General features: G+C 37.0%; 2 protein-coding genes across 3 annotated transcripts; one reads left to right on the top strand and one right to left on the bottom strand.

Moving 5' to 3' along the window:
- The first annotated feature begins 20,041 nt into the window (after positions 1-20,041).
- On the top strand, positions 20,042-29,798 carry LOC150083584 (uncharacterized). 2 transcript variants are annotated; one of them, XR_016547210.1, is made up of 5 exons: positions 20,042-20,577; positions 23,128-23,653; positions 25,112-25,224; positions 25,668-26,411; positions 29,693-29,798. XR_016547210.1 is itself a non-coding variant. In XM_090378076.1 (4 exons), the coding sequence occupies exons 1-4, from the start codon at positions 20,428-20,430 to the stop codon at positions 26,340-26,342; spliced, it is 1,464 nt and encodes a 487-aa protein (XP_090234202.1). In that variant the 5' UTR covers positions 20,042-20,427; the 3' UTR covers positions 26,343-27,543. The 2 variants fall into 2 exon arrangements, 1 of the variants encoding a protein (XP_090234202.1); XM_090378076.1 differs by lacking the exon at positions 29,693-29,798 and having other exon boundaries at positions 25,668-27,543.
- LOC150083583 (synaptotagmin-7-like) lies at positions 29,611-57,847 on the bottom strand. Its single transcript, XM_090378077.1, has 3 exons — positions 56,785-57,847; positions 30,685-30,805; positions 29,611-29,988 (listed from the first exon to the last, which is right to left on the bottom strand). Exons 1-3 carry the CDS (start codon positions 57,646-57,648, stop codon positions 29,681-29,683), a joined length of 1,293 nt encoding a protein of 430 aa, XP_090234203.1. The 5' UTR covers positions 57,649-57,847; the 3' UTR covers positions 29,611-29,680.
- Between the last annotated feature and the right edge of the window lie 255 nt (positions 57,848-58,102).

The raw sequence follows: 58,102 nt of genomic DNA, 5'->3' as shown, positions 1-58,102 counted from the left end.
CTGTTGCTTCTATCATTCTTCAATCTCCACTAATCACATGGAACTCTTTGACTTCCTATCTTTTAAACTTGACTTTATCAAATCCAACTTCCCTAACAGTGAGATGATTTTAGTGTTCAAAACTCCAGCTGGCTTCTGTTTTCTAGTCACATGGACCCAGCTGGTCAAGATGCTGAGGCTTTTGCAGTTACTAATGACCTCACACAGACTGTTCATTTACCTACCAGAATACCAGACAATGCTCAGATCACAACTTGAAAGGCTTTGAGTGGATTTATACTAATTTTAATTTTCATGACAAGGAGAAAGCAACATCCATGTTACACAGACTTCGTCAGATGGACTGAAAGTGCAGCACTACAATGCAGCCCACTTTGGTATCAGAGAACATAAGACGTGTGAGTGACTACAATCAGGTCACACAATATGTCACAACTACAGGCTTGTCAATTGGCAGAGCTCTGTTTGGAATATTAGCATAGATCACATTGTGCTTGTAGTGATGGAGCTACCAGAGCTGTGGTAAACTACAATTGGGGAGATTGCTTCACAGGAGGAAATTGAATAGGGCCTTACTTGAGATTTTACAAATCTTTAAAAATGTTAAAATAGATTTTTGCAGTGGTGCAGAAATAGTTGAAATTTTAACAGCTTTATAATATAAATTTTATAAGTTTAGGTAATTTGTGCAATGGGTTACATTTCAGGTGTATTCAATTTTTTTCTTAAATTAATTGAATTTTTCTATTCAAATTTTGGGCCTGGGCCTCAAACCAAATTACTTTTTCAAAGAAATTTTTCTTTAATAATTACTATATTTAAATTATCTCTTAATTTTTTTGCATCACTATACTGTTTTCTGCATTTTTTTTTTATTTGTACAAATGTCTCTGTGATCCTCTGAAAGGACCTGTGTACAAAGACATCATTTTAAAGGTGGTCTTCATAAGGAATCAAGTTTACGATTTAGTAAACCCATGATTTCATGGGCTTCTGATGGACTTTGGAAATAACTGACCTCCACTGCACCAGACTTTTCAGCTGTATAACTCCTAGTGACATAATGCCTTAATTTTGCGGCATTTACCATCTGTTAAAATATTTTTAATAACAATAAAGCAAATTTAACTTACATTTAAATGAGAAATTTGGCTCTATTTTTCTTTTATTAATGTAGTGCATGATAATCAAATAAAAAAAAACAAATTACTGTATAAAGCATTTTTGTTCTCTTTTTATTATCACTGGATAACTGGATGAAGTGCTGTATCTAGCTGAATATATGTTTCTGCTTTTATAAAGAAACTAAACAAAACCAAATTTACATGTTCTGCTTCCTTTGCAACATTCACATCATAGTTCATGGGAGCCAGGATTTTCATCACCTCTCAACCTGCCAAACATATCAGACATCAGTAGGATATTTCTGAACCTCCAGCAAAAGTAAGAAATTCGTTCGTTATTATTAATATTACAAACTCACAAATTATTAATATTATTAGCTACATGGTGCAAGGAAGCCTGAGGCTTACGCTGCACCAGCCAAAAAAAAAAAAAAATTCCCAAGTTACCCTGAGAGAGAGAGAGAGAGAGAGAGAGAGAGAGTCAAAAATGGAAGGGAATCACCAAGAAAGAGAAGATTGATGATATCCAGCTCAGTACCCTGGGTGTGCCAAGCCCATACTCACCAGATGTGAGCCCTGGGGCAAAGTAACTCCTCAGAAAATGGCCATCCACATAAATGAACTACACAGTTCATCTGCATGAAAAAGCAAGCCCACTACAAGGCAGAATCAGATATTAAATAAGGTAAGATGGGGCAAATAATGGTTAGTTATTAGTTTAAATTTATTAAAGTTAAAAAAAATTAAATAAAATCAAATTTAAAAAATCATCATAAATTAAATTTATTATTAATTGAAATTAGTTTGCGATAATGTATAAGCTTGCTTCCTTATATCATTTGCCTCTACCACTGCCTGAAAAGATGCCTGAAGACATCTACTGCCTAAAGATACCTTTTCAGAATGGATCCAAGTCACTTTGGAGGTTTATTAGTTTAAATTGACTTAATTTTCTTATCATAAACTCACCATTTTAATGAGATTAAAATAAATGATAAACTCACCATCAGTAATGAGACAACTACTAAAAGAATATGAGAAGTAATTATTTGTAAAATAATAAGAGAAATTTAATTCAATATAATACATAGAACACTTCTGTATGATACTCTCCAGCAATTAAAACAAAAATTTTACATTACAGTAAAAAAAAAAAAAAAAACAATTAAAAATCAATCTAACACAATTAAAATTTTATTATACAAATATTTGTATAATAAAATTTGTATAATAACTGTATAATATACAGTTATTATACAAATTAAAAATTATTATTTTACAAATATAGATATCAACATAGAACATATTGAGCATTATAGCTCTTGTTCATACTGTCAAAGAGAAGTAATTATGAAATTAAAAAAAGATCCTAGAAGAGTGCAATCATATGAAAAAAGTCAGGGAAGAATTATCTGAATAATATTAGAGATAACATTAAAGTTGTAATTAATAGGTTCCAGAAAAATCCATAACTGACCTGACAGACCTCCACTCTTCAAAAAATGACTTCACATTTTTCAGAAAATCTTAAGAGAAAACACATTTCCAAAGATTTGGGAAACTCATTACACTTAAACCAGTACGCTGAGGTAACGACCCTAAATCTATCAAAGGAGACAAGATGCTCCTTAAAAAATAAAAAAAGCAGCAATACTACCAGTCATCACTACTTTGGAAAACAGAGACCCAAGTACCTGCATTCAGTCAGTTACAAGGTCTGTTAATTTTGCCTCTTAACAAAGTTAACAGATCACACTGTGGGAGAGAAATAATTATGATTAACAGAACTTCCAAAGTAAGTCAACAGGGAAGTCCCACAAAGTGGCATCCTATCTGCCATGCCCTTCACAGCAGCACTATATCCTTTCATAATTCAGAACCAAAAGCAATTTGTCACATGCAAATGATTTGAAATTTTTCATCAAATGATCAAAAAGCAACAAAGATTCAAATGCTACAATCACTGAGTTAGAAAATATCTACAGGGTAGTCAATAAGTATTTGCTCTCATCTAGAACATGATCTCATTGGCAAACAATTGAACCTTGAGTTTTTTGCGGGTTGGTGAAGATTAATGTTTCCATTGTTTGCTTATTTGTTTCGTGTCGGGGTAGTGACATAACCAGCATTCATCCATCCATTCATCATTACAATTTGTTAAAAAAAAAAAAAAAAAAAAAATCTCCATCTCTCTCTCACTCACAATACAATCTTGGAACTCTTCCATTATGGTCCACACAGACCTGTGGTTAATGTTCACCTAATTTAGTATAAAATTTATAGTCACACATGTCTTTGAGGACTATGTGTTCCACTTTAGCCACAATGACAAGGTCTGTGGATGAGATGGGTCTTCCTTCTCTTGGGTCATTGTGCACATTGCTTCGCCTACACCCAAATTCTCTTTTGAAAATTTTCACAGCCTAATATGAAGGGCAATTCTCCTCATATATACAGCTTTCATCTCCTCATAGATATGTTTTGCTTCCTGCAAATGAATAAATTTTATAACTGATATATCAACCTTTTCCAGCATACCACTTCTCACTATATTCATAGCTCTAGTTCAGTAACTGATGGATCTAGAAATGCAAATAAATATACATTAACTTATGGAACTTAGTAATATATACATGTACACACATATATATACAGTGCTTTTTTTGTGACGGTACGGCGTACCGGCACCTTTATTAAAAGTGCCATGTGACATTTGGATGCAGTGCACTTTGAAATTTGTAATATTCTGTAAATTTTTTTCGCACGTTTATCTACTATTTAAATAAGCTTAAAATTATTTAACTAAATTTACATTTTTCACCGTCTATTGTTAAGATATTTTCTATATAAAACTGTATAAACATTATAATTCTAAATTACTCAGTAGGACCTCTGTTTAATTATTTTGAATTCTCCTTGGAAGTTACATTTACATTTGGAAGTTACATGTGAGGTAGAAGTACTCCAGAGTACTTCTACCTCACACAAAATATTATATAATATTTAATGTTTTTTATTACATTTTACAGCACTTTTTCATAATATTCTAACAACTTTGACTACTATATGTATTTGACCACTACATGTTTCAGTCATATGCTGTTCGTATGAACAGCATGATAGGACCAAATACCAAAAAATCCATAAACAACCAACCAAAAACTTGTGGGATAAGGTCTAGAGAAGTATCAGTGGAAAATTGCAAGAACGTTATATGGAGCTTATTGGTTTTCAAAGAGATTTGATTGTTATATGCCATACCAGTTTTTTTTTTTTTTTTTTTTTGCATGTGCTTCTGTGATCTGTAACCCTCACAAAGGTAACTATGCCCAACTAGAGGTGGTCCCACATAGAGGCTATAGCCTGTCTCCTCTGTATAAAGGTAATGTGAATTTTTTTTTACTCATACATGATGATTAAAGCTCAGTGATTTCTTGGTAGAACATTGCTTTAGCTGCCCTTCCCCCCTGGGAAAAACATCACTGAGACAACAGCAGAAAACACTTGTAAAAAAAGATTTCCTCTGAAGATGTTAGATTTAATTATTCCAACAGTTATCTCTACAGATGTTAGAAGTCCACACAGAGGATGGCTGTTAGCAGCTCCATTATGTATAAAGCATTTCACAGCCCCAAGTTCCTTGCTAGAACTTAAGCTCACAAGACATGCCAACAAATTCCAAATTTTCATTCTTGGTGCACTACTTATTATTGTAGTCTAAAGCAGCTGAAAGAAACCCTGTGAGAAATTGGTTGCACTGTACATAGTTAAATGAAGTGGTTGAGCAGATTATTAAAGAATACTTGTAGTCCTCTAATTACTGAAGTGGTCAAGCATAATGCTTTCAGCTGCTCCATGAATGAGACTGCTAATTTCAGCACCTAAACTGTTATGGCCATATACATTTGGCAATTGTCAAATGTATATGGCCAATGGGAGTTCAAACAGTAGTAGCAGTTCTGCCATGTATACTCCTTTGGGGCAGTGGTGCCTCCGTAGCCAGGTGGGCAGGAGCAGCAGTGCGTAGCACACGCTTTTTGATTAGACTGTGGTTTGAGCCCGTGACTACCAAATACGGAGGATGCGGAAAGGTCAGAATGACCACTGCATATCCCCGGAGCAATATGGCCTTAGTTGCTAATGCTCCAAATAACAACAACTCTTCCTTTGTGGCAGTTGTATGGCAACATCAGTTTTGTGATGTATGTAAACAGGGATAGCCCCAGTATTTTCTGGAGAGAGGAGCAGTATTTTGTGGAATCGTTAAGCATTTAATCATGTAACAATAAAAAAAAACTCACATTATTTTGATCATGGGGTGGGGTAATAGCCCCCCTTCTTGGAACTCTTGTACATAAATGAGAAAGTGCTTTCATGAAATGAAGTGTCTGTGCTATACTTGTTCCTGGAGAAGAATTTGCACATGGCAATATGACAGAAGCAGTCATTTGTGAAGGTGCATCGATCATCTTGTGTAGCATCACAAGTGTGAAGGTGTTACTGCAGCAAAGGCTATGGAAAATCCTTTTAAGAATGCCCCACTCTTTGTAAATGATTTTTTCCACAAGATGCAGCAGCCAATCAGATTAATGCCTTTGAATAACACAACTGAGTAGTGGATCAGCGCTTCACTACTGTTCCACAAAACATGCTGCTGATGCACCTTCGAAATTTGAAATGTGATTTCATCACATTTGATTGGACGAAACATAACCATTAAATACTTGTAAATAACCTTCTTTGTTTTTTGTAATAGCTGAGTTGCCACTACTTTTTAACAACCACCCTACTTAAGAAACCTCGATTTAATTTTATTTTGTAATAAATGTGATCACATAGGGATTCATAATACAAAAGATTTTTAATGACTACAGTTATTAAAAATTAAATATGAGATTTTAAGAGCTAAGTATAGGACAAGATTGTTGGCAATGGTAAGGTATGACAATGTGATTGCTGTTATATTAAATTTGCCTTCTGATAAATGTCATATCTACAGGTTTCTTTGAACATGGCCATACTACTATTATCCTGTTGTGTAGTTTGACTATGGTTGCACATTGGACAGTTGCTGCTCTAACTATGAATGGTTCAGTTGTGATATTCAATTGTTGCTGACTGAATTTGAGAATGCCACTTTTATTATAAAGTTTTTGGATTTTTTTGAATGTATGGATTTGTGATGCCTCAACTACATTCAGGTCACAGCTGGGTCTATTATGAAATTCCTCAAAATTATTTTACGATGTCGTTAGGGTTCAGAATTTACGAGTGCACTGGAATTCTGTTTTTGTCATATGTATCAGTAATGTTATGGGGTGATTATAAAATCGTTTCCCACTTTTAAAAAGTTAACTTGAAAACTAGGCCAGATATCAAATGTTTTGTGCATTGTAAAAGCCAAATTTTCACCCAGTATTGATTGATAATCAAATCTTTAAATATCCACCATTATGTTTTCTAATAAACAATCAAGATGTGGCATTCTGTTCATAGCCACCTTAAATTTCTGATGCTCAATGGACTGCACCCTTCAACTCAATTCTTCACCTAATCAAATCTTTGAATCACTTTTTCTGATGCTAGATGACCACTTTTAAGTTTAAAATTAGCTAGGAACTGGAACTTACAATATTTTAATATGGTCCACAAGGAGGCCTTAAGACATTTTTCTGTCTGATATGCTCTGATGGCTACGATTGCAACATAACCATTATGTAATAAAAGTCAAAAATAGTGTACTTTTAGTGCTTTATCATTTTTAAGTAAACCTTGACTATACTTGATTACTTTGGTTAAGCCTTTTTGCTATTTTTTTTTTTTTTTTTTTTATCTTGACAAATAAGATCATGACAAACAAACACCTCAATTTTCTAATCCCAGAATAGCAATGTCTTCCTATAATGAATGCAAAGGGTAATTTGTTTAGCCTCCATGATGAAATTTCAAACTAATTTTTATTGTGATGCACGTTGTCCTTAAAAATTCCACACATACTTATTACAGTGCCAAACTATTTTCAGCATAACATGGTTTTCAAGTTATTAAATTTCAGAAGTAGGAATGGTCTTTATAACCACCTCTATATACTTCTTAAAAATAGATTTATCAATGAGTCAATTTTTCTAGGTGTTTGCCCATTCCTGAAAACATGAATTTTTGGGTGTGTGCATTTTCCCTATCTACGTAAGAAAAAAGCAAGTTTTCTGTGCACTTAAAATATTATTTTATGGTATATAAAATGTCCATCAGTTTTATACATATTCGTTTAAAAACATATGTTTTAAAACCAATTTGTAGAAACAAGAATTTAATTTGTGCTGGGCATTTTATATAGTAATATAAAATAATATTTAAATGCACAAAAAGTGTTCAGTTTTTTCTTATGTAAATATGTAAAATGACCATTTTACGTAAATGGTCATTTTAATGAAAACAAAACTGGACACTAGTCATTCAATGTCAAGTTAACGAGAGTATTCATAATTTCAAATTTAAAAAAGATGCTATATCAAAATGACAAATTGGAAGCTTTTTGTATTGTCTAAATATTTTTTGTGGGTTCAGAGTGATCTGACAGGAATGTGACTTGCATGGTCACACGGGCGCCTCCGTAGCCAGGTGGGCAGGAGCAGCAGTGTGTAGCACACGCTTCTTGATTAGACCGGGGTTCGAGCCCGTGACCACCAAATACGGAGGATGTGAAAAGGTCAGGGAATGATCACCGCATATCCCCAGAGCAATATGACCTTAGTTGCTAATGCTCCTAAAAACCAAATAACAACATGCATCGTCACATATAGCTGAACGTCTGTTAGGCTTCTGAATTTCGTAATTTACTAGAATCAGAAAGTGAAAGTGAAACTCAGATTTTGCTACCAGGAGCATCATTGTCTCTGTAATGTGGTTTATCATCATCAGCCATATGGTGCAAGGAAGCCTGAGGCTTTTGCTGCACCAGCCAAAAAAAAAATTTCTGAGTTACCCTGAGAAAGAGAGAGCAAGCAAGCGAACAAGAGTCAGAAGTAGAAGGGAATCACCAAATTAGAGGAGAATGATGATATCCAGCTCAGGACCCTGGGTGTGCCAAGTGCATACCAGATGTGAGCCCCTGGTTGTAGGTGCATCAGAAACTTAGGAAATATTGCACTGTATATAATTATGTTTGTATGTTGTTATTGCTGTAGTGTTTTAGGCGTATCAACAACTTAGACTATATTGTGCCACATATACACTTGTGGGTAGTGCAGTTGGTAAAATCGCCGTCCTCCCCACACAGTTGAAAAAACCAGAGTTCGAGTCCTGTCGATGATGTGAGGAATTTTTATAGTTTGTTTTCATGTGACTTGAGTTATCAGTCTCAAGCGAGGGCAGCAAGGTTCTCCCCCCTAAAAATTGTGTTCTTCAGTTGGCTTGCTGGACAATGTGTAAATTTTATGTTCTGTGGTCGGTTTACTGGACAATAACCTGAGTTTCCAGGATAAAACCTTGCTTTAGACCTACAAAGGGCAGCCACGTTGTGATAAAGGCCCTTAAAAATTCATCGCGTTATTGACGGGATTCGAACTCTGGTCTTTTCCACCTGATTTAGGGAGGATAGCGATTCAAGTCTTTTATCTATATTCTTGATGCTTTCCTTCATGAAGAGGCACTACAGTTAGTCGGTAATGAAAGTTGAATCAGTAATCTGCATTTCATGTACATTCACCGGCCAAAAAAATTAGAAACCCTTATTCAAGACATGGTAGGGCCACCTTTTCTCAAAATAACAGCTCGTACGTGTCGGAGCATGGATTCCACTACTCCGAGGATTTTTAGCTCTAAATTTTCCCATTCTTCCATAAGGATATTTGCCAGCAGCTGTATTGTGGTCGGTGGTAGAGAACAGCAAAGCCGAAATGCGCTTTCTAACTTTCCCCAGATATTGTCTATCGAATCTAGATATGGAGAATTCGGCACCAAGGTAGACGTTTCAGATCTTGAAAATGTTCCTTCCCATTCAGATACAATGTTTGCATGGTGGACAGTTGTGTTGTCTTGAATGTCCATCACAGTTTGGGTTTTAAAAAAAGTATTGTAGAGTGAAGTTGGTCAGACAATTCGTTGGAGGTAACCTAATAGTATGAACTGCCCATCCATACTAACAGAATATACCACACTGTGATACCTCCTCCAGTCGCTTGAGTTTTTTTTTTTTTTTTCTCAATTGTTGAATTTCTGAATTTTTCAATTCAGAAAAGTTATCCAACGATAACACTTTTCTGAACACGGAAAGATCGCCTCTCTTACCCATGATGATCAACCAAGGAGCTGCAGGAAAACGTACAGTATTTATCTGATACCAAGGAACTACCATACATTTAATTATCAGTTGATGCCGATTGCTAGAGGTTTCTAATTTTTTGACTTGTGTGTGTAGTTTTCAAGTTCTCTAACCATAGTGTATTTTCACACTGTGATGTTGGAATGCAATGGTATACAGAAAACTTTTGGATAGCTACAAAGCCAGAAATCTGATAGAGTGAGGTGAGATTAGGAATAAGCCGTCATGGAGCACTACTTTTGAATGAAATCGGAAAGGCACTTACACTTTAGTGGTTGTGAGCATCTTCTTGGGCACAATCATGCACTTGCACCCTTGAGGGCGAGTGTCGCATTGCTTATTCTTATTTATAGCATCTTTTTTGACTGTGCTGTTACTTTTTCCACTATTGCTACTGCTAATGATTTAAACATGGTTGTGATTTAACTTTTGGACACAAAGAGAAAGTATATAAGTTCAATAAGGAACAAAAGCATCAACGAAATAGAACGAATCCATAAAAATAACTTGAGAGCAGTGTCACTATAGGTGTGTAACATCTGAAAGTTGTCTCAATTTGTCCATTCTTCTTGTTCTAGCTGAAATATCTTAAGGCACACGTAAAACCTCCTCAAAAAGCGCCTGTTGATGAAATTATTGGAATCGTAAATACCTCTTCTGTTCCGAAATACAGGAGAAAGTTGTTGATGATGGGTTTACGGTGCGTCCTCATCCTATAACATATAGCAAAATTTTCATATTCAACGTTATGCTTGGTTAATAAGCACGACATGGGATATTACGCAGTAGATGGAAGACTAGAAATTGTTATATTGGTAAGTGCAGAGCTTTACTGCACTGTTTGAGAAAAATACGAGGGGATATCAAAACGTTCGTGCCCTGACCTAGATAAAACATCATTAGGAAGATGCCGTTTTTGATATAAGTTGTCTACATATTCAATAACTAGCATGTGCAATTTCATTCCCGTAGGTGACCGTACATCAGAGGTGGAGCCCGCAATCTGAAAAAGGACGCTATGGTTGACAAGGGGCTTAGAGGGGAACAGGTATCCTGTGTGTTATCAGACACTCAGCCTAAAACACTGATGGATCCAATATCTCTCTATTACAGAAGATTTAGGAGAAGTCCGGTTGGCCTGCCTCCCTAAAATCCACTCATGCACACCTTCTCGATGGTAAGCCCTGTTACGTCACTTAGGTGGCAACGAACGTGTAGAGTGGTTCTCTTCAAGACGCCTGGTCAGCGTGAAGAGGAAAAGACCAAACCCTCCAGCAATGAGAGCACAACAATACAAATGGCCCTCAGTCCCCAGCAGCTTTCACTCTCCCTCTTACGGCAGCGAGAGGATCAGAGTGGAAGCAGAGGGTGCTAAGAATCTCTGGGTACGACCAGGCTGCCATGCACGGAAATTGAACTTGGCCTGTTATAACGTACGATCACTCATCGGTGAAGACAGGATATTAGAGCTGGAAAAGGAATTAGAAAATGTGAATTGGAATATCATCGGTTTGGCTGAAACAAGAAGAAGAAATGAATCACTTATAAGTTTATCAAGTGGAAATCTGCTGTACACCAATGGAAACAGTGAAAGGAGTGAAGGTGGAGTTGGGTTTCTGGTCCATAAAGATTTTAAAAACAACATTTTGGAATTCAAAAGTACATCACCAAGGGTGTCAAGACTAATACTCAAGATTTCTAAGAGGTACAAGCTAAAGATTATAATGATTTATGCACCAACATCGAGCCATGTTGATGAAGAGGTTGAAGAAATGTACACTGAAATTGAGAGTCTTCTAGATGAGCAGAAAACCCATTACAATATTATTATGGGGGACTTCAATGCTAAGGTTGGAAAAAGGCAAAACAGTGCAGAAAGAGGAACTATAGGAAATTTTGTAATTGGTGAAAGAAATAAAAGAGGTGAAAGACTTGTGGAATTTGCAGAATCTCAAGGAATGTCAGTAATGAACACTTTTTTTCAAGAAAAGGGTGAACAGAAAGTGGACATGGAAGAGTACAAATGGATTAACAACTAATGAAATCGACTTCATCCTCACTAACAGAAGATATATTGTGAATGATGTTACCGTCCTGAATAAGGTAAATGTTGGAAGTGATCACAGAATGGTAAGATGTACACTTGATATAGATGTAGGAAAGGAAAAAACTGACTCGAGTAAATAATACAAAGGTCTTTGAAATAACAGAGGAGGAGAAAAGGCAGTATGTACTGGAACTTAAGAACAAGTTTGAGCTTCTGCAGACTGCTCAGGACCAAGATATCGACGAGGAATATTACAACTTTCTGAAAGTGATAAAGCCCAAGAAACCTATAGGGAAACAGAAATCCAAAGAAGAAAAAATTAGTCAAGAAACACTTGTCATGATGAACCAAAGACGACAAATGAAGAGCAAGAAAAACACTGACAGGGAGAAAATTGAGTATTCTGAGTTATGCAAAGCCATTAGAAAGAGACTCAGAGAGGACATAAGAAGATTTAACACAAGAAACGTAGAACAAGCATTAAGGGAAAACAAAGGATTTAAATCAGCAGCCATGAGCAGTAATATAGAAAGACAAATGATACTGAAACTGAAGAATAGCGATGGTGTACTTATAAACAGCAGAGAAGGCATAATTCAAATTGCAGAAGACTACTATAGAGAATTATACAAGGAGCGAAGGAATGATATCAGCAGTGGGGAAGATGGATTGCAAAGTAGCAACACATACGACATACCCGATATTCTTCCTGATGAGGTAGAACATGCATTGAAGAAAATGAAGAATCGGAAAGCCCCGGGGGAAGATGAAGTTACTGTAGAGTTGTTAAAATTGGGAGGAAGAGACATAACACAAAAACTGGCAAGGCTCTTCACAAAGTGCATTAGAAAAGGTGTGATGCCTAAGCAGTGGAATAATGCAATCATAGTTTTGCTGCATAAGAAAGGAAATAAATCAGAAATTGGAAATTATAGACCAATTAGCTTGTTATCCCAAATCTACAAGTTGTTCACAAGGGTCATTACTAACAAATTAGAAAGAATACTTGATGAGAATCAACCGAAAGAGCAAGCTGGCTTTAGGACAGGATTCTCAACTATGGATCACCTTCACGTAATATCACAGCTAATGGAGAAAGCAAATGAATATAAAACACCATTATGCCTGGCATTTGTGGATTATGAAAAGGCATTTGACTCCATACAGCATAAGGCAATGTTTCGGGCACTAGAAAGACAAGGCATAGATACTCCATATATTATGATTTTGAAGAAAATATATGAGAGTGCTACATCCTTTATTAGACTAGACAAAGACAGTAGGAAATTTAAAATCGAGAAAGGAGTTCGACAAGGAGACACAATATCTCCGAAGCTGTTTACTGCTGCCCTTGAGGAAGCTTTCAGAAGATTAGACTGGTCGCAGAAAGGAGTCAATGTGAACGGAGAGTACCTAAACCATTTACGATTTGCAGATGACATTGTGGTCATAAGCCACGATCCCAAAGAATTAGAGGAAAATCTTAATCAGTTATGCACAGCTAGTAAGGATTTTGGACTAAAGATGAATATGGCTAAAACAAAAGTAATGATGAACAAGTATGCCACGGAAAGGGAAATAATGATTGAAGGAGCAGTAATTGAAAAGGTGGAGTCATATACTTATCTGGGACAAGTTATTAGCTGTAATAATGATAAATGGCTGGAAGTCAAGAGAAGAATAAATTTTGGATGGATAGCATTCAGGAAATATAGTCACATACTGAAGAGCAATATCCCAGTTTGTCTGAAACGTAAAATAATGAATCAATGTATACTCCCCACCATGACTTATGGAAGTGAAACTTGGGCACTCACCAAAAGAATGGAAGAGAAGCTAAGAACTACACAGCGAAGAATGGAACGAATTATATTGGGAATCAGACTGTTAGATAAGAAGAGAAACACATGGATTAGGCAGCAAACTCAAGTAAAGGACATTCTTATCAAAACTAAAGAACTAAAATGGTCTTGGGCAGGACACATAGCTCGAAGACATGATGACAGATGGACTAAGAAAATAACAGAATGGTACCCAAGAGGAGCTAGAAGAAAACCTGGAAGACAAAGGCGGAGATGGATAGATGAAATTCATGAGTTTTTGAGTAGTAAATGGATGGCCAGTGCTCAAAACAGAAGGAACTGGAAAGTTGCTGGAGAGGCTTTCATCCTGCAGTGGATTGAAAATGGCTGATGATGATGATGATGATGGTTGACAAAGTGGAGTATCGAGCAATGATCAAGTTCCTGCATTTGCAGGGCAAGAAAGCTCAGGAAATTGACAAAGAAATGAAAGCTGTGTATGGGCAGAATTGTCCATCCTATGACACTAAAAAAGTGGAAGCGGGAGTTCCAGTGTAGTTGTGCAAGTGTCTTTGACGAGCCAAGAGAAGGAAGGCCATCAACATCCACAGACAGTGAGATGGTTGCAAAGGTTGGCAGCTGGTGCTGCGTGACAGATGTGTGACAATTCATTTTATTGCAAAGATAGTGGGAATTAGTTATGGCTGCCTAAAGCATTTTACTTGACCATCTGCACGTGTCTAAGGTCTCCGCGCGATGTGTTCCAAGATTGCTGACGCCTTTGCAGAAGCAATGTCCAAAATGTCGAATGCAATGTCCTTGCCAACTGTTAAATTTGTGTAATGCGGATGTTGAGAACTGTTTTGATCGGTTTGTGAGAAATGACGAATGTTGGGTGTACCAAAAAGAAACTATTGCATGTACGCCACTTTGATTGGTCTCGGAAGTCATAAATGAAGTGGAATCGTGGTTTGATGCAAAAAGTTCGTAGTTCTATGATCAAGGCATTAAAAAACATCCATAGATGGGAGAAATGTGTTACTATACACAGAAAAGGATTAAAGTTCTTGTGAAGTTTTTCATTTCTAGGGCTATTATTTCTAGATAATGGTACGTACGAACTTTTCGATACTCCCTCATATGTACTACTACTACCTAGATAAATAGCTGTCTGTCAGTTGAATCAAGTGTAAGGGTACAATTATTTTGTTAGTGAAGTTTGTTAGTAAACTGTTTTCGGGATAAATCCCGAAAACATTATTGTTTATTTATTTATTACCTAAAAATAACAACCCAGTTAAAAAAATACATATGACATAAAGTCAATTCTTCATTTTAGGGGTTGCGTAACTGACATCTGGTCTGAGTGTAGGATTTATTATGGGATTTCGTTTTTAGAAGCTATCCACGGTTTTTGTGCTTCGTCTTTTGAACTGATCTAAAGTATTATGGAAATAATGTATTATAACACAGTCATTTTGGAACAGATACTTCGGAGACATATAGTTAAAAGTAAGCATTTGCATTACTGAGACTAACAGTCGCATCAACAGACAAATCACTCTTGCAATAGAATTCTGCTGGCAACACTGCCATGTGTTAAGAGACTTGATCTTTTGCCTTTGTGGCTGCTATAATTAATCCAATTAACTGGAAAAAGTCGTTGGTTCTAATCCCATCTAGGTGACAAGAACTAGTATAGGCCCTTGTTGGTAGCACAGTTGGGATAATCAACATCCCTCGCTACACCGGAAAAAAAAAACCTTAGTCGAATTCTGTCAATGACGCAAGGAATACTTATGGTCCTTTTTGCTAATGTGGCTGAATTAGTTCGTCTCTGATAAGGGTAGCATAGATTTTCTCCTGGAAACTCTGGTTTTTCGTCCAGCAAACAGCAAATCGACCACAGAACACATGCAATTTACAGACGTATTATTTACAGACGAATTCTGTCAATGACGCAAGGAATATTTATGGTCCTTTTTGCCAATGTGGCTGAATTAGTTGGTTTCTGATAAGGGTAGCATAGATTTTCTCCTGGAAACTCTGATTTTTCGTCCAGCAAACAGCAAATCGACCACAGAACACATGCAATTTACAGACGTATTATATAAAGAACAATATGGCCTAAGGTGCTGATATGCCCTAAAACTCTGCAATGACCAACCAACTAACTTATTATTATTATTATTATTATTAGCCATATGGCGCAAAGAAGCCTCAGGCTTATGCTGCACCAGCCAAAACAAAAATTTCCCGGGTTACCCTGAGAGAGAGAGTGAGAAGTAGAAAGGAATCACTAAGAAAGAGAAGAATGATGATATCCAGTTCAGGACCCAGACGTGAACCCCTGGAGCTTTGTGGGTAGAATTGGTAGAATTGCCTCTTCCCCATCCGTAGCCAGGTGGGAAGGAGCAGTAGTGCGGCGTAGCACACACTTTTTGATTAGACCAGGGTTCGAGCCCGTCACCACCAAATACGGAGGATGCAGAAAGGTCAGGGAATTGCCACCGCATATTCCTGGAGCAATATGGCCTTAGTTGCTAATGCTCCTAAAAACCAAATAACAAACAAACAAACAAACTCCCCATACCGGGTGGCAAAGACGTGAGTTCGAGTCCCGTCGATGATGAGAGGAATTTTTATGGGCCTTTTTCACAAACGTGGCTGAGTTAGTCGATCTCACTGTTGCACATGGAAGACTGCTGCACAAATTGGAGCAGTGTGGCATTGGAGGCAAACTGCTGCTATGGATAAAGGGGTGGTTGAGGGGGAGAAGACAGAGAGTGGTAATCAATGGACACTGCTCATCGTGGACTAATGTTATTAGTGGAGTCCCTCAGGGTTCAGTATTGGGTCCTTTATTGTTTTCTGTATTTATAAATGATATTGATGATGGTATATCAGGCTTAATGTCCAAGTTTGCAGACGATACGAAGGTTGGCAGGGTTGTCAACGACACTACTGACACTATGCTGCTGCAACAGGATTTGGAAAGGTTGAGCAGATGGGCTTCGAGGTGGCAAATGAAGTTTAACATTGACAAATGTAAAGTACTACATATGGGAAACAGCAACCCCAGAGCAACGTACCAACTCTGTGGTACTACACTGACAGTGGTAGAGAATGAAAGGGACCTGGGGGTGGTTGTGCAGGCAGATATGAAGTTCTCTGAGCAGTGCAGACGGGCTGCAAGAGTAGCTCATGGTGTATTGTCAATGATATATAGGAATTTTTCTAGCAGGGATAAGGAGGTGATTATTCCCTTGTATAAGGCAATGGTCAGGCCACACCTAGAGTACTGTATACAGGCCTGGAGGCCTCATTTCAAGAAGGATGTAGAGCTGCTGGAACGAGTACAGAGAAGGGCAACTAGATTGGTGAATGGGACAAAGGGGTGCTCTTACGAAGAAAGGCTTAAGTTTTGCGAATTACAGTGTCTGGAAACCAGGCACCAGCGAGGTGATCTGATAGACGTGTACAAAGCCTTGAATGGTTTGAGCATGCTCAATGCTGATGGGATTCTTCCTCTTGCTCAGAATAATCACGTGAGAGGGCATAAATTCAAATTGAGGAAAGACAGATGTAGGATAGATGTGCGGAAATTTGCCTTTAGCCAGCGGGTGGTTGGTAGGTGGAACAGACTTCCATCCCTTGTCGTGGAAGTTGATAGCCTAAATAAGTTTAAGGCTCAGCTGGACAGGTATTTCGAACGAACAGAGGGGTGAAGTGGAAGTGGTTATTTTTATTTATTTATGTTACTTTTTTTTTTGGCTGATGCTGCATAAGCTTGCTTTCTTGCATCAAATGCCTCTACTAATGCTAATGCTAATGCTAATCTCAGGAGGTGGTAGCATGATTTTTCTCTCGGAAACTCGAGTTTTACGTCCAGCAGAGAGAAAATACACTACAGACCCCCACACAATGTACAGACTTTATACACAGAACAACTTGTACGGATTTTTCAAACTGTGTGTGTGACTGAGTTAGTCTCATTTAATAAGCGGGCCGCATGGTTTCATTCCGCAAAACAGATAAATCATCCGTATAATGTGTACAGTTTACGGATACGATATATTGACTACTCACGGCCATCATGGGTATCACAGTTGATAGAATCGCCGTCCTCCCCACACCGGTTGGAAAAGACCTGAGTTCGATCCCGTCGATGACGGAAGGAATTTTTATGTGTATTTTTCACAACGTAGCTGAGTTAGTCGATCTCAGGCTAAGGCAGCATGGTTTTTTCTCACGGAAACTCGAGTTTTTCGTCCAGCAAACAGAAAATGAACCAGAGAACCAAAGCAATTTACAGACGGTATATACGGGGCAATATGACCTTAGTCACTGATCCTAAAACTTTACTACAACAAAGACTCCTCACGGTCTTAGCTGCCTCAGTGTAAATTAAAAACAACCCAACTGACCTACTGCACTTAAAAATTACATCACGGTTTATTTGTACTTGGCATCTTGCTTTGGGAATTCGAACTTACATATGGGTAATAGACTTAGATTGTTGCTTCTAAGACCCAAAGCAGCATCTGTTCTGCTCGTACTGTCATCTATTCTGTTCTAAATGTTTATTCAAAAGTCTTTGTGTTCATTTGAATGTCCCTTACACTTTCAAAATAATTAAAGAGATGAATTTAAAAAAGCTGAAGATAATGATTATAATTATAATATATTTTTGAACACGAAACAGCAAAATAAATAATAAAAAATATAACTGAATCATTCATCAACTTAAACTGATTCTCATTCTGATCACGACACCCTCACCTTCTCCACAGACATTTCTCAGTCAGCTTATTCAGCGATTATCAGATTATACATCAATAATGTGAGTTGGAGCATCCAGCATTCTGGCAAATTGCTAACGTATATAAAAAAAGAGAGAGAGAGAGAGAATAAAAAAAGAAAACAGCTTCCTCATCAGAAAATAATCAGCTGCATTTTTAATTAAATGTTATTTGGTTTGATATTCTGTTTCGGTCTAACATACTGTTATACTAATCGCTCGCCAACTCTTGTGATCGAGTAAATCTTTCTTTACTCCAGCCTTTAAAAGAGTTTAACGCTGTCTCATAAGAATATTTTTATTCACATTTTGTTTTAAAACGGTAATACTTCTACCATACCATCTTATGTCTTTTAAAAGTCTAATTAAACTGAACCAATCGATAATATATATATAGCTACATTTCCTCTTTTTGTTTTTATATAAATGCCTTAATACCCTCGTAAAGTGTTTTATGTATTAATTATAGAATAGAATAAATCTCGCCAGAGACCGGCTAACTCAGCTACGTTGTGAAAAAGGCCCATAAAAATTCCTTATGTCATCGACGACTTGAACTGAGGTCATTTTCACCCAGTGTGGAAAGGATGGCGATTCTACCAACTGTTCTCCCCACGATGGCAAATCCGTAGTTTTGTAAAATGTCGATATGACGGACCGTTGCACATAATAGTTAAAGACAAGTTACAGAAAGTATTTGGAAAGTCATCCCCTCCCAAAACAGTGTGCAATTCCTACAGAAGTTCTATGAACTCGGATTTATGCAAAATGCCAATTCTGTAAAATTAGGCAGAAAACCAAATGCCATAACCAATGCAAACACTACAAACACGGTATTGTTTTTTTAGAATCTGCTAACGCCTTATCTTATAAGGAGTTGGAATTTCTCGTTAAAATATTCAGAGAATAATCGCAAACATTGGAGCAACACCTACCGAATTCAAATCCTGCTAAAACAGAAGCCAAATGCAGAGTAGTAGGGTATGCACATCCATTAAATGAGTTTATTCTTTAATATTTTTCAAATATACAACTTATTTCTTATGAAACAGAGTATTTGTATACAGAAGTACTTTTTACATCTGATGCCTCTTTTGTAGTCCACATGTATGGAAAATTTCAGAAAGTCATACAGTATACTGGAATACATGAATTTTTGGGTTCGCTCTATTGTATGTATTTGGTACATAAATAAACAAAATAGTAAATATATCAGCGCGGATGGGTAACATTAAAACACTGCTGAGCCTTTTATGCAGATGTTTCGAGTGTTTCTGAAGAAAATTTATGTGATATGGTTGACAGTTTAATTCGTTGTATGGAATGGTGTTTGGAGATAAATTGCGTACACTGGGAACACATTTTTCCACAATAGATGCTTTGGTTATGTTTTGAAGTTTTCAAGGATGGAAATCCTCAGTTTCAATTCGAAAATAACCATGTAAATCGAGACCAACAAAACAACAGTTATGTGAAATAAAACCAGCTAAAAGAAATATTCAATTTATTCAAACATTTAATGCGAATGTATTGTTACTATATTTAAATTTTCATTTCATGAGGAGTCACAATAAATCCAATGTTGCTGCTAAGAAGAAGTTTTCGCTAGAATAATTAAGGAACTTTTAGTACAAAAGGCTCATTCAGAAATTAATAAATGCATGTTTACAAAAAATAGCGAGTTTTCAGTCTCCAAGCTAAAAGCCAAAGGACCTTCAGCCTTGATAAGAACTCATTATGCAGCTTACTCACGACTCGCCTCTTCCTGAAACATTATAAAAAATAGTTGTAATTATTTCTCTCTCTGTATCACACCCTCATGCGGACATCGATAACTAATCTTGCTTTCGAAACTTGTTTCCGGTTTTTCTCATTAGGAATGCTCTTGAAATTCAATGATTTTTGATTGTGCAATGTTATTTTCTTTGAAGTTTCTAGTATAACGCGTTTCTCCATCTGCATATCCTTGCCAAAAGAAGTTTAAAAGTTCTAGTTTTCAGCTCTTTGTCTTCGGGATTTACTACCAACCACAGGACAAAACTCGGATGCTGAATTTTGCTTGTAACTATCCACTACCGACCTCAGATAAACACACGTGGGCTTTTTTCCCCTCCCACGTGTTGACAAGCGTTCAGCTTGAGGTACACTTTACGTGGGAATGACTGATAGTATCTCCGACTCTCGGAGTTTATAGTTGCCTGGATATACATGTCTCACACCTTCCATGCGTCAAATGAAACCTTGAAAATATTGTAATTCTATGAATGTTTTCAGCTGCTTAAATCGTTGGTTTTCTTTCTTCTTCTTTGAGAAGGTTGCATACAAGATGGATGCAATTTTATACTTCGAACAACTTCGTTGAAACTACATCTTTTGTCATGATGTACTGTACGTATTCCCGTTTACTAACCAAGATCCTTCTGTTAACCTTTGTTGCCCTTCTATGCGGTTCGGAGAAGTACCGTTCTCGCACCAGTCAGGTAAGTGGCTTTTTCCATTAACTCAGGTATCAGTAATGAAATTTGAATGGCTTCCTTCAATTGCATAAATGCGAAGGGAATTATTTTGCTTTTGTTTTACTTTCCGGAATACGTTTATAATTCGGTAATAAAAAATATTGGCTATTTATAGTCATATTAAAATTTGACTACTTTTATTCTACATTTTTCTTTTCTTTTGGCACCTTAGCTATAATATACAGTATTATTTTATTATTTATTTTAGATTTTATTTTCGGATTACCTCGAATTTAAAGAATAACTTAAAGGATAAAGCTCTAAATGTTAAAGTTTTATAATAAATTTAATATTTTTTATAATTTATATTATGCGTTATTTGTAATTTCGTGCAGAAAATGATTTTGCATTATATAATATCTGTGAAGCATTTTTTTTACTTCAGTTTTATGCTAATTCTAATTATATCCGGTAGGTGACTCTAAAGCAGTGTTAAATTCAGTGTAATGATAGACCGGAATATTTTAAAACGGGACGATTTATGCACAGGCTCATGAGGCACCAGCTTGGGGAGCGGTGGGTGTCCCATTAAAGGAGTTAAATTCGTCCTAATTGTAAACATGAAAATGGAGACAATCGAAAATAATCCTTCTTCCCCTGCATCCCCAAAGACGATGAATCTGCGTTTATTCACCTTGGTCAAATTAATGTGGAATCAAGTGGCCTTGATTCAATGTTGATTTGAGGAATAGGCTTTAGAAACAGAGGAAACTGTTGGAGTTTTCCCTTCCGAACACAGTTTCTAAGGGTCATTCATTTTAAACGAGACGCGAAAAAAAAAAAAAAGTTGGAAATTTTAATAATTTTTAAGTTTTAAAAAATAACAGAAATTGTAGTACTCCAAGTATACAATCATAAATATTCTGAAATTATACAAAATAAGGAGAAGAAATATTTTATAACTGGTTCTCAATGGATAAAATGACGGTTATACTTGCATGTCGACTGAATTTGACTAATTTTCATTAGTCAAATTCAGATATCACACCCTGAAATGTTACGTATTAGCCTTTCTCGGCCAGATAATACATTTGATTGAATAACTGTATTATTATGAGAAGAATTAGTAATGAATCAGTATTATTAGTGGATAATGATGCTGAAAACAAGCTTATGCAGAATCAGCCAAAAAAAATTACCTTATCACATCACCTGTCCATCCCCTACAATAATTAGTCTAGTTCGTCCTTGACTTTATTCAAACTACCCACCTCCACAACAACAGATGAAAGTTTGTCGATTGCACCAATAATCAACCACCCGCTGAAAGAAAACTTCTGCACATGTCTCCTGCAATCATCCTTCCCGAATTTGAATTTATTTTCCCTCGTGTGTGTAGTCTGGGCAAGAGGAATAATATCATCAGTATTGCGCTTGCTCAACCCATTCAAAACCTTAAGCACTTATTCAGATCATTCCTCAGATGACTAGTCTCCAGACGCTGCACTTTGTAGAAGTGAAGTCCTTCTTGGAAAGACCACCATTTCGTTTTTTCATTAATCTCTTTGCCCTTCTCTGCACCCATTCCAGCAGATCCTAAATTCACAAAATAAATTCACAAAAGTCTTGCTAGTGGGTGAGTTACCAACCCACAAATGTGTATTCAAAATGGTCGAACTGGTCACCATGCATGTCCAGTTACAAGAAAAATTCTACTCCATCATTCTCTGCAAGGCCGAATTGATTGACAAGGCTCTCAACATGTACGCTTTCCTATCGGGTCTTGAAAGAATTGCAGACATTTTCAACGTGTTGTCTGATGCATGTAAAATCTGGCGTTGAGTTGGGAACTGTGAGATAATGGGTTCCCATTTTAGTTCCTTCGCGGGCATCCACCTTATTCTTAAACTCTCATAAATGCCCATCAGAATACCGAATTCACGCCTTATTGACAGTATACAATAGCAGTATTTTTGTGTGATTATTTATTATTAATCTTTGTAAAAATAAAAAAATCTAAAAATGAGTTATAACTAAAATTTTATTAAGAAATTTAAGTAATTAATAAAACTAATTTATACATTTATTTTTTATATGTTAAAGACATAAGGATAAATTCAAAATAATTAAAAATATTGTCCACTTTCAGCGATTGTTGGTAGGTGGCGGTAAAGTCGCAGATTTTATTATTGCTTAAATAAAGTTTAAGACTGAAAATTGATCAATAAATAAAATTACTGAAATAATTAAAGTTTGTAAAAATAAAAGTCCTAAAATGAGTTTGTTTCAACTAAAAGTTTATTAAGAAAACTTAAGTATTTATTATTAATTATTAGTAATAATTATTAAATACATTAATAATTATTTAATTATTAATGTTTGTATCCAATTTCAGTCATGGCTGGCAGATGGCGATAAAATCGCAAATGTTATTATTGCTAGCAAAGTTTCAAATGTAGTTTGCGACTGACAATTAATTAAAAAAATAAAATTAGCGAATATTGTTGATCTTATTTCATTTTTTTAATTAAATTTCAGATAATGTGACTAATAATTTTTTCTTATTTCGATCAGAGATTGAATTTTCCAACTTCAAAGAGGAAAATATATTCAATAATGAACAGTACGCAATCAGATAATGAAAAATATATTCAGTCGCTTTCCTCGTGTTTTAACTCTTGCAAGTGGAGGCAAGATCGAAATTGCAAATTCCAGCAACGTTGCTCTCGTACTCTTCTTAGAGAAAGACTTTGTTTAATCCGAAGGTGTATGCAAAATTCTACGCTTCTGCATTACAAGAGGCCATTTGAGAAGGGTTTCCAGAGTCCAGTTTCCCACCCGAAAGTATTGTATTATTTAGAAAATCTGGTGTATTCGGAATGGTCCAACTGGTCACCATGCATGTCCAGTTGCAAGAAACGTCGGTTTCGTACTTGTGAGATGTCGTTGGTGTGTGGAAATAAGATAATCCAAGAAGATCAGGAGTGTTACAAGAAAATTGAAAACTGCCAAAAACCGCTACATCACAGAAAGAAAAGACGGAGAAGAAGGAGAGGAAAGCGGAGAAAAAAGAAACTGGACCATTCAGATGATGACACAGGTAAGTCCGAATTTTAATAAAAAAAAATCAGAACCCGATTCAGTGCAGAATAAATGTTTTACTAGATTTATTAAATATTTTTTAAATATAAAAGGTTAAATTGTTAAAATTATTATTAAAATGATTGGTTTAAATATTAATTTTTATTAAATATCCAATTAAATTAAATATTATATTGAATATTTATTTTATTTTATTATATTAATTTCTTTATGTTTTATTAAATATTTTTCACTAGATCGGTGACCATTTGTTTGAAAACATTATTGAATCCGTTGTTGTATGTCTTCTTGCTGTACAATTTTTTGGAGCCTTCAATTTGCCTGAAATCAGTTAATAAACTATGTTCTTCATTATCTTTTTGTAGTTCGGGATTTTCATTATGTTATCAACCTCGAGTCGAAGTTTTCTTCACGATTTAGTAAATGTTGAACTTGGAATTTTGTTCCCAGCTATTACTACATTGTAAATTCATTTTCGATATTGATGTCTGTTAACGATTCTATGAAACCTGTGTTCATCTTTTCTATCTTTTCCAAAATTAAACCTCATCAATTTTTTTGGTGGAAGATCAAGGCCCTTTTCTTTAATGCTGCTTTTATCAGTCTGCTGATTGGAGTTGCGTGTTGTCTTTTTTGCATAAACCACATAATTCATTGTCTGTTATCTCTAATTTTGGTTTCGTTTCTTTAAGGTGGATTGAGAATTCAACGATTCTTGTGGAACACACCGAGTGCAAAATAACTATAGAATTTTTATGATTTTTTTTTTCCAATATTTTACAGTTGTTTCTCCATAGAACAACTCTGTGGTCAGGCGCTAAGGCACATAAGTACCCGTGCTTTGAGTGAAACTAGTTCAAGCCTGTGACTGCTAAATACGGTGCTGTATTTAGCAGTCCTGGTGTATAAAATATAAAATTTATTTATTTTTATTTATCTTTTCTAACCCATATTTCAGTTTACACAATATTTATTTCGTTTATGTAAGCTGACCTTTCGGAAACAACTCTCCACGCAAGCGTAGCTCACGGCACATTGCAGTGTGCCGTGAGCATCTGAGACAGTGTGTTTAAAGGGGAGGGGGGAAGGAGACCGTTGGTTGATTTAGTGAGCAGTTAAGCGGACTTTTATTAAGAGGACTTCTGCTTGTGAAGACAATAGGTACAAAGCACTGATTGTCATCACCATGTACGTCCATCCGTCCGCATGTAATAACTCCACTTCTAATGGATGAATTTTCGTAAAATTTTATATTTGGCTCTTTTAGCAACATTTGTCAGGGCATTCGAAATTTCATTAAAACTAGCCGATAAAATATGGGAATTATTATTTCTTCGTCTCTCTGTCTGTCTGTATGCAAGAACTTGACTCTCAGTGGATGGCTTTTTCATAAAATTTTGTTTAACTCATATAAAAGGATTTTCCAAGCCTTTTATAACTTTTTTTTTATCTCTAGATAATGGAAGATTTCTCTATCTGGACAGTAAAAATTGCGGTATTGCCAAAAACAATTTTCTACTTCGCATAATTGGTGGTCGGGAGGCAACAAAAGGAAGCTGGCCGTGGCAGGTGAGAAAAAAAAAAAATGTATATAATATATTATAATACGAAGTACTATTTAGAGTAATAATGAACTGCCTGTTTCAACAGAAGAGAAAATTCACTGTCAAATCCTTTTTACATCATCATTTAATGTTCACACGTAATACGTACAAATTAAAGTACTTATTGAAAGTCTGTCGCACCCCATCCTTTTAATAGAACCCTTTTTTTTTTGCTTTTCTTTTGTTATTCGAGATACCATTTTTTAGATTCGATTGCGTACAAAAACTAGTGTTGGTCATGAGTTTTTCTAGGTTAATTTTTAATTCAGTTGTTGTTGAAAAAATTTTCTAGTATAAACTTTTATTTTTCAATAAAAAGCAACATTAATTTTATTTTTTTATAAAATTTTTATGCGTCATAAATTATGAATTTATGATTCCATTTTTTTTTTTTTTTTTTTTTTTCAGTTAACAATACTTAATCGCTACAGAGAACCTTTTTGTGGTGGAACCCTGCTCACTCCTTTGTGGGTGGTCACTGCAGCTCACTGTATTAGGAAGCGTCTGTTTGTGAGGGCAGGGGAGTACGACCTCGTAACAGATGAAGGAACGGAGCAAGAGATTGGAGTCATGGATACATTTGAACACCCCGATTATGACACTACGACAGTAGACAATGACATTGCTCTTCTCAAACTGCGTCAACCGTTTGAACTAAATGAATTTGTCCAGCCAATCTGTTTACCAGGTCCTGATGAGGAGATTCCCTTGAACACCCCTGCGATCATTCTTGGGTGGGGTAAAAGAAGAAATTCGGCTGTATTCGGAACAGACGTTTTACATCAAGCCGAAGTCCCTATAGTGAACACGAAGCATTGCCGAGAAGTGTACGAAGAATATTACATCAGTGACAACATGATGTGTGCGGGATATAAGCGTGGGAGGGTGGATTCGTGCGCGGGTGATAGCGGAGGACCTTTGTTGTTTAAAAGAGCTGGGAAATGGGCCATCTTTGGTATTACAAGCTTTGGGGAAGGATGTGGTAAGAGAGGTAAGTACGGAATCTATGCAAAGGTTTCCCGATTTGTGAAGTGGATTAAGAGGACTATCAACAAATACACGAGACGGGATCATCCTCGATGATATCTTGATTCGAGTTCGATTTGCTAGTGATTTGTCGAATGTCAGTCAGTTACAACCCAAAAATAAAAGGTAATATTTGAAAGTTTTCAGAGTCCTAGGTTATATTACTTTATTTTGAAATTTATTTAATCAACAAAATTTAATTATTTAAGTTATTGTCGAATAACACGAAAGTATCATATCAGCACAAAATCTATTTTCAATTTAAAGAACTGAAATGGATTGAGAATAGCATAGGATGAAATACACTGCCCTACCATTAATATTCGAACACTTGCATATCTACAAATAACCATTATATTCGGGAAAACTAATAACGCGTATCGACCCTTTATGACAGATTCTAGTCTCCGTGGGACACTCAACTCTCTCCACTGGTTTTACGCAAATGTCCTCCGATATTTCCAGTCATTGGGCCTTCAAAGCGCCGACCAATTCGGCTCTGTTTTTCGAGTAGTCTCTCCTCACACGCAGTCCACGATCCAATTCATTCCAGAGGTTCTCTGTAGATCAAGGGTCTGGACTGGCCAGTCCAGCATTTGGCTTATGTCCTTGAATCAGTCCGCCACAACGCGAGCAGTATGAGTAGAGAGTTGCATGATACAGGTATGGGCCTTCCCCATTGTGCTATCTATGTACATGATACATTATTGTCCAGGACGTCTAAATAGACCTCAGCATTCGTGGTTTTCTCCAACACAACAAATGGTCCCACACTAAACTACGAAAAATAGCCCTAGATACGTGGGCTGTTTTTCATAGTTTAGTTCATTATCATACGTGGTGCTTGGTTAGGACGTGACCAACTGTCAACGGAGGTTTGCATATTAATGACAGAGCAATATGGGATTCATGTGATGATACAGAATCACATGAATCCACATCACAAATGGTCGTGAACGTGCTATACTTTGCATTCACTGATCTTTCGAAGGCAGAGAGTCTGCTTTTACACGAATTCGGCGAATACAGTATTGCAGGTTAAATATTGGACTGTTTTTCTTTCTTTTCTTTTCGTCCAATGTCAGTCCTAACAGCTGAAGGTCATGGAAAAATTGCAATTAAAAATTAGTTATGGTAACATTGATTAATAAGATTAGGAGAATCGCGATATCCGAAGTATTCGAAAGCAGATCCAACTCGGATATTATACGAAATGATAAAATGGAAAGCGAATCATACTCCAGAATTAGATCACACGTTCGCACTTGAAAGGCATTCAATTCAAATTGTTTTTATGAAGATAAATTTTTGTTTCATGCATTCAAGTTTCATGCTGTCTTTTACAGATGATTTTATGTAATTTATTTACAAAGATTTTGTTTATCACCGTTGTACAACATACGTGTTTTAATAAAAACTAAGATTTTTATATAAGTTATTGTATCATCACAACACAGTACACGTTGGACATTACTTCAGACTTAAGTTTTAATACTCACAAAAAAACTTCATTTCAATTTATTTTTGTTAAAATATAAAATTTAGATAAAAAAAAATCTCGCTTTTGATTTCACTAACTATTCTAAATTAATTATAAGGGCATCATATTCCCATATGGATACTTTGAAAAGAAGAACACAATGTTGATTGATTAAATATACCACATTTGTATTACTTTTGCTTGCCTGTGCATTGAAACCATCTTATTGAAAAAGTCCTTATACATAATTTATAAATGACAATTTTTATGTTAATTTATCATAATAATTTTTACTGGTCACGTGTTATTTTACAGATATTTTTCAGACTGCTGCAACGGTTATTAATAAACTTACTAATTTTTCTGTACATTTTATTTTGTGGCATGCTGTAAAAAATATCGACTCAGAAGGGAAGCATTTTCCCTCAAACATTTCTTCACGATCAAATAATAAGTAATACATACTAGTGGCAAGTTTATATTACAGAATTAATTTCGTAAAATAGCGAAAAATAACAAAATAATAACACCAGAATTAAAAATGAAAAACTTTCTTGTCATTAAACTCAAATTGGGTCTTTGCGCACTATGCTACATCCTGTCAGTGACGTAATTTCCGGATCACATCTCACTTATTCTATGTTATAGCAATAATTGTATCACGAATAGACAGATAAGTATAGCGTAAGAAACAGAGATAGAGACAGAGAGAGAAAGGTATTTACATTTTTTATTTTTAAGTTTAAAAGCTATTTAAAGGAGAAAGCATTTAATAAATATTTATTTTTTTAAAACATGCGAGGAACTGAAACAAATATTTCGCAAACAAAAATGTTTTAAGCTAAAATTAATCCTTAATCATTCTTTGAGCAATTTTCAGTGAAAATTTTTATATTTACTATATTTACAGTTTTTCTCGTGACGTCACGTTTTGATATATTCTTCACATTATTCATGGTAGCCTGTTGTACAAATTTCTAAAAATAAACATCGCTGCTGCATATGTTCTTATAATGATGGATTTAAAATAGAAAAACACTATAGAATTTTAATTTTTATTTCATATTTATTATTTTAAAACTTCTTATTAAAGAAGCTGAATTTATTTATACACCTTTCTTTATTTTATAATCCTGACATGAAAAAAGAAATATCGGTGCATGATATTGAAATTTTTATTTTCTGATATGTGATTAAGCTGTGATAAAGTACTTTCTATAGTGATATATGTAATTTAAAAACAGAACAGGGCTCGACAAAAAATGGTTGCCATAGTGATTAAGAAACCATTTTGGTAATTGGTATTTCACAGGTGAAGCTAAAAAACCAGTTTTTCTTTGTTACACTCTCTCTTTTCACCTTATCACATGACTCGAGTTACTGCTTAATGACTTCCATTACTTTTTTAATATCCCCTCCACAGCTGGTGGCCTTTTGGCATTTAGGAGCCTCTAGAAGTACTGCTAAATAAGATTCATCTATAGTGATTTCGTTTTGATCAACAATTTATTTTAAATTTAATAATTAAAATAACCATCCATTTTTTTTTCCTGTTTACTGTAATAAAACAACTCACAGATCTTAAAAATAACATTTATCTGTACAATTATTGGATTGAGCGAATTATTCATAAACACACGCATTAAATCAATAAACACAAACCTTTTAGCACCTCTTTAGCTATACATTTCCTTCCATATTTATTCCATAAATTATAACTTAAATCATCAAATATTTTTTATTAAAATGTCTTGTTTGGTGGGTAAAAAAATATTTTGACTGTACTGCACTTAAAAAACGAGATTTTATTCCAAAATGGTAAAAGCCATTATTTTCTCTGTCCTTTTTAAAAAGAAAGTGCAGATGTTCTTCGCTCCACCTGTTTTAATAATAAAAAATTCACTTCAATTCCTGTTTATCCACTAAGGAGATGCCAGTGAGCAGATGTACTCTTCGCACTTGACAGCATGTCTTGCCAGTGCTCTTTACTCTTTTCTGACATGCTGTTAGCTCCAACGTGTGTTCTACCCAGCACGTGTTTGTTCCCAAGACCTGATTTACTGCATAAAGTTATAAGAATATCAACTTCAGAAAGTGAAGACTGAGGCACGTGAATAAAGAAATTCTCGGAAAAGTCAACCAGAGGAGTCTTCTTCTTCGATGTGGTCTTCCTTGTGCGAACTAATTTCCTTCTAACGTAGAGCGCAACTTTCACAAATACGACTGGAAAAAATAAATAAATAATATTTATTGTTTAATGAAAAGTTTGTAAACTTATTTTATTAAATGTATAGCTATTTTATAATATAATTTTATTTTTATATAACAGGGAGTTGTTATTTTGGCCCTCCCAGTACGAAATGCAACATTGCCCAAGACAGGATTTGTCCTTTATGAAAACGTTCCAGTTTAAAGATTCGTCACGTATTAAACAAGATTCGAACATATACATTGTATCTCATTGAAAAATATGGTTAGTTGGCGTGGCATCGAGCAAACACCACAATAATTCGGTTCCTGAACTACAATGGACAAAAAATAAGTTGGGCAATGTCTTCATCTATAGATTATTAAACAGAATAATCAAACAAAAGAATTAATTAACTTGCACACAACTCTGGGCTGGATTTTGCAGAGTTTGTCAAACATGGTGTATATAAGTGTTACTGTGGCGTATTTATACAATAAGTTATACTTCATTATGATTTAAAACTATAATATTTAGTGAACTGCTAAGACTACCGAATTATGTAATAAATTAAATGAATTGGACAATGAAGAAAGACCGTTGAGGCCATGTTCTTGGAAAGATTTTCTCTTGCCATTGGACGGCTATTTTGCAGTATTGTATTCTTATTATTCTATATTTTTAAATCACAAAAAATAAATATAAGACTACAATTAATTATATATAATTACCTGAATCTTTCTCCTTTCGTCTTAGCTGCAAATTCCTTATTTTTAAAACAGACAGGGTTAAAGTTGTACTAGTAGGGTTATAAGAAAGGGAAAACAGCAACTCTCCTCTTGGACCACACTGCTGTAAATTATTATTATTATTTTATTAATAAAGTTTATACAGAAATTATCGACTTAATATAGAAAATTCCCCTTTCCCTTAAGGACTTGCGACTTCCCCAGAAGTTTCAAAGTCCTTATGGGAAAGGGAAGAGGAATCCTAATTAATGTCGTGCAATAAATTGAATTTATTTGCCTTGAAAGTAGCAAAGACCCCCCGTTAAGAAGTGGGCCAAAAAGACACTAAATAATAATTCTCTGTACAAATGACACTAAATAATTTAATATTTATTTTTATTATTAGATTTTTAAAATACAATTGATAAATTGTTTTTTAAAAATCTAAAATCTTTACGAATCACTGTCATTCGGTGATTCGTAGAGTGCCTCTTATCCTTCGAACAAAAATTATAATCTCCTTGCTTTTGTGCCATAAAAAACCAAAAACCAAACCAAATCATAATCTGCTTCTGAACAATTTTGACTTCAGAGGACAATTCTTGAAGATTATCTTACCTTCTTGAAGATTACTTTATTGCTCGTCCATTTGTTGAAAAACAAATGCTTTATTCGAATATTTTACTATTTCTCCAGGGAGCACCACATGGCTCATTTCTTGGACCTATTTATTCTTTTCATCAGCGGATTTCTCCATGCACTTCCGTCCATCCACGTAGTCGCATATGCTGATCCAGAAAAATCCAAATATGTGGTCTATAGAACCAAAAACAAACCGCTAAATAGTGTATGAGGAAAAGAAACTCGAAAGAATGAATGAAACCAAATTGCTGGGAATCTAGCTGGACAGCCAGTTAACGTGGAACAAACAAATGATTACCATACGCAAAAAAAGCTGACAGCTGAAGAATCTAAAACTGAACGCGTACATCAGTTGAGAAAGAAATTGTGTGTTCAGTTTCAGGAGTTCTTTGAAATGTGCCATTGAGCACAAAGAAGTGGAATTCCTGAGCATCTACCAACGGCTTCATCGCGCTGAGGTTCTCTTTGTTTGCAATGCTCTGAAGACATCAGACTTCCCTCCTCTATTAAGATTATTTCTTCACAACAATAGAAGGAAAAAAAAATATATATCATTCAACTTAAGAAAGCAAGCAGACCTCAAGGTTCCACTTTTCAGAAAAGCCATCAGGCAGATAAACGTTTACACAGGCGCAAACACCCCCACAAACATTTTGTAAATATCAAAGGGGGCACTTCACTAAACCGGTTCTTTACTTCGGCACCACCAGCAAGTGTCAGAGAAGTTTAAAATAAACCATGAACACAATCGTTAATCGTATTTAACAGTCACGGATTGATTTCACGGGGAGTACTCCTTGAGTACCCTCCATGAAAAGTTTGTGCGCTATTGCAATATTGCTCCTGACCACTCGGCTACGTCAGACAACAGAGCACATTTCCAGGGATGCCTGAACTAAAATTACCTTGCCCTAAGTGAAAGCAAATATGTAGCCAGTTTGTAAATATTTTCCATTCACTCCCTAGAAGGGTAATTTTGAATAAATGCCACGCTGTCTCTTCATTAATGCTACGTTTTTTTTTGGAAGTTGGATTTTCAACAGCCCAGGAGCAACTTAATTGTGCCATGAAATGCTAAAATAATCAATAAAATAAGATAATATATAAATACTAGGAAGTTTAAAAGGAGGGTGTGACAAAAATACGCCCCATCGAACTTTTGCCACATCCCATTTGGTTCATTAAATGAAAGATTGAGTCACTTAGGCGTGAATTAAAAAACTCTGAAGTCAGTTTAGTTAGGGATGTATGTGCCATCATCTTTTGAAGGGTTAAGAATTTATGCACAAGAATTACTTAATAATATTAATTTAATGTAAATCCAGGACATAAACATATGGAAAGTATTGAACAGTTTTCAAACATAAAGCTACTATATTTAAAAAATTACAAATATTATTTGATTTAATTAAATGTATTTCCAACAACATAACTGTGTTCGAAAATTTGGTTATCACTATTGCAAGATAAAGAATTTTTGACTTAAACATATACCATTCTGTATTTCAGGAAAAAAATAATAATAATCATGAGTATTATTAAATAAATGAAATTTTTAATTTTCTTAATTAATTATTAAACAAATAAATTTATAATTTGTAACGTGATGCTCATTTATCAAAATTATTTATTGCAATGTATAAAGTATTAGAACCGTTTGTGGATTATCACACTTGAAGAAAACGCCTCATTTAAAGCTAAAATTTTGCCTTCACAACGAGTTGTAACGGTATTGAATTACTTTCAAATGACACCACTCCCAAAAAACGTTAGGGGATATTTTATATTTAAGGTAGCACCGTGACTAAGCAGCAGATTAACATTTTGTTGATGTAACGTAATCTCTAAAAGGTTAGTCTACCAATTGGCACCGCCAAAGAGCCCCCGGATATTATTGAACAGATCTGGGGTTGGCACAGCTAAGGTGGCTAGGCTATAGGCTCTCCCTTATTATCAAAATAATGCATATTTTTTACTGCTACAGGGTTATTAAACCTTAATGACTCCCCAGAATACTGCTTTTGCCACCACCCTTTTAACTACTTTGGCCCTATCAGAGGGAGCAGCACTGCCCTTATCCACTAGTTTCAACAAATGTTTGAAAATAGTGCAATATCAGGGCAACTCGTTGCGATTTAAAACCAATGGAATTCTTCACTCACATCATATCAAACATTGCCTTCACAACGAGGTGCACTGGTATTGCACTTCACTTTCAAAGAAAGGCCACTTGCCTGATTCGGATTACACATTAATTTTATAATTTATTTACTAAAATGTCGTATATTTATACATAAATTAAATTTCATGATGATGTTAAAATAACAGTGAAAATTTTACTAAAATAAGACCATAAATCAATGAAAAACATGTAATGGTGACCTTTAGTAGCATACCAAGAAATAAAATAAGAAAATATATAAATACGAGGAAGTTTAAAACTGTGGGTGCGACAAAAATACGCCCCAGTGACAACATCAGACTCTTGCCACATCCCATTTGATTCATCAACTGAAACATTGAGTCATTTGGGCGTGGATTAAAAACTCTCAAGTCAGCTTAGGGATGGATGCGTCATCGTCTTTTGCAGGGTTATAGAAAGCAGCACGAAGAATCAAGGAATAGGGGTTTTTCTTACTTTTATTATTCTAAAAATGCACCATAACAAATTCTGGGCTAGAGCCTTAGACTACGATAGGATTCATTGAATGTGAGAGTTAGTGCAAACGCATCATTTTGCTATCAGGGATAAGGAGGTGATTATACCCTTATATAAGGCACTGGTCAGACCACACCTTGAGTACTGCACACAGGTATGGAGGCCTCATTTTAGGAAGGATGTAGAGTTGCTTGAGCGTGTACAGCGAAGGGCAACAAGATTGGTGAGGGGAACAAAGGGGTGCTCTTACTTTCTTACCAAGAAATTAGTTGTCAGGGTTCGTAAAAACGACAATTTATCTTACAGAGGTTAATTGGCGGCTAATATGGTAGTGCATTGGATGCGCCGCACCAGGGCCCCAATCTAGGGGCTCCAATATGTGCATTATTTTTTGTGTCAACATAAATAGGCGAGGCCCCTTAAACCTTTTTGCATCCGGACCCCAAAGTACCTTTGCACGGCACTGATGATAGTAAAACTAATACTTTTCATACAAACACCCAAAATTTAGTAGAGCCTCCATTTATTGTGTAAAATTCCTTCACAATGATTTGCATTGGTATTGCACAAAATGTTACCGGTAATTTTCATCTTATTTAAAACATAGTAGAATGTTTAAATAGCAGAGTATAAGGCCCTTTCCTATTTCATGAAGATAGTTTTCTCTTACTATCACTCTTTTTCAGTTTGTCCTTTCTTTTCTTTTCTCACGTTTATCCTTTTGGGTCTCGGAGAGTAACAGTATTTACTCATCCAATCCACCTATCTCCTTGGACCGTTGGAACGGATTCGTTTTCTGAAATCTGTGGTGTTTAAATATACGTGCTCTGAGTGACCGGACCTCAAGCCGATGACTGCTAAATACGGTACTGTTTCTTGTATTCTTTCTGTTTTGTGAACTCCTCTGACCACGTGGTCGTCCCGGAGTATAAACAGAAAATTTATTTATTTAAAAAAAGCCTCAACTTAGGGAAATGCAGAAATCTAAAAATAAAAAAAAAAAAAAAAACATTTTGAAATAAAGAGGAACTGGAGAAGTCGAGATAAGTAATGACAACTACGTCTTGACCTAAAGAGAGGAAGTTATAAAACAAAATAATAACAGAAAAACTAGAAAAAAAATAGAAAATAAATGAATGAAGGAAACAAGGAATTTTAAATATTAATAGGTGCATTCACTATGGTAGAAAACATCACAAAAAACAGGAATAATACATAGAGCTGATTCTTTATTTGGGCCACCAAATATATTTGTTATTTTAACCTCAAACAGATAATTTGATCTGTAGTTCATACACTGATAAAATCGGTGGCGCCACAATTGCAGAACTCCTTGGTTAACTGACACCAGAAGGGTACATGTGGAATGCTGGTAGCATGCTTTCAGATGCATTCTTTCCTTCACGTCAGCCAGAGATTGAATACTGCTTGATCCTGATAACCAGAAGTTACAAAGATGGAAGTCCAAGAGGTGAGATGGATAAGCAGTGGAAAAATGCTGAGGAATGTGGCCCTAGACAAACGTGGCCCGAAGCAACTGTTCTGCTGGCTGAACAACGTATAGTGGAGCTCCATTCCTCATAAAAAAAACAGTGCAAACATCTTCTATCATAAAATTCAGGAATCATATGATGTCGAGAACATTACGCAAACGATATTCTTCGACACCATATTATGCAAATGATGTTCTCTGATTGATCACACAATGTGGAGAATGAAAAAGGACTTGGGGATGATTGTGCATCAGATATGAAGTTCTCTGAGCCGTGCTGACAGGCTGCCAGGACAGCTCATGTGGACTTTAGTATATGATATACAGGAACTTTGCTAGCAAGGACAAGAAAGTGATTGCAGGATCATTTAAGCAAGACTGGAGTAATAATTCAAAGAGAGCATGGGTTTGTCAAGGTGAAGTCTTGTCTGATCAATTTGATTGGATGCTATGATGTGGTCACAAAGGAACTGGATGAAAAAAAATAATAATTTTGATATCATATACTTGGATTTCAGGAAAGCTTTTGATACTGTTGCACATGGAAGACTACTGTACAAATTGGAGCAGTTGGCATTAAAGGCAAGTTGCTACAATGGATAAAAGGGTTATATATAAAAAATATCAACATTTTAAATTAAATCCAGGAGCGTTAAGATCCCGCACTCGTATCAACCACTGCACATGTTTTTAAGAATCCACGGGAAAAGGAGAACATTTTTTTTCTTTATAAGATGGACTTTCCTTTAATTTGTTTTTGGAGTAAGCAGGATTTAAACGGCACAGACATGAAAATGATCTTAATTCTTATAGCAGAACAAACTTGCCTGTGCAAACCGTTTCCTTAGTATTGCACTACTTTTTTAAACAGATAACCCCGAATAAAGGTTAATCGGATATTTGTTATAAAGATGAGACTCCTGTGGCGGCATGTTTTATGTCTAACTGATCCCTCATCAGAGAGCAGGTCTCTATTTGCAACAGGCTGACAGAACAGTTGTACAGACGTGAGCTACCATACTGTATACAAAATCAGTTCTACAGCTAAACCTATCTGATTTGTTTGTGTTATCACTAGACCACCTGCGATCTGATGAGGGACCAGTTAATCATGAAATAGACTGTCAGAGCAGTGTCATCTTTTAAACAGGCTAATTAACCTTTTGGCGAGGCCATCAAGTAGTTTGAAAGTACGTACAGTTGAAGCTCTTTATAGCGACCCTCTTTTTAGCGTTCCATATAGTTGGTCCTGGCCAATTTCTCATTGATCTAATGCTATTTTATAAACAATCGATATAATACCCTAATCGATACGGAGCAGCCTCCGTAGCCGAGTGGGCAGGAGCGGGAGTGCAGTAGCACACGCTCTTTGAGTAGACCGGGGTTCAAGCCCCTAACTGCTGAATACGGTCGCTCTGCCAACCCGCACTGGACCAGCGTGGCAGATTATGGTCCATTTCCCTCAGCATGAGTTGTTGAGGAGGCTTCCATCCTGCAGTGGGTTGATAATGGCTGCACTTTACTTTTTTTTTTTTTATAATACCCTTCCAATATAACGACCCTTTGCTCATTCTCCTCGGGGGTCGTTATATAGCATTAGCATTACCATTAGCAGATGCATATGATGCAAGAAAGCAAGTTTTTGCAGCATCAGCAAAAAATAAAATAAAATAACCCTCCCATTTCACCCCTCCATTCGTAACAAATGCCTGTCCAGCTCAGCTCAGCTCAAATTTATTTAGGCTATCAACTTCCACAACAAAAGATGGAAGTTTGTTCCACCAATCAACTACCCGCTGGCTAAAGGCAAATTTTCGCACATCTATTCTTAAACTGTCTTTCCTCAGTTTGATGAATTTATTCACCCTCAGGTTCTTAATCTAGCAAGAGGAAGAACCCCATCAGCATTCAGCTTGCTCAACCCATTCAATGCTTTATACACCTCAATCAGATCACCTCGCATGTGCCTACTCTCCAGGCGCTGCAATTTGAGAGAGAGAGAGAGAGAGAGAGAGAGAATCTTTATTACCCTTCACGGCCATAAAGCCAGGGGCTTACAGTTTCCCAAACTTCCGGGAGAATTGAACAATTATTTACAAAAAGGTAATTTTACAAAGAAAACATATTATAATACAAAGGAGAGAACTCCTTACGAGAGTTAAATCTGATTGAGCTGGCTTAACATCGAGATAAGAGCACCAGCTCAATCAGACAGGAACAGATGCAAGGTATACATCAGTCATTGCTGATTAGTCCTACAGGACATAATTTGTTTCCGGTAAGTCCGGTCAGCAGCGAATTTGTTCAGGTCGGCGTCCAGTGCCTGGGTTTGCTTGAGCATCTGCTGAGGAAGGAACCTGTCCGAGAGATGGAGTCGTGCTGAATGCGAGTACAGCTCGGGATTGGCCCTAAGGGCAGTAGGGGGGATCCTCCAGCCACAGGTATCCCAGAATGAAGGTGTTGCCATTATGCCTGTTAACATCTTGACTGTTGCTAGGAGGCGTTGGTCGTCGACTAAGGTGGGAAGCCGTGGAATTCCGAGAGAGTTGGCAAGCTGTGTGGTACGAATCAGAGCTGGAAGGTTGTGCTTCCTGTTGGCCCACTTTAGGAGCCAGAATTCTGTGGCAAAGAGTGGTTTCTTTATTGACGGTGCCGCTGACGCCCAAATTTCAGCAGCATAGAGTAAAGGTGGAAAGATAACTGTTCTTATGTACCTCACGGTTATCTTTTTATCTGTGATATGAAGGAGATGTTGTTTTGCTATCCACCGGAGTCTTGAAGCACGTGTGAGGAGCATATCCATGTGGGCGTTGAATCGAAGTTTTGGGTCGAATACAACGCCCAGATCACGATGGCTGGACACAATTGGGATGAGGGTGTTGCCAACCGAAGGCTGGAGAGAAGAAGGAGTTTGCTTCAATGAATACACCATGAATTCGGACTTAGCAGGATTGATCTTGAGACCAAACTGGCAGAGGTAAGATGTGACTGTGGTGAGAGTGTTGTTAATTTCCACTTTTACCAGATCTAGGTCTTGACCGGGGATGATGGGAGTGAGTATCTTGATATCGTCCGCATAGCTCAGTAGACATTGAGAATGTGCAACCAGTGGGAAGATAATGGATGAAAACAGAAGGCCCGAAAGGACCCCTCCTTGTGGGACTCCTGCGGTGACGGATCTAGTAAGGGTGCGATCTCCTGTATGAAGCTTTATAACTCTGTTATTCAGAAGAGAGGAGAGAAAGCATAATATGTTCCCCGTGATCTGAAAGTGGCATTCCAGGAGAGTGAGAAGTTGGTTTACTTGGACGGCATCAAATGCAGCCTCAATGTCTAAGTAAGTCACAGCTAGTTCCTGCCTATTCTCCAATGCTGACAAGATAGTATTCGTGGTGGCTAGCAGATTGGTGATCGTTGATCTGTTTGGGAGGGAGTAGTGAATTTGGGCTGGATTACTGGGCAAAATCTGCTTAGTGAGGATGGGGAGTAAGGCCTTCTCCAGGAGCTTCAGCAGGCTGGAGGAGTTGGAGATGGGTCGGAAGTGTTTAGGTTTCGATGGCGACTGAACTTTGGCTAAAGGTTTGATGAGATAGTTTTTCCACTGCTGTGGGAAAATTTTGTTCGAGAGTAACTGGTTGAAGATAATTAAAAGTGGCTGAATAATGTACGGACTTAGGCATTTGAGCATGAATTGGGGAACTCCATCATCACCGGTGGTTGACGAGGCAGGTGTAGTATTGATGGCTACGATCAGCTGTTGTTTTGTAATCTGAATGTTGTTCAACACTTCTTGCTGGATGGGCTCTGTTAGTAGAGCTAAATCTGAGTTTGGCATAGGATTACGGTTAAATCTTGTGACGAAATCGAGCCACAATTCAGGATCAAGTTGTAAAGGAAAATGAGGGTTCACTTTCTTGTATGGAATTTTTCCTTTAGCCAGCTCACGGTCAACGTATAATTTGATTGCCTCAGATTTCAGGCGATTAAATTGAGCCCGTGCCCTTGAATAAACGATACGATCATTGACATTTTGAGACTGTTTCCATGTGTGATGGAGCTGTTGCTTCAGCTGGAAACTCATTTTGAGTTCAGAATTCCACCAAAGTCTTGTATATGGACTGATTGTGATCTTTTTAGAGGCAGCATATTTGGCAACCGTGTTGATCCAGTTTGTGAGAATGTTCACAGCTAGCTCTGGGTCACAAGTCTCTAAGGTCACCCAGGGAATGAGAGAGGCGGCTCTGATGCACTTATCTACGTCAAGTAAGTTGGGGCTAGTGATGTCAACCTTTGTTGTTGTCCTTCTGGCTTCTAATTTGGGGGCTGGCAGATATGCGGTCACATGTATCGGGACATGATCAGAGTCAAATGACGTTTCTGTAATGTAATCAAGGGTGCAAGGGAAAGAGGCTAGAACTAGATCTAAGAGGTTATTCCTCCTGGTTGGAGCTTCATTAATAAGTTGTAGGTCAGCACATCTGAAGTGTGCCAGAAGATCCTTTTTCAGATTAGATAGCTGAGGAGGTAAATTGAAATCACCACAAACTAAGTAAGAAGCTGTGGGATGCAGCTGATTGATTAACCAGTTGGAAACTTCAAGGATGATTTGCTGGGACGGCTTTGGGGGTATATACAGCACACAGACGTCAAACGTCACGAAGTTGTATCCTAACGTAACGAGGATTGCTTCATAGTTAGGAGAGTTACTGGATTTATTATCCAATAGCTTGAAAGCGGATTTCTTGTAGAATATTGCGACGCCTCCACCCTTGCGTGCAATCCGAGATGTGAATACGACCCCATAATCAGCTGGGGCAGCTGCCGCTAGGAATTCTTCATCATCATTCAGCCAGGTTTCGGTGATGGCGAGCAGGCCAAAATGTCCGGGGAGCAGAATTTGCTCCATAGTATCAAGCTTGTTCCTAAGACTACGCACATTCTGATAAAAGATGGTTGGTGCAGGCAGGTACTCTGGGCACTTTGATACGGACGGGTGGTCTCTGACATGGCACTACTCGATTCAGCGGGGTGTGTCTAGGATTGACGAGCACAGGGATCGGCATATTGGTGTTCTGTGTCTGTGATTCTGGTTGCGGTAACAAGATCTGGGATTGCTATGAATCAGGGTACCATTGGTGGGAGTCCTTTCCATTACTTCTATATCGCTGCCCGAGATATGGCATAACAAGAGCTCCAGCAGGCCAGATTTCAGGATTGAAGAGTGCTTCAAAATCTGCATCAGCTACATCGATCTTAAAGGAGGCGTAGGTGGGATATTTTGTGGACAGCTTAGTGACTCTACCGTTCATTTTGAATGCAGCAAGAAGGTTTTCCACATCATCAGCTGAGGTAGCAGGGGACAGCCTACTAATGAAGACATTACGCATCCGCTTGTGCATCATTCGAGTATTCGCAATTTGCATCTTGCTGAAGTGAAAATTGGTTCCAATAACTTTAAGATTGGGGCTCAGTTCCTTAAGAGTTGGATTACGGGTCAGTGTTTGTTCTTTTGTTCGTTGGCTTGCAATCATTGCATACGTTGTAGTGTCTCTATGGGTCTTTACATTAGATACAATCGTATCTAAATTTGCAGAACTTAAGCCTTTCTTCGTAAGAGCACTCCTTTGTTCCCCTCACTCATCTTGTTGCCCTTCTTTGTACTCGTTCTAGCATCCTTCCTAAAATAAGGCCTCCAGACTTGTACACAGTACTCTAGGTGTGGCCTGACCATTGCCTTGTATAACGGGATAATCACCTTCCTGTTCCTGCTAGCAAATTCCTATTTACAAGACTCCATGACCGGTCTGCACTGCTCAGCGAACTTCATATCTGATTGCACAATTACCCCCAGGTCTTTTTCACTTTCCACTTCCTGAGCGTTGTACCACACAGTTGGTACGTTTCTTTTGGGTTACTGCTACCCATATGCAGTACATTTGCCCAACTTATCTAGATCCAGTTGGAGTAGCACACTGTCTTTATTGTCGTTAACAACCCTGCCAACCTTTGTATCATCTGAAAACTTGGACATTTAGAGTGGCAACTGAATTTAATTGTACACAACCAAGGCTTTTATTGCCATTTTAACTAGTTAACTCTGGTATAAAGAAAACATATACTTAGGGAGAAAACAATAAGCGTCCCAAGATTATACTTTGCCTTTTTGCAATAGATAACAGCAAAATAGATAATGGCAGCAAAAACGAAATTTAGGAATAGTTTATATTATGTGCAAGAATTATTGAACTTCTTTGCACTCCATTATTAATATTCACTTATTCACTGAAATTAAAACTTCCAAATTTTTTTAAATCCAGTTCCTCTAAATCCATTTGTTTTATTAATTTATTACATACATTATGAAAATCGTTCTTGAATATATGTTATATAATTTTTTTTTGAACCTGCATATATTAATCATATATCACTCGAAAAATCTCAATCAGAATAAAGTAATTGATACGTTGCGGAAGTGACGTTTCAGCACAGGAAATATAATTGCCTAATAATGCAATAAAGTCGCAGTATTAATGATCAAATACAAATGTAGGTGTTCTTATTTATTTATTATTTTAAATAAATTTTTAATAAGAATATCGCAATTATTGAACATTACTCACCAGAATGTTATTTTTACATTTACATTCTTAACTTTTTTTTCCAAAAGTTCCAAAAAGTTTTTTTGGAAGACATTTGAGAATGAGTACACTGTAGTTATCAATTCTGCTTTAGCCGTTAGATGGCAGCACAGTTTAATGTGTATTTATTTTATCCCCCCCCCCCCCCCCCCCCGAATTTTACTGTATATTTTCAGTAGAGGAGAAAGAATTCATATCAACCTTAAAATATAATTTCGAACATTGGAACTAAAATAATTATACTTAATTATATCTATAAATACAACCATTCACAAATTAAGAGAAAAATAGTTACGATACAATAAATAATAAGAGCAAGCGTGATTGAAAAACTTATGTTTATTAAATTAATTAAGAAACAGTATAAATCAGAAATGATTCTTTTCTCAGCCAATGCCACTATAACCTTTAAATTTAATTTCTAAGAGCAATAATATATGAAAAAGAAGATCATGGTGCTTGGAAGACAGTTATAATTTTGTCTTCTTCAAATCTGGGGACAACATGACTTCAAAATAAAAGATAAAGAATTTTTGAAATAAACACATATACTGTAATTCTGGGGACGTAATTATTATGTTTTTTTTTTTTTTTTTTTTTTTTGCCAGTACGATTGAAACTGCTTAGCTCTTAATCAATGCAGTATTTAGATAGTCTAAGGCCCTCTCATGCATATTTTGAGGCCCTTCGATCCTCAGTAATCCTGTTGATCTATGAGGGCACTTGAGTAAGTCCATTCTGTGACTCATAATGGAAGAAAGTATGCTTTCACAACAAGCTTTGATATTGCACTAGTTTCAAATAAATAACGTCACTCACCAAAAAGGGTTACTGCATTTTATTTACCGCAATTTGCATTTTATTTAAACGATAGCAGAATGGATAAATAGCAGATCACCTCTAAAAGGTTTATTTGACAATTGCACTACCCAGGCAGTACAAAATGGGAAACGCACTGCAGGTACCTGTACAAGGCACATGCACCTGTACATTAAAAAAACCCCACAATATATATCGTAATTTGAAATGTTGCACATATATTCGTCCTTCCCTTCGCGTTGAACGAATAAGTCCTCCATGCACGCTAGTGGAAAGTAGGAATTAATTTAAAACTGAATCGGAAATCCTGTGACCGGATGACTCATGGGTTTTTACACAGGAAATTTTTCTGTGTATTGGCCGGTTTATCATAAGTAACAAATTCATATACAAGGCGATTTTCTATCCATCTGAAGAACAAAAAATGCTGTTTAAAAACAGAATTAACACTTGAACTATATTTGTTGTTGTTGTTTGGTTTTTAGGAGCATTAGCAACTAAGGCCATATTGCTCCAGGATATGCGGTGGTCATTCCTTAACCTTTCCGCATCCTCCGTATTTGGTGGTGACGGGCTCGAACCCCGGTCTAATCAAGAAGCGTGTGCTACGCACTGCTGCTCCTTCCCACCTGGCTACGGAGGCGCCTAAACTATATTTAGCAGTGTTGGGAAATTCATATTACAACACGTTCAGGGTGTCGACCACGTTTATCAATAATATGTCGCAGTGGGAGTGTGAAGTTGTGAAAAACATATTCCAATGTTTCCTCCAAAACAAGAAAAAAATCATCTTGAACCGTTTTCTACAGTGCAGGAATATTTCATGGATTCTTCAGACTCATTCTGTCTTTGAGATAACTCCGAAATAAAATTCAGATGGATTTAAATGAGGTGAGATAGGAGGACACGCCAATTATTCGCCTTACACCTGACAGCAGCTGCTAAAAACATCCTGTTGTCAGAAACTTCAGGACAACTTTGAAGAGTATCAGTGTGCTAATCAAATCTCCAAACCTTTTTAGAGTAACGATGTTGTCAATGCAAAAAATTCGAAAATTGCAAAAGAATAAAAAAATAAACGCGTGGCAATTTAAAAATTTGATCAGTGTTCACTTATCATATTTATCCATTTCGATGTGAGTATTATTACAGATTAAAGAAACATCCGTCTTCTATCTTCATAGAAACCGTGTAGATAAACACGCATGCGCTGTTTAAAGATAAAATTCGTTTTCTTATCTGACAGCTAATGTAGGAATGATGCTTGTACAGCACTTACTGAAATGATAAAACTGTTTACAAGATATTCATTTACAATTAATGGTTAGTTCAATATATAAATAATTATTCAACTAACCAGGAAATATATATATACACGAAAATAAGGATTTAATTTTTATTTTGTACGTAATTTCATATTTTCTTATAGAGATAATATAAAAGCAAAATAACAACGAAAAACTACAAAAAAAAAGAAACAGTAATAAAAAAGAAATGAATAAAGAAAACATTTTTGTTTTAAATAATAATAAATGAATGTACTAAGGGAGAAAACATCAGCAGGGTACACGTGGAATGCTGGTGGCATGCCTTGAGATTCATTCTTTACTTCTCAGCCAGAGATTGAATATTGCTTTGATCCTCATAACAAGAAGTTACAAAGATGGAAGTCCAAGAGGTGAGATGGATAGGCATTGGCAAAATGCCGAGAAATGTGGCCCTTGACAAATGTAGACCGAAGAAACTGTTCTGTTGGGCGAGCAATGTGCAGTGCAGCTCCATTCCTCATAAAAACCGTCCTGGCACCCTATATCATAAAATGCTGGAATCATATGGAGTCAGAGAACACCACGCCATATTATACAAATGATGTTCACCGATTCCTTCACATTTCATTCACAATGAAAAAGACCTTGGGGGTAATTGTGCTTCAGATTTGAAGTTCTGTGAGCAGTGCAGACAGGCTGCCAGAGTAGGTCATGGGATCTAGTCAATGATATACGGGAATTTTGCTAGCAGGGATAAGGAGGTGATTTATCCCTTCATATAAGGCAATGGTCAGGCCACGCCTTGAATACTGCATACAGGTCTGGAGGCCTCATTTTAGGAAAGATGTAGAGTTGATAGAACGACTACAGAGAAAGGCAACAAGACTGGTGAGGGGAACGAAGGGATCCTCTTACCAAGAAAGGCTTAAGTTCTGCAAGTTAAGCATCTGGAGACGGCACGTGCGGGGTAATCTGATTGAGGCGTATGGTTTGAGCAGGCTCAATGTGTTAATGGGATTCTTCCTCTTGCTCAGATTCCTCACCTGAGAGGGCATAAATTCAAATTGAAGAAAGACAGCTGTAGAATAGATGTGCGGAAAGTTTCCTTTAGCCAGTGGGTAGCTGATTGCTGGAACAAACTTCCATCTGTCATTGTGGAAGTTCATAGTCTAAATAAATTCAAGGAAGAAGTGGAAAAACTTTTGAAGCAAATGGATGGGTGAAATGGGAAGGGTTTTTTTTTTTTGGTTGATGCTGTATAAGATTTTTTTATTTGGATCATATGCCTCTACTAATGCCGATGATAATATTCCCTAATGAACTTTCTTCAAATAATCAACGATGACATATTCCATTGCTACTACTATGGCTGCATAAATATGAACGTCAGTAGCTTAGGTAGGGTACGAGAAATGTTGACCTGGACTGCAGAAACAATTGCTTCAGAACGAGTTGCCTTGGAATCGCACTACATTCAAACTGTTTGAAGATAGTAGACATCTGATTTTGTAAGGGACTGTTCCTGGAACGTTAGTTCAACTCCGCCTTTTATCTCTATGAACAGCAGTACCGTTGTAAGAGGGATAGAAATGTGATTAGTTTAGGTTAGTGTGTATCATGTGTTTTGCTGTTATTATGTGTCGCTTGGGTATAAAGAAGCATCAATCACCTGGAAAGATGATTCTGGGTACTCGTCCACACCACGGGATGTGGGCCAGTCCCAATGGAGTTCGTATTGTCTGAATTCGAGACTCGCCTGATGTTGAAAAAAGCTCTTCTGGGTCCGACTCCATATTCCTCTGGGGTCCCACTTCAGAGAAGGGAAAAATAAATAAATAAAATCTGAACAGCCGTGCAGTTCAAGTACACTCATAAGTGTTTGAAGCTAGTACGTACTGTAATTAGCATATTAACCTGTTCGACATGACATTACATCGCTTGATGTTTAATTATTTTCACAACTTTGAAATAAATAGCCGATTAATCTTTCAAAACAGCTGTCATTTAGTTTAAAGTAGTGCAATACCGATGAAACCCGTTGTTCTGATATTAGCATCAAGGCCTCCTGGACACGAACAACTTAATAATCAAAAAGTTTGTTTATGCACGGGTAATGCACACATCATTTTGACTACCAAGGTGGTTTTAATGCATCATTTTAATTGTATTTCATCACAACGAGTGGCCGAGGTATTGCACTGCTTTGAATAAGTAACGCTTCACCGGTGGAGAAGACTAATGTTACTTATTCTCGAAGGATACCACCACCCAGACAACACCGTTTGTAGAATGGTATGGGATAAGATACTGTGTTATCCACATACTGTCCCTATTAGACTAAAGAAAGCAAAAAGGTGTAGGAAAATGATAGTAGGAGAAGAAGAAGGGGTCCCCAAATTCCATTTTTCTTTTGACCCCATAAAGGTATAACACTCCACTTATTTTCCTTTAATTTGTTTTTGCAGCCAGCAGGATTTAAACGGCACAGATATGGAAATGATCTTAATTCTTATGGCAGAACAACATTTCCTGTGCAACCCGTTTCCCTAGTATTGCATTACTTTCAGACAGATAACGTCGAATAAAAGTTTATTGGATATTTGTTATTAAATGAGGCTGCTTTGACGGCATGGTTTATGGTCAACTGGTCCCTCATCAGACAGCAGGTGGTGTCTAGTGGCAACACCCGACAGAACAGGCGTACCACCATACTGTATATAAAATTATAGTTTTACAGCTGAACCTATCTGATTTATTTGAATGTTATCACTAGAGCACCTGCGATCGGATGAGGGACCAGTTAATCCTGAAAGAGGCTGTCATAGCAGTCTATCTTTCAAACAGGCTAATTAACCTTTTGGCTAGGCCATCAGTTTGAAAGTAATGTATTACCAGGCAACTCTTCACAAAGGAAAGTTTGTTCTGCCGTTAGAAATACGACTTGCTTTATGAACGCAATTAAATCTTATTCAGTAAAAAATTCTCAAATGTAGTCACAGTTCAAGAAATGTAGGATTAATTTCTTCCATAAATGGCCACCTATTGACAATATACAGTCGAAGTTCTTTATAGAGACCCTCCTTTTAATATTCCACACGTTATAACGTCCTATGTGGTTGGTCCCGGCCAATTTCTCATTACCCTAATGCTATTTTATGAACAACCGATATAACGCCTTTCTGATATAACGACCCTTTACTCATTCTCCTGGGAGGTCGTTATATAGGAGTTAGGATGATTATCCTATCATGTCATGTTTTTTGTTTTTTTTTCTTTAGCTAGCTGGATTTAAACTGCTTTGCTCTTAATCAATGCTGTATTTAGATAGTCTAAGGCCCTCCCATGCATATTTCGAGGCCCTTCGACCAACAGTAATTCTATTGATCTATGAGCTACTGCGCTTTGGGAACCCAAATCTGTGTCTTTGACATCACAAGAACCTATGCCTTCGCAACGATTTGCATTGGTATTGCACTACTTTCAAACAATTAACGTCACTCACCAAAAGGGTTACCGGTAATTTTCATTTTATTGAAAAGATAGCAGAATGGATAAATAGCAGATCATCTCTAAAAGGTTTATTTGATAATTGGCTAACTACCCAGGCAGTGCAAAATGGGAAATGCATTGCATGCACCTTGATACGTAAGGGACACCCTAAGGCCTCTTTAAATGGCTAAAGCATAGTTATTAAAAAAATAAAATATAATAAATAATAACCCACATAACTAACCATGCATATCACAAAATACAAGAATAATAATACAGTTGATTCTTTACTTGGGTCACCAAAAATATTTGTTAATTTAACCTCAGTTTATTAGGGAAATGAGAAATTTGATCTGTTGTTATAAACAATGATGAAATAGGTGGAGCCACAATTGCAACGGGTCCTGTTAACTGTCACGCGAAGGGTTCACGTGGAATGCTGGTAACATGCCTTCAGATGCTTTCTTTTCTTCAGGTCACCCAGAGATTGAATTTGCTTTGATCCTCATAACTAGAAGTTACAAAGTCCAAACGATGAGATGGACGTGCAATGGCAAAATGCCAACGAATGTGGCCCTTGACAAATGTGGCCCGAAGGAATCGTTCTGTTGACCAAACAACGTACAGTGGAGCTCCACAACTCATAAAAACAGTCCAGACATCCTCTATCATAAAATGCAGGAATCATATGGTGCCTGAGGACAACACGCAAATGATAATCTCCGACACCAAATTATGCAAATGGTGTTCACCGATTCCTCGCGCAAATTGGAGAATAAAGAAGACCTGGGGGTAATTGTGCATCTCATAAGTAGCTCTCTGAAGTGCAGACAGGCTGCCAGAACAGGTCATGGGATCTTGTCAATGACGTACAGAAATTTTGCTAGCAGGGACAGGGAGGTGATTATTCCGTTATACAAGGCAATGGTCAGGCCACACTAGGAATGCGTACAGGTCTGGAGACTCACTTTAGGAAGGATGTAGAGGTGCTAGAACGGGTACAGAGAAAGGCAACAAGACTGGTGAGTGGAACAAAGGGGGTGCTCTTATGAAGAAAGTCTTTAGTTCTGCAACTTGCAGCATCTGGAGACTAGGCACCTGCGAGGTGATCTGATTGAGGTGTATAAAGCCTTGAATGGTTCGAGCAGGCTCAATGCCGATGGGATTCTTCCTCGGAATAATCACCTGAGAGGGCATAAATTCAAATTGAGGAAAGACAGTTGTAGGATAGATGTGCGGAAGTTTTCGTTTAGTCAGCGGGTGGTTAATTGTTGGAACAAACTTCCATCTTTTGTTGTGGAAGTTGATAGCTTAAGTAGATTCAAGAAAGAACTGGACAAACTTTTGGAGTAAATGGATAGGTGAAACTGGAAGTTTTTTTTTTTTTTTTTTTTGGCTGATGCTGTATATGTTTACTTTCTTGGATCATATGCCCCTACTAATGGCATGCTAATATTCAGTAATGAAATTTCTCCAAATGATCAACGATGACATAGTCCTTGCCACTACTGTGGCTGCATCCATATGAATGTCAGTGGCCTCAGTGGGCTACGAGAAATGTTACCCCGGTCTGCAGAAACAATTGCTTCAGAACGAGTTGCCTTGGAATTGCACTACATTCAAACTGTTGAAGTTAGTGGACACGTGTTTTTGTAAGGAACGACTCCTTGAACGTTACTTCAAAATCCGCTTTGTATCTCTGTGAAGAACAGTACCACTGTAAGAGGGCCAGAAATGTAAGTACTGTAGGTTTGTTTGTATCATGTGTATGTTCTGGCCACTTGACTACCTAGAAACATCAATCACCTGGAAAGATGATTCTGGATACTCGTCCACAGCATGAATGTGGGCCAGTTCCAATGGAGGTCGTATTGTCTCAATTCGAGATTCTGACCCACCTGATGTTGTCAAAAGGTGGGCTAGCTTCTTCTAGGGGCGCGCTATAGAGTAGGGAAAATAAAATAAAATAAATAATAATGAAAAATAAATAAATATATAAAATAAACTAAAATCTGAACCGCCGTGCAGTACGAGTACACCAGTAAGTGTTTGAGGCTAGTGCGTATTGTGATTTGCATATTAACCTTCTCGACATGACATTACATCGCTTGAGATTTAATTAATTTTGACAACTTTTAAATAAATGCCCGATTAACCTTTCAAAAAAAAAGATGTCATTTATTTTTAAAGTAGTGCAATACCGATGTAACTCGTTGTGAAGGAAAACGTTGATGTGATATTAGCTTCAAGTCCTCTTGGACATGAACAACTTAATAATATTTGGAAATCTTAATTTAATATCGTATCGTTCTTAAGATATTAATGGGAATGTTCACATCGTACAATTAATTAGGTGGCTAATATGATAGTATGGGCGTGCAAATGGGGGATGCATTGGATGCGCTGCACCAGGGCCCCCGATCTAGGGGCACAGTACGTGTATTATTTTTTTGTGTCAACATAAATAACCGAGGTCCCTTAAACCCTTTTTGTGTGACCGGAGTTCAAGTCCTTGACTGCTAAATACGGCGCTGTTTCTTATATTCTTTCTATTTTGTGAACTCCTCTGACCGTGTGGTCGTCCAGGAGTATGAACAGAAAATTTTTCTTTAAAAAAATCGTTAAGTTAGGGAAATGCAGAAATCAAAAGAAACATTTTGAAATAAAGAGAAACTGAAAAAGTCGAGATAAGAAAAGACAACTACGTCTTGACCGAAAGAGAGGAAGTTATTTAATAAAATAATAACAGCAAAAACTAGAAAAAGAAAAGAAAGACAATAGTAAAAAAAAAAAAAGGAAAATAAGGAATTTTTAATCATAATGAATGAATTTACTAAGGGAGAAAACATCAAAAAATAGAGAATAAGATTCTTTACTTGTGCCACCAAAAATATTTGTCATTTTAATCTCAAATAGATAATTTGATCTGTAGTTGTATACACTTATGAAATAGGTGGCGCCACAGTTGCAGCACCCGAAGGGTACTCGTGGAATGCTGGTAACTTGCCTTGCAGTGCTTTCTTTCCTTCAGGTCTTGATGGACAAGCATTGGCAAAATGCCGAGGGATGTGGCCCTTGTCAAATGTGGCCTGAAGCAACTGTTCTGCTGGCTGAACAGCGTGTAGTGGAGCTCGATTACTCATAAAAAACAGTCCAAACATCCTCTATCATAAAATGCAGGCTCATATGCTGTCAGAGAACATTACGCAAACGATGTTCTCCGATTCCTCACTCAACGTAGGGAATGAAAAAGACCTGCGAGTAATTGTACATCAGTTATGAAATTCTCTGAGCAGTGCAGACAGACTGCTATGACAGCTCATGTGGACTTTATGACTTAACAGGAACTTTGCTAGCAGGGACAAGGAAGTGATTATCCGTTGTATGAGGAAATGGTTAGTCCGCATCTTGAGTATTGTATACAGGTCCGGAGGGCTCAGTTTAGGAAGGATATTGATCTGCTGGAACGGGTGCAGAGAAGGGCAACGAGATTGGTGAAAGGAGCAATAGGGGGCTCTTACTAAGAGAGGCTTCTATTCTGAAAACTACAATCTGGAGACTATACACCTGCGAGAGGATCCGATTGAGATATTTAAGGCCCTGAATGGATTGAGTAGGCTCAATGTTGATGGGATCCTTCTTCTCGCTGAGACCCCCCCACACACACGAGGGGGCATAAATTCAAATTTAGGAAAGGATGGTTTCCAGGACAGAGATAGATGTGCTGAAGTTGGCCTTCAGAAGAATACTTATTAGAGGGGATGGACAGATGATGTGGGATATATTTTTATATATTTTTTTTTTAAACATTGCTTTCTGTGAATCTTTGCCTCTAATAATAGTAATACTAATAGTAAAAGACCACGATCCAACGAATCCCCGTGCGTATGAGCCGCCGGAGTAGGCGCCCGGTCAAGGTACCCATGCTTACAGCCACCCATCGCCAACGATGCTTAAAGTTTACATCTGAATAGGGTCACCGGACCACTGATGAGTGGAAAAAGTCTTCTTTTCCAATTAATTGCGTTTGCTGAAATGCAGTTTCGACAATAGATGGACGGTACGGCGACAAATTGCGGACAGGAATCACTCCGATATCCTGGTCCAACAGAAGCAGGCAGGTGGCATCTTGGTTTTGGTATGGGTGATGTTTTCCTCGGAATATCTTGATCGCATTCCGAATACTAAAAACTATCTGTAGCTGATCAGGTATACCCCTTGATGGTCTGTTTTTTTTTTTTTTTTTTTCGGATGGCACAGGTATGTTCCAGGAGGATAATGAGCCCTACCACTTTTTGCCGGTAGTGTGGCTTGCCGAACGCGAAAGTGACTTCTAGGTGCTACTTTGGCCGCCGAATTCGCCCTATATGAATCCTATAGAACATCTCTGAGATTACGTGGATCGACAGATCCGGTGGTGGGATCCTTCACCACGGACTGTCACAATCTACGGGACACAGTCCTAGCGACATAGTACAACATACCTTCTACAAATTTCAGAGGCTTTATAGAGTCCATGTCTCGTCGTGTGGTGGGGATACTACCGGCAAGAGAAGGTTATTCCCGGTAGGTGGTTATAATATTTTGACTGGACAGTGTATAGCAGGCAAACAAAGTGGTCAACAGATGATCGTGGAAGGATGTGTAGGGTCTTTAACATTCGTAAGCCAGCGTTATGTACAACTTTATGTAAAGCTGACGGACTTTGAAAGGAGTCGGATCATTCTGCTCAGGTGACATCAGAAGAAGGACGATATTAACTACCTCTGACTAGCGACAGGAAAGAGACCTGTCACAATTCTCCAGATTTACAACATCGTAATGTCATTCCTGTTGGGGATGAAGCCGACTGCGATAAATAGGCGTACAATAACGCCGTTTGTTGTTTCCTTTGACGCCATTCCATCGTTGTCAGCGTCTGCAATGATGAAGGAAGAGAGATGCTGCAAGAAAAGAAAGTTATAGTGTCAACTTAAATGACGTTTCTGTTTGGGGCTCTGGGACGGCCATATGCTCGTCTGAAGACACCAAGGACAGAAGTAATCCTGCCTGTATCAGGGAGTGGTATATCAGAGCAACACCTGGAATCATGGTATGGAAAGCAATCAGTTACCATAGCCATTCAACTCGGGTCATTATTGATGGCTCTATTGCTGAAGGACATTATGTTGAAACCATTCTAAGACCATCCGAAATCCTTTCTGTACTTCCTCCCAAATGCAATTTTCCAGAAGGACAGTGCTTCTGGAAACACATACAACTCTCATATTGCGACTGATGTGGAAATGCTTCCTTGTTGTGCACTTCTACCAGATCTTTCGCTTATTAAACATTTGTGATATCAGATGTTTACCGAGATTCGTCTCGCAAGCCCCCTACCACTGTTGTCCAACTCAAATGCAAGTTCATTGCTCAATGTTCTAAGATGACAACACCTTCTCGACACAGCAGTTTTAAGGAAATACTCCTGAATTAATTTCAAAATTGGTTAAACGGAACAGCAACTGAGCACGAAATAACGGAATACAATTTCTTAAAAGTTTTTAATTCACAATCTAGCATCGCGAATTAATTAATGCTTGAGTTACTAGGTTCTCCTTGAGTGGACTGACGAAGGGACCTCAGTCCCTTACTAAGTAATGGCAATATAGTTATGTATAGGCCATATTGAGAATACTTGGACTTGGGAAACATTTTCCAACTGTTAAAATACTAGTAAAATGAGAGTGCCCAATGGAATTTTAAGTTTCAAATAAATGCAGTTGTTGACTGTTGTTGTCATCCGTTGTTTTCCTCATAAACAGCATGAGATACTGCTATTAGACCTTATTGGGGACTAGGCCATATAGGGGTACAGGTACCTTAATATACGATTCCGATTCTGCTTTCCGGTAACCCAATTTTGTCACCCTGACTTCGTTCCAATTACGCGAAGCGAATAATTTGCTTTAGCATTCTAAAGCAAATGCTACCCACAGCATCTGCAATATTTAATAGTTGGGTTAAACAACTGCATATCAATTTTTACGAGCATCTAAACAGGGCATAAAATTTGTCACCCTTCTGTAATTTATCAAAACCATAAGTCAGCGAAGAAACCAATCATTATAATAGTAAGCGCAACTTTAAATAATTTAATTCTAGATTGAATTAAATACATCATATTTCATTACATTTGTTATTCGCGTTGGTTCCTGTTTCGTATGTTATTTTAGTGAATTTGAAGTTGTGCAAAACCATGGAAACTCATTGAGTACCTGCAGTGTACGAAGGATATCATAAAGCTCTAAGAAGAGGGTATTAAAATGCATTAATAAATTATAAATTAAGTTATTTCGATAGCTTAATTTCTTATAAAGAGACATGAAAAACATTGTATGTCAATGTCTTATGCAGTTTTTAAAAGTGAATTGTTTATGTTGGTAGGTGGAAGAAGAATGACCATCCAACAAAGAAATCCAGGTCGTTGGGGAAGAACCATCCAGTTATGCTACTGTTGCAAGATGGTGGGCAGAGTTCAAAAGAGGGCGAGAATCAGTTGAGGTTGATTGAAGTTCTGGTCGGCCATCTGAAGCAATCAGTTCCAGAATACTTGTCATTCGTTTAAAAAAAAAAAATTATTAAACAGAAGAATTAAATGTCTGAACTTGGAAAAGTACTTAACATTTCCCACAGACGCAATTTAACAATAATATATGAGCATTTTTGGGAATGTCCAAAGTTTGTGCAAGATGTGTTCTCAGAAATCTTTGTATTCATGACAAACATTAGAAGGTGGAGTTTTCAAAAGAGAATGAAAAATAAATTCTTAATAATCGAGATAGATTTTATGTCCCTTTTGGTGATGAAACTTGGCTATATTTTTATGATCCTGAATCCAAATCAGGAAGCATGCAGCAGAAGCAAAAGGAATCTCCAACTTCTTAAAAGTTTCGAACCTCTGATGACTAATTGGAAAAGGGTCCTGGGGCACAAAAGGATTGTTAATTGATTACTTAGCACTGAAAACCACAATAACAGGAGAATATGCCGAATTCCAGGAAAAGGGAAAAGAAAGTTGGAAAATCGGGTTTTGCTTCTTCCATTGACAATGCACAAAGCCAGGGATGCACAGGCTAAAATTCATGAATGTGATTTGAACAATTAAACCGCCCGGTACAACGCCGATCTGGCTCAAAGTGATTATTATTTGTTCAGAAACTTAAATTGTCACCTTCATTGAGTTCATTTTAAAGATGATGAAGTGCCAAAAGCAGCTGTGGAAGCCTGATCTGATGTCCAACCTCGAGAAGTTTCTTATATTTGAAGGATCAAACTCTTTGCAGATTAAATACAATTAAGTGCGTACTTCAGGTGAATATATTAAAAATTAACAAAAAAAAAACATAGCCTTTTGTACCTATGTCTTTTATACTTCGCTTTCAGAACTTTTTTGACCATCCTTGATGCAAGTAAACACTCTCTGATTGTTTTAACACGACAATCTAAAGGGAGTTGTTTTGTTTTTTTCTGAAAAAAGCAGTTAAGGCAAAGAGGAGTGTATAAATTATGGTTGTCCTCTTTGGTTAAGTGACAAATTTGAGTTTCCAGAGTGGGAAGAACATTGAAATCTTGCACAAGAAAAAAGCTCAGTCACTGTGAGCCTCAGCTATCCTCTTTAATAGCTACAAATAATCCTATGATCTGACAACAGGAATAAGAAAAGTTTACATTAGGAATTATTTCACTGCATTTTATTTACTATTGATTGGCATGGTATCATTTACATACGTATAGTTGCCAACTTCTGTCTCTTTCAAAAAGCTGAAGATTCGGTACTTCTAAGAGGGAAAATTTTTTGCAAAACCAGAAGCAAAGCATTATTTTTTAACCCTAGTGATATTGAGAAGTACCGGAAACCAATCCAAAAGAAACATTTTTTAGTTTTGATGGAATAAAGAAGAGAGTTCATCTTCCCAAACCCATCCCATATTCAAAGATTATAAAAAACCTTCGACAAGATGAACCGAACAAAACTATTTGAAATCTTAAAAGATAATACACCAAACCATTTGAACAAGGCCATCTTCAATATCTATAAAAATAATAGAATAAAAATTAAGATTGAATCACAAACAAATGAATCTGAGACTAAACAAAATAGCAAAATCATTTTATATGAAATTTTCAACCTGAAAGGCGATGGCATTCAAGGAAAGAGATCAAATAAGAAGCAAGATCTGCATCGACAATAATATTATCCAACAAGTTAAATACTTTCAAATACCTACGATACTATCTGTCCTATGAAAAAGAAAAATATATTGAACACAAAACAAACAATTACATAGGGATAACTAAAACTATAAATCATATTTTTAAATCTAATGTGGTACATAAGAAAACAAGGATACGAATACATAACGCCCTCGCCAGACCTCTCTTAGCTTATGGCTGTGAGGTTTGGACAATGAACAAAGAGGATAGGAGGAGGTTGACTAGCGCAGAACCGCAGGATATTCCAGACTTTACATAAAAAGAAATGAGGACATCCTGTCAGAACTGGTGACAACTTCAAAACTGAATTTTATCGATTCATACAGGAACAGATGGACCCAGCGTGTATAGAGAATATACGATGGACGCTCTTCAAAAGAGAGTCTTAACTACAAAAGGGAAGAAAAGACAGTGGCAGACCCCTGCAAAGATGGGGAGAGACCATAACAGGCCACTAGGTCTAATACTGAATAGGAAGAAGAAGAAGAAGACGATGTGAGGGCAAGTAATTTGTCGTATTTGGTTAGGGTTTAACTAAAATAAAAATTTGCATTGAAAGCGTTGCTTCGGGACTTTCCCAAAGTGAAAATAACTGCTTCTTAGACTACTAATTAGCTGCTTAATTAATAAGTTACATAGATCAACGAAAAAAAATATATACATATGATTTATTCGAAAAGTGGAGTGTTTATGAAAATATGTTTTATTTTATGTACTTATAAAATTAGGTATTATATTGAAGTTCATTATTATTCTTGTATTTTCTTTGCTTAGTGGTGTTATCTGGTTATTTTAAACTTTAAGAAAATTATTTAGCAAAAACACTAACTGAGTACTTACATGTTCATTATCCCTGTTCAAATCTGTCCAAATATCTCCAGTTGCAATATCATCTCCAACACTGCTAGACACTCCGGCATCCTTAATATCATACACTATCTGACCAATTGGCATCTTCCTGGAAAATCGATCATAATCCCACACGGCAATCTTCAACTTTCTTTGTTGAAGGTCCTCCTTCATTACCGAAAAAATAAACACTTCGTTAAAAACAGGATTGGTGGTATTCCGTTGAACTCGAGTTAAAAATTTGGGTGTCTTATCTGGCAACAAGACCACTTTGGCGTAGGGATTCGCTGTTGTTTTTAAGAAAGCACAAGGAAGGTCCTTAGCCCCAAGAACTTTCACCCATAACTGATTACTCCGAGACAAATACCTCAAAGAGAAACCTACCTTCCCTAGATAACTAAGAAAAGATCCACAATGCCTACAGTCCGACAGACCTTGGTACAAACCCCTCTCTAAGTCGGACGGATTAATCTGGAACCCTACCATCGTTCGCTTCCTGGTTCGACCATCTCTATCCAAGAAGAAGTAAGGTCTTGAGCCACTAGAATCGGTTTCGGACATAGAATCTTCGGTGGTCTCATTAATCACAATTGTAGTCGGCACCACGAACTCAATGGGTTGATCTGCTCGTACTCCAGCCATCCGGGGATCAGAAGGTTTCGGTGTGAGTTTAGCTAACTTATTTGATTTTCGTCGGTGCCTAAGAAAGCAACGACACAAGAAGAAGAGGAGCATACCACAAATAACCGCCGCACTAATCCCTATGAGAATATAAGCAAACAATGGAAGAGAGTTAGGCTTAACGACGCTGGGTTTAACCGCTACAAAATCCGGCGATTGTGTCGATGACCCCATATTATCCACCAAGACAATTTAGTATGGAATGTACAGATCTGTTTAAAACAATCATCGTGACTCTGGATGCGTTTCTAAGCGAGATACAACCACGATTCCAGTAATCTGCACACATAACTCTTCCCTTTCAGCACTCCTCTGACATACAGACTTTCTCATCCGTACTCGATTGTGTGTGTGTAAATGACAGATGGCCGTATTCCACACACCGCTCTTTGGAAAGAGGCAGCTGTCGGTCGAAAGCCGCTTTTCTCTCTCTCTCTCTCACTCACTTTCCACCCCCTCATTCGGATTTTGCATGACGTCACTCATTGTCAGAAAAGGTTTACCGAGTCACAGGTGCATGACAATATTCTCTCAACATCCCATTACCTCCCCCCCCTTTTACAAAATACGCTCGTGTAGTGCCCTCTGTACACCCCACGTGGCTTTCTGGGAAAAGCGGAAATGTACT

The sequence above is a fragment of the Mastigoproctus giganteus genome, chromosome 7, assembly GCF_048544385.1.
Source record: "Mastigoproctus giganteus isolate SK-2022 chromosome 7, ASM4854438v1, whole genome shotgun sequence".
In the NCBI taxonomy this organism is placed as follows: domain Eukaryota; kingdom Metazoa; phylum Arthropoda; class Arachnida; order Uropygi; family Thelyphonidae; genus Mastigoproctus; species Mastigoproctus giganteus.
Note: the sequence above shows the minus strand (reverse complement) of the source record. Positions and strands in the feature narration are given on the sequence as shown.

Excerpts from the sequence above, each read along its gene's own strand:
- LOC150083584 (XM_090378076.1), top strand. The coding sequence starts at position 20,428 with ATGCAATTTTATACTTCGAACAACTTCGTTGAAACTACATCTTTTGTC. Across the intron at positions 20,578-23,127 it reads ACCGTTCTCGCACCAGTCAG|AGATTGAATTTTCCAACTTC; the intron begins GTAAGTGGCTTT and ends TATTTCGATCAG. Across the intron at positions 25,225-25,667 it reads AAGGAAGCTGGCCGTGGCAG|TTAACAATACTTAATCGCTA; the intron begins GTGAGAAAAAAA and ends TTTTTTTTTCAG.
- LOC150083583 (XM_090378077.1), bottom strand. The coding sequence starts at position 57,648 with ATGGGGTCATCGACACAATCGCCGGATTTTGTAGCGGTTAAACCCAGC. Across the intron at positions 30,806-56,784 it reads TGAACAGGGATAATGAACAT|CAGTGTGGTCCAAGAGGAGA; the intron begins GTAAGTACTCAG and ends AATAATTTACAG. Across the intron at positions 29,989-30,684 it reads ACGAAAGGAGAAAGATTCAG|TCGTATTTGTGAAAGTTGCG; the intron begins GTAATTATATAT and ends TATTTTTTCCAG.